This window comes from Hemicordylus capensis, chromosome 2 (genome assembly GCF_027244095.1).
Source record: "Hemicordylus capensis ecotype Gifberg chromosome 2, rHemCap1.1.pri, whole genome shotgun sequence".
NCBI lineage: Eukaryota > Metazoa > Chordata > Lepidosauria > Squamata > Cordylidae > Hemicordylus > Hemicordylus capensis.
The window spans coordinates 264,702,338-264,754,554 of record NC_069658.1 but is presented as its reverse complement, the minus strand read 5'-3'; the positions used below and the strand labels follow the sequence as shown (position 1 = coordinate 264,754,554).

At 46.3% G+C, this 52,217-nt stretch overlaps 2 protein-coding genes and 1 long non-coding RNA gene across 5 annotated transcripts in view; 1 reads left to right on the top strand and 2 right to left on the bottom strand.

The window, feature by feature from the left end:
• Positions 1 to 3,498: 3,498 nt before the first annotated feature.
• On the top strand, positions 3,499 to 26,607 carry LOC128347901 (zinc finger protein 84-like). Of its 3 annotated transcripts, XM_053303189.1 has the most exons (5): positions 3,499 to 3,711; positions 4,119 to 4,212; positions 11,428 to 11,554; positions 12,486 to 12,689; positions 20,401 to 26,607. In XM_053303189.1, the coding sequence occupies exons 2-5, from the start codon at positions 4,204 to 4,206 to the stop codon at positions 23,907 to 23,909; spliced, it is 3,849 nt and encodes a 1,282-aa protein (XP_053159164.1). In that variant the 5' UTR covers positions 3,499 to 3,711; positions 4,119 to 4,203; the 3' UTR covers positions 23,910 to 26,607. The 3 variants fall into 3 exon arrangements, with proteins under 3 accessions (XP_053159164.1, XP_053159165.1, XP_053159166.1); XM_053303190.1 differs by lacking the exon at positions 3,499 to 3,711 and having other exon boundaries at positions 4,084 to 4,212; XM_053303191.1 differs by lacking the exons at positions 3,499 to 3,711; positions 4,119 to 4,212 and adding an exon at positions 4,516 to 4,530.
• A 5,481-nt stretch (positions 26,608 to 32,088) lies between these two features.
• On the bottom strand, positions 32,089 to 34,614 carry LOC128347916 (uncharacterized). Its single transcript, XR_008317836.1, has 2 exons — positions 34,385 to 34,614; positions 32,089 to 32,477 (listed from the first exon to the last, which is right to left on the bottom strand). It is a non-coding gene; the product is annotated as an uncharacterized LOC128347916 (long non-coding RNA).
• Positions 34,615 to 47,665: 13,051 nt separating this feature from the next.
• The window catches only part of LOC128345725 (E3 ubiquitin-protein ligase TRIM39-like), a 21,296-nt gene continuing 16,744 nt past the window's right edge, over positions 47,666 to 52,217 (bottom strand). The window contains exons 5-6 of the mRNA XM_053298114.1: positions 50,379 to 50,485; positions 47,666 to 49,159 (exon numbers count right to left, since the gene is read on the bottom strand). Coding sequence (XP_053154089.1) covers positions 48,609 to 49,159; positions 50,379 to 50,485 — 658 coding nt within the window. The 3' untranslated portion in view covers positions 47,666 to 48,608. The remainder of the gene's footprint in view (positions 49,160 to 50,378; positions 50,486 to 52,217) is intronic.

Here is a 52,217-nt window from a genome sequence, read left to right as displayed (position 1 = left end):
AACACCTTGAATTGTGCCTTGAAACAAATTGGTAACTAGGGATGTGCACGGAACTGGTTCGGAGGCCCTTTATGGGCCTCTGAACCGGTCCAAAGAACTGGCAGTTCCACCAGTTCAATGGTGGTGGGAGTCTATCTTTAAGAGCGGGAGAAGGTTCACTTTCCCCTCCCACTGCTTTCCCCCCACCGGTGTCAGTGTTTTGCAAAGCCCATCAAGGCAGCAGCATACCTCCCTGCCGCCCCATTGTCCCCGGCCGGCCATATCCCCAATTAGCTGTTATAAAAACAGACACTGGTGGGGGGAAGCGGCAGGAGGGGTAAGTGCCCTCTCCCCTGTTCTTTGAGCCTCCCTGCCACGGTTCCATGCACATCCCTAAACTGGAACAGAGGAAGGGAGGGGGTTGGAGACTGTGATACCAGGCCAGTGCATGACAACCCAAAACTAATCCCCTGGATGACTTCCCCCAGTGGTTTCATGCATGTATCAAAGCGCATGGGCAACAAGATGGAACTCTCTGAGATAGCAAAGGCCAAGGTGTGGGATGGGAGTCACCACCTTCTGCAACCTACCTGCAGGAAGGAAGAGAACCACTGCAATGCAAGACAGTATCTCCAAGTCCTGCTCTGCAAGATGATCCAGAAGGATACTATGGTCGATGATATGGAAAGCTGCTGCTGAGAAGTCCAGCAGGGGAAGCATTCCTGCTGTCTAGCTCCCAGTGTAAGTCATTAATGAATGCAACTAAAGCCATTTCTTTAACCAGGCTGAAAGCCAGAATGAAAAGGGTCCATGAGATAATGAGGTCATTCACACAATCAAAAACTGCATTCTACCAGGTTTGGTAGCTGTGAGTGCTCCCAATTTTAGATTGTGTGGAAGCAAGGTAGAAGGAAAACCTGGGTAGCTTTTCCTCCTACTTTGCTTCCACACAGTCACTTTTACCCGGGTTTTACTTTTGTCTTGTTTCCACACACCCCAAAAATTGGGAACGCACACAGTTCCCAACCCCAGGTAGAACATAGTGAGCTGGGTCTCACGAACCCCTGCTAACTGGGCAAAGAGGCACCTTTTACGTGGTGATTCTCTTTATTTAGCAGGGGGAGAGTAACTGGCCCTATCCACCCCCAGCACAGTACTTCCAGTGACTGTTGCTGGTGTGTGTCTTATGTTTCTTTTTAGAATGTGAGCCCTTTGGGGACAGGGAGCCATCTTATTTGTTATTTCTCTTTGTAAACCGCCCTGAGCCATTTTTGGAAGGGCGGTATAGAAATCGAATTATTATTATTATTATTATTATTATTATTATTATTATTATTATCATCATTATCAGTGAGACCTGGTTTGGGGTGGTGAGCGGGGAGAGTGGGCTAAGTCTGCTCTCCCCGCACACGATTGCCGGCTCCGTGACGGAGCCGGTGGGGGCTGGGGGGAGCGGGGGGGAGCGGGGGCCGATCGGCCCTCGCAAGCTCCAGCATGCTCTGTGCGAGCATGCAGGGCATGCTGGCGAGGCCCCCGGAGCCGGGAGGCAGCTTTTTGCCTCCCCTCTAGGGGCCTACTCACGAGAAGCCACGGTGCAGAGCCACGCTGCGGCTACTCACGATCAGATAGCCCGGGTTTGTGGAGCGCTCACTCCGCAAACCTGGGCTAAGGGGAGGGGTACTTGAGTGGGTTACCCGCTCTAGAACCACCGGGCTCACAGCTGAGCCCGGTGGTTCTCATGACCAGCAAAAATCGCTAGCCCAATTTTTGCTGATCGTGAGAATAGCCCCAGTGTTTGATTGTGTGAATGACCTCAGTCAGTTTCATATGAGTATCTTAGGAGTTGTCCTTGCTACTTTCTCCCTCTTTTTTTTCGTTACAGATTGTTACTACTTAAATGTAGTTATCCCCCAGTGCTTTTACTTCAGCTGTGGATGTTGAGGCCTTTCTCAGCAAGAAGGGTCTAAGCCAGGACTGATCAATTTAGCCCCGCCTCCACCCTGCTGTTTTTGGACTACCATAATCCCCAGCCACAGTGGCCAATAGCCAGCGATTATGGGAGTTGTAGGCTAACATTGGCAGAAGGGCTAAAGTTGAGCAGCCCTGGTCTAAGCAAATGGAACACCGTCATGTAAAGACAGCAGAGATCCTGCTCATTCAGAAGCATGATTGAAACAACCTGTATTGTCCATGTACGAAAAGCAATAATCATCACCTAATGAAGAGTCATATAGGCATTTAGAAGGAACCACACCAGGAAAAATGTGTGTTTCTCCGTATTTTCACATCTGGCAAAACAGATTAGCGTGTGTGTATATATATGTGTGTACACACACACACACACACACACACACACTAACTATAATGTGTGTCAAAAGCATCAAGTTGCTTCCTCATTCCTGCCACTAGGCAAGCCACACGGAAGAGGGGGGGAAATTATAGCTGCACTTGCTGTGGAGAAAGTTTCAGCAGTTTTTTGAGCCCAGATAATCTAAGTAGGAGAGAAACTTTATAATTGTTCACCTTCTGACTGTGAGAAATGCTCCTCAGACTGAGAGGAAACATGATGCATGTGGTGCCTGTGGGCAAAGTTTCAGGTGTCCCCCATCTCACCTCACCAAAGAACTCACAGAGGACAGAAGCTTTGTGCATCCATCATTTGTGAGGAAGGTTCCAGTTTGAGTCTAAACCTACTAAGAAACCAGAGCATCCTTAAATAATGGAACTCCTATGAATGCAGGGACTGGGGGAAACTCTCTTCTTGATTTTGCACTTTGTTGCACATCAAGGATTGCAGGGAAAACTTACATATACCTTGACTATGGGGGAAATTTTCATTTGGATTTCAGCCTTTATCACCCACCAAAGAATGTTTAGCACTTAGCAGAGAGAAACCATATCCATGCTCTGACTGCTATCTCAACATCCTTTACCTTTGTGTGGGTTTAACTGTTGTGTCTTGGTTTACATAGAAACATAGGAAGCTGCCACATACTGAGTCAGACCATTGGTCTATCTAGCTCAGTATTGTCTTCACAGACTGGCAGCTGAGCCTTGTAGTTTGCAGGCAGCACTCTCTCTCAGCCCTATCTTGGAGAAGCCAGGGTGGGGAGGGAACTTTGAAACCTTCTGCTCTTCCCAGAGCGGCTCCATCCCCTGAGGGGAATATCTTTCAGTCCTCACACTTCTAGTCTCCCTTTCATATGCAACCAGGGTGGACCCTGCTTAGTTAAGGGGGCAAGTCATGCTTGCTACCACAAGACCAGCTCTCCTCTCCAAGCTGGGTATGTATGTAAGGAGTGAATGAATGAAAATATTTGCTATCTGGATGATGCTGGGAGAGAAATAGTACCTGTTGACTTTCTGCCTGCCACATACAGCAGCTGGGCACAGCAGTGCTGTCAGGAAAGAAAGATGGCAACCTTATGCAGCCACCAGAGGGCTCTGGCTGAGGGCGGAGAGGCTGCTCTTTTGCTACTGCCCTGGCCTATTGAAAGTTGGGCTGCCGTCGTCAGATGCAGTTGCTGTTGGCTTTGGAGCCTTGGAGGGCTTCTTTGCTGTCCTGGGAAATCGGCAGGAGATTTGCTTGCGTGAGCCGCGGCAGCTTCCTCAAACCAAACAAATGTGGGACTAAAAGGAGACCTTCTCTGCAAACGTTTTTACCTCCATCTAGCTTGGAAGTGGAACCAGCCCTGCTTCAGCCATCCCTTCTTAGCTTTGGAGGCTCTCCAGGTGAGCAAGGAAGGGAAGAAGCGGTAATCTTTATCGCCAGCTCGGAGAGGTTGAGAGGTAGGGGTGTGGGTGGAATGACTTCCCAAACCTGCCCAGATCCATTATCCCAACCCTGGGTGAGAGGGGTAGTGGTTAGAGCGGATGGGTTTGAGGAATTTGGCGTGCGGCGGGAGAGTTAATTTGGGTACTGTAGCCAAGTAGTGATGTGGTTCGGTTCTGAGCTCAAAAAGTGTCCAGCGCAGGCCGTTAACTTGTATCGGGATGACAGGAAAGCATTGCTTTATATTAAATGTTCTGAGTAGCGTGTGCGTCTAGGGATAGGATGGAATCTAATCTCAATAAAACTTGGCTGCTTGGGAAAGAGCAAAGAATCGCTCTTCCTAAAATCCGCCCTTCTCGCTCGACAGGCTGTAGAAGACCCGACTCCTGTTTGACTCGAGACTATCCAGATCCAGAACACCTGGAGGAGAGGAGAAGCTGGCTCTTGTGGAGATGGCTCAAGTAAGGCAGGCGTAAGGCGCTGCTTGCGGGAGGGCGGGGAGAAAGCCCTCCTCTGAGGAGGACAAAGTTGGGGGCAGCAGGGGGGACGAAAAAGGAAGGACTCCGACAGACGCCGGCTACTCACACTCTCTGTATACAAATAGTATCCAACCCCCTTTTGGGAATTCTTTTTATACAGTCAGTGTGACAAACCGGCGTCACTTCTGCGTCTGCTTTGTACCCTCCCGAACCCGCTTAAATGCGAAGTCCTTCTTTTTGTTCTAAATAACGCGCGTGAGGGCGTCTACATTCTAATGGGGGAAAGGTTCACCCGTCTGAGTATGTGATTATGAGAAATACTTTTTTTTTTTTAAGTACCCACTTATCTAGGCAATTATACTCCACCTTTCATAAACCATACTCCTAGTGGCTTACAAATTATGTTCTCACAACAGCCCTGAAGGGAGACCAGTTTTATGAACTCCATATTGAAGATGGGGGGGGAGTGCTGAGGGAACAGTGTCTTGTTTCAAGCTGCCTAATGAGTCGTCTCCTGCTTCCTCTTAAGAAGTTCAGGTTCTTCCTCAACACCCATTTGTTTTTCCTTACAAGAAGGAATAGTTAGGAACAATCCATCCAGCTGTCTTGAGTATCAAGCCCTCTACAGAGAGATGTGCTGTTAGATACTGATCCAATAACAGCTGCAGAAAAGAAGCTTTAAAGTCTGCAGGCTAAAAAAAAAAAAACACCACAGAAAGAGCCCATTATAGTCAAGACAACAGTTAGAATGGTGGATTAGGCCCCGGGAGACCTGAGTTGCTGAAGTGACTCTGGGCGAGTCACTTCTCTCTCAACCTAACCTACCTCACAGGGTAGTTGTGAGGAGAAACTACCATGTACACCACTTTGGGCTCTTTGGAAGGAGGGTGGAGTATAAATGTAAAAATAATAAGTCTATGAGGTAGCTAGCTGGCAAATGGCCCAGGGTCACCCAGTATAGCTTGGTGGCTGAGTGGAGATTTGAACCTTGGTTTTCTCTGTCTAAATCCAACATTTTAACCCCTGCAGCACATGGCTGAGATGAAATTTGATCTGGGAATTTTCAGGCTCCTGCTTTTAGGTCAAACAGGTGCATGCATTGCCTGACTACTATACTGTGTATGCTTGGTGACTGGCAGTTGATTATGTGTGAACTGACTGGTTGAAAAGCATTGTGCTGGCTGGAGGCAATGGGGAGATTGTTGCAGGCTTTATTAAGCAGGGTCTGCCCTGGTTTGCATTTGAATGGGAGACTATATGTGAGCACTGGAAGATATTGCCCTAAGGGGATGGGACTGCTCTGGGAAGAGCATTTGCATGCAAAAAGGTTCCAGGTTCCCTCCCTGGCAATATGAGGTTGAGAGAGACTCCTGCCTGTAATCTTGGAGAAGCCATTGCCAGTGTGTGTAGACAATACTGAGCTAGATGGACCAAGGGTCTGACTCAATATAAGGCAGCTTCCCATGTTCCTGTGATACACACAGCCCTGCTACCTTTGGCTGCTGCTCTGAACATGTGCTGGGGTAGCGGCTAGAGGGCTGTGCTAGGTATGGGGAGATCGAAGTTCAAATCTTCATTTACTCAAGCAGCTCTCTGGGTGACCTTGGGCTTGCTCACTCTCTTTCAGTCTAATCTCAGTTGCTGAGTGGGGCTGGCCACAAGAACATAAGAGCAGCCCTGCTGGATCAGGCCCAAGGCCCATCTGGTCCAGCATCCTGTTTCAGTTTCACACAGTGGAGCACCAGATGCAGGCAGGAGCTGAGGGCATGCCATCTCTCCTGGAGTTACTCCCTCACAACTGGTACTCAGAGGCATACTGGTGGTACTCAGAGGCATACTGCCTCTGAGCCTGGAGGTGGCCTATAGCCCTCTGATAGCCATTGACAGACCATGAAGCTACCCAAACTCTTCTTAAAGCCATCCAGGTTGTTGGCTGTCACCACATCTTGCGGCAGAGAATTCCACAAGTTGATTATGTGTTGTGTGGATCATATTATACCAATCCTGTATTAGCTGTACAGGCTTCTGATTTGTTTTCAGGCCCAGTTCAGAATGTTGATTATTTCCTTTAAAGCCATAAATGACTTGGGGCTCAAAATACTTGTAGTTACTCTTTCCATATGAGTCTGCCTGCACTTTGCAGTCATCTGGCCTGAACTTCTTTGTGTTCCGCCTTTGTTGGAGGAATGTTTGGCAGGCACCCATAAGCGCACCTTCATCTTAATGACACTCAAGCAATTGAATTCCCTGCCTCAAGTGGCTTGTCTTTCACCTGCTGTTCCCTAGTTCCACTGATGGATGAAAATCCATCTTTTTAAGGGTGGCTTTTAACTTGTTTGAATTTCCGTGCTATATTAATGGATGTTTCCTTATGTTATCTTTTTTGTTTTCAGATTTGGTTTTTAATCTTTGGTTTTATTGGCTTTTGTGTTATATTGTTATATGTTACTCTGTGCATATTTTAAAAGGTGGAATATAAATATTTTAATATTTTAATTGACCTCACAGGGTTGTTGTTGGGATTGAATTGGGAAGGGAAAGACCTTGTGTGCTGCCCAGAGCTCCTTAGAGGAAGGCTGTGATAGTAATGTGCAATAATAATAAAATTTGTCTTTGGAACCTTACATCAAAAGTGCAGAAAACAGAAGAGAGTAACTTGTGCAATTATTTATATGGCTTTTTTGTTCAAACTCACTCTGAAAGAGTTTGGATTCTTAACTGTCTCATTACCACAAAGGGATTGATTATATACTTCCTCCAAGGAGCTTTGAGTAGCATATATAGTTCTTTATAAACCTATCTACGTTTTAGCCTTATAGCAACTCTGTGAAGTAGGTTTTGCTAAGGCAGGATAACTGGTCCAACTGAGCTTCACAGCCAAATGGGCTTTGAAACCAGATCTCCTTAGTCATAGCCCCGCCCCGCCCTGCTGTGCCCCGCCCTATAGCCCTATAACTCTTTTTCTGAACTAGATAATTTCAAGCTTTCCTGTGGTATTTCCAGGCTTTCATCCTTATCGAGTTGTTACTTTTATCATAGCTTGACATTGGGAAACCTTTCACAAGAACAGCTTGGAGAGTTTTCATCCAGGCATGAGTGAGAACTTGAACCCACCTCATCTGGCCCAGTTGGCAATTCTACTAATGACCTTGTAAAGTCATTAGTATACTAATGACCTTGTAAAGTTATTAGTATACTAATGATACTTTGATACTTACAGTTTCTCATTAAATCCCCACATTTTGCAGAGCAAAAATACCCCCTGCCGCGAATTAGTGGAATACATGAAGCAAATTGATTAACTATGCAATCATATGCCTCTTTACTCAGAAGTAAGTCTCATTGAGTTCACTTGGACTTATCCCCCAGTCAGTGGGTTGCAGCTTGATTTTGCTAAGATTTTCATTGCTTTTGAATGCTGCTTTTCTTGGATGCAGAAAGTCCCAGTCTCTCTCTCCCATTCCCTTTATGTACAAAATATAGGAAAATGCCTTTGAATAGCATGAACTAACCTCCCCACACCTGTCCTTTTGCAGGAACATAGGAAGCTGCCATATACTGAATCAGACCATTGGTCTATCTAGCCCAGTATTGTCTTCACAGACTGGCAGCAGCTTTTCCAAGGTTGCAGGCAGGAATCTCTCTCAGCCTGATCTTGGAGAAGTCAGGGAGGGAACTTGAAACCTTCTGCTCTTCCCAGAAGGAGAAGAGGGGTATGGTGGGGCGGGGGAGAATTGGTTCACCCCCCAGGCAAAGCAAAGTTCAGGGGGAAGTTACTTTCTGTCACAAAAGAGAAAATAACTACCAATTATCACATGAATTCACCACAGACCAGCCATTGACCATGTTGGGTTTGGAGTCCTCATGATGGGCACAGATGAGTTGGGCAGCCTTCTTGTTGCTCCCTTTTTAGACTGCTATGTTGCTATGGTGGACTGCTAAAGAAGAGTTAGCTAGGGCTGCCAACTTTGTAACCAGTTCCTGCATCTTCAGCAGTTGCACAGCGTGCAGAAATTCAGCAGGTGACGGTTCTGCCTGCTTTGCAGCTAATATAGGCACAAGAGGTCAGGCACACAAGTAATCATGGTTGCTGCACCAAGGTGGGAAGGGTGCAGGTTGGTGGGGAGGGGCCTTGCTGCTCTATTAGCATAATTATTCACTTTGCATTGTGGGTGGTGGCTAGTGGCAGTTGCAGATTTATTTTTTTTAATGGTAGACAGAGGTGCACATAGGTAATTTTGGAGCCTGACCTAAAGGCCTTTAGAGGCTCCCGCCACCCACTGCAAGTTAAGCATCATTTTTTAACACATAGGTTCTTGAAGACACAAACCACACCACCCAGGACAGACTAAAGAGGATTGGGGGTGGGGTGCAGGGGTGGAGGTCCTGGATTTTGGCCTCCAAAGTCCAGGGGTGAGAGCACCTCTGGTGTGGAATCTGGGGTGGCAGGGGAAACAAGCAAACCAGGTATTAGTGTTATGTGTTTATATGGCCGTTCCCTTGTGCAAAGTGTTCTACAGTTCCTGCTCATGTCATGGTGTGCCTTCGAGTCGGTGTTGACTCCTGGCGACCACAGAGCCATCTGATTTTCTTTGGTAGAATACAGGAGGGGTTTACCCTTGCCATTTCCCCCTCAGTATGATGCCTTTCAGCACCTTTTATATTGCTGCTGCCCGATATAGGGGACAGAATAGAGGAGACAGCACCTGCTAGATCTATTTTAATTAGAATCCTGTGAAACAAGTCATCATTTAAACTGACAGAGAGAATTTCTCTTTCACCCCTCAGGTAGGGCTTGTTCCTCCCCCCCCCTTTTTTTGCGGAAGAGGTTCTTCCATACTCTTAATGGGCCTTTATTATGCAGCAATTAAAAGCAGGGAGTCTTCATCCATGAAAAGGAGACATCCCTCAGGGGATTGCTCTGCCTTGGCAAGTTACCCTTGTTTTTCTTAACCCCTAGGCATTTGGGGATAGCTGATGATCAAGGTGCCCATTCTCCCCCCTCCCCCCGCATACATCAATTTACTTTAAAGTTTGTACATCAGTTTTGAAGTCCAAACATGGGCTCTTCAACTAATACAGCTAAACTAATTTCATAAGAGAGAAAGAGAGAACAACCCTTTACAGTTATTGATGTTTTTCCCGTTGTGTCCTTCCAATTGTCAAGGAAAGATACACACACGTAGATAATTGTGAACATCTGTTGATTTTACTGCTGGGTATAGAATCAATGCTTAATTTGATTTTATGTGTTGCAAACCAAAAAGTCAGGCAGGTAAATGCACAAATTAGTCACTGCTCATTTTCCTTTTTAAAATGCTTAAAAAGCACCTAATTGTGGAAGTTGTTTATGCTACATTTTAGAACTAGGTTACTTAAAGCACTTATAAAATGTGAAATATTATATAGCACCAAAGAGAAACAGAAAGACATCCCTCACAAATGAAAACTCAAAATCACAGTGATGTTCAGCCTTGCCTGATCAGACCGAAGATCTGTCTAGCCCAGCATTCAAGAGTGGCCAGCTCACTGTTAAAGGGTTTTGATTTAGCATGAGATCTAGCAGTGTGAACCGGAAAAAAAGGGAAGAGTATCAATTCCCTCAGGCTTTTCAACAACCTTGTAAGATAGGTTGTTAGTATGATCCCTATATCGCAGATGAGAGGTGCTTAGTTTAATGGAATTGTCTAAGGCCATGTAGTGAGTTTGTGGCAGAGGTGAGCAGGGTGGATTGCCAGCGTGGTGTAGTGGTTAGAGTGCTGGACTAGGACCAGGGAGACCCGAGTTCAAATGTCTATTCAGCCATGATACTAGCTGGGTGACTCTGGGCCAGTCACTTCTCTCTCAGCCTAACCTACTTCACAGGGTTGTTGTGAAAGAGAAACTTAAGTATGTAGTACACCGCTCTGGGCTCCTTGGAGGAACAACGGGATATAAATTATTTATTATTATTATTATTAATAATAATTCGATTTCTATACCGCCCTTCCAAAAATGGCTCAGGGCGGTTTACAAAGAGAAACAACAAACAAATAAGATGGCTCCCTGACCCCAAAGGGCTCACATTCTAAAAAGAAACATAAGATAGACACTATCAACAGTCACTGGAGGTACTGTGCTGGGGGTGGATAGGGCCAGTTACTCTCCCCCTGCTAAATAAAGAGAATCACCACGGTAAAAGGTGCCTCTTTGCCCAGTTAGCAGGGGACATAACAACCACCACCACCACCACCACCACCTAAGCATAAAGGGGAAAAAGGCAATTTAAATCATTTTAAAATTCAATTTATTATTTAGAAACTTCTTCAGTAGAAGTATGTACAAATTTGTTACTGTGACCATAAAAACACATTTATTTTAATCTGAATAGGGTTTCCATAACATCTCAAAGAGTACACTATAATTGTATTTAACATTTAATAATATTTCTGTGTTGACTATAGATGCTTTAAGGAAAGGGAAGTGATTGTCTTTTAATGGAGGGAAACCACTGGCAACCCTACTGTTTGAGCTGATTGTAGAGATCAGGAAGTGACTAGGCATACAATTTGGGGTAAAAGGTCACCTAGGTTGATCAGTGGGTGACATCTTTAGTGACTTACCAGCCCCTGCCCCCACTCCAATCAAACTATAATATATGTACATGAACAAGTGTGCAGTATATTTTTTATTCAATGTTTATACCACCTATCCTAAGGCATCCCTAGGATTTTTTTTTAATGTAATATACATTTAAGCCTGAGATAAGACCAAATGAACATGCATGCATGGTGGGAGAGTTAAGAAGTAATGCTCACTGTTTGTAAGTAGCTTACTATGATATTACAAGGCGACCCAGTGACTGTGTGGGGATTTGAACCTCTGTTTTCCCCAGTCCTAGTCCAACACATTAACCACTACATGCACATGTGTGCTGGGCACTTCCGGTTTGATGCTGACCATGGCAGCAAGGAGGTATGCTGCCGCCCTGTGCCAGTGATTTTTGCAAGAGTGCTGGCGGGTGAAACACGGTGGGGGGTTAAAGACACCCTCTCTGCTCCTTAAAGGTAACCCCCCCACACACTACTGCCGAACCGCCTGAACGCCAGACTGTGCACATCCCTACTCTACACTATACTATATCTCTTGTGCCAGGGCTCTAGTTTTTGTCTGGCACTACAGATTCCAATCTGTTTGGTGGTGGTGCTCTTGTTCTAGGTGCCAGAAGCCTTTGTGGAGGTGACGGTGTATTCAGATGAAGGGCAGTGTTCACTTGCGGGTCGTCGCCAGAGAGCCTTGTACAAGAACGTCATGCCAGAGAATGATGGGACCGTGGCCTCGCTGGGTAAGGATTCTTTAACAATAAACCCAATCCTCACTAAAACTGAGCTACTTCAGGGCTTTGTGGCAATCACATAGTGCTGGCCATGGCGGCCCCCTGCCCCCCAACTGCTGGGAGAGTAATGGCTCTATCAGGCATCTCTACACCCAGCCACTGGAAACACACAAGACACAGGGAGAGACAAGCACTTATACAGGAATGCTCTTATATGGCCAAAGCATTTTCCAGCTAGGGATGTGCACGGAACCGTAGCGTGGTGGTTCGAAGACGGTGTGAGTGCCACTTTAAGGGTGGGGGAGGGTGCACTTACCCCTTCCGCCACTTTCCCCCTGCCGGCGCTTGTCGCCGGTAAAAGCCTTTGGGGCGGCAGCGTACTTCCCCCGCCGCCTCTTCCCCCTCCTCGTCCGGAAGTGGCCGGAAGTACCGGGTGCCACGCCTCGAATGTTGAACCCCTCCCCCCGCTGAAAATATGAACCACTGAAGAAGACTGGTTTCTGTCAGAATGCATTTGGTGTCTCTCTAGGATAAATGAAGAAACTTGATCTTGGAATCTATCATTATTTTGAGTATTTATAAGAAAGTCTACGTGGCCTTATTTACTTTGGATTGACAAATTGCTAACCACAACTTTTCATATTGTGGGCTGCATTCTGAACAACCAGGACCAATCGAGGCCAACCCATACTGGAGGTTATGTTCTATTCTTTAGACAGCTGGAGAGCTGGAGAGCTCATCTGTAGAGTCTGCATTACTACAGTGAGTGTCGATGAAGTCATAGTATAGAACAGTCAGTTTATTTATTATCAAAAAGTCATTGTAGCTACCTTTAGGGACAAGAATGCACACACAGTATGTTAAAATGCATTAAAATCTCATGTAGAATAGAATGAGTGGTTTATATAATCTTAATCTGTAACCTTTCTCTCAACTGCAGGAGGGTTTCCCATTCATACATCTGAGCTGCTTACCCGCCTGAACCGAGGGGAAGAGGCCTGGATTCCTGATCTCCAGAGCTCTGAAGAGAGTGCTGATGAAGGGCCAGTGAAGCCAACACTGAAACACTTGCCAAAGGGTGGGGCATGGTGGGATCGGTACAGAAGCCCTATGATGTACCCCAGTTCGGACTCCTCAAATTCAGGTCAGGATTGTCCCCGAAAGGCTTGAGTGGAAAAGCCTTAGTTGAACTTAGTAAGGTAAAGTGTGCCATTGAGTCAGTGTTGACTCCTGGCTACCACGGAGCCAAGTGGTTGTCTTTGATAGAATACAGGAGGGGTTTACCATTGCCATCTCCCGCGCAGTCTGAGATGATGCCTTTCAGCACCTTCCTATATCACTCCTGCCCAACATAGGCGTTTCCCATAGTCTGGGAAATATACCAGCGGGGATTCGAACCAACAACCTCTGGCTTGCTAGTCAAGTTGTTTCCCCGCTGCACCATTATGTGACTAGTTGAACTTAGTACTTAGCCTGAGATAAAATCCCATCAAGAAATTAAAAAAAAATCATGTATTTAATTTTACATTTATATCCTGCTCTTTCTCCAAGGAACTCAGAGTGGTGTACATGGTTATGGTTTTCATCACAACAACCCTGTGAGGTAGGTTAGGCTGAGAGTTAAGTGACTGGCCCAGAGTAATCCAATGAGCTTCATGGCTGAATAGGGATTTGAACTTGGTTCTCTCTGGTCCTTGTCCAACACTCTTAACTACTGCACTGTGTAGGGCATGGATGGATAACTCTTGGTCAACAAAACCTTTCTGTGCAATAGAATGTTATCTAGTCCAACCCATTATGTAGTGTCCCAGTTTCACTGCACATTGGAAGAGTGGATTCCTAAACAAGGGGGAGGGGCTATAGCTCAGTGACAGATAACCTGTTCCTCATTCCTCATACGGAAGATCCCAGGTTCAATCTCTGGCATCTCCAGATAGGATAGGGAATAAACCCCTTTCTGTCTGAAATCTTGGAAAGCCGCTAACAATCAGTGTATGTAGAGCATTGTTCTTCATTGCATGGCCGATGGGCCACTGGTGGCTCACACACAGAGCCCAATGGTGGCCACTGACTTTCCTCTCCCTCTCCCCCTTCTCCTGCCTCTAGTCCCTTCAGGGCTCTCCTCACCCCGCTCCTTCTCCTGTTGCCACGCTCTCACTCTCCCTCCCCACTTCTGCTGCTGTGGCCACCATGTTTGTTCTCTCTCTCTCTCCCCTCCTCTTGCCATACATGCGCTCTCTCTCTCTCTCACCCCACCGCCATGGCCATTGCACTCTCTCTTGCTCCCCTCCTCCTCTTCCCACCACGGACACATGTTCTCTCTCCCACTGCCACTGCCACGGTCACTGCACTTGCTTTCTTTCTTGCTCTCTTGCTTCCCTTTTCTTTCTCCCATCACGCATCATCTCTCTCTCTCTCAGCGCCCAACCGCTGCTGCTGTGACCACTGCATGCTCTCTTTCTCTCCCCCACCCCCCACGGAATGAGCCCTCACAGTGACTGCAACCCTCCCACATTAAAGAATAGTGAAGAACACTGGTGTAGAGAATACTGAGCTAGATTAACCAGTTATCTGACTTGGTATAAAGCAGCTTCATAAATGAGAAACTACGTCAGAAGCTTCTGTTTTGATGCACTGCACATGCGGTGAGATTTGAAACAATGAGCTTCCTCACCCTTGTTCCTTAATTGCTTCATTGCCATTTAATAAATCCTGGTGAAGAACTTTTACAAAGGTGTAACAGATGGGAGATCCAAAACGGAATTTGATACACTGGGCCTCACAGAAGCTTTATAGGTGTGCTCGTGGTTCATTTCGAATATGCAAATCTGTGGCGTGGGCACTTTTGGAATACTGGCTGACATCCTGACTAAATTTACTCAAGGAAGTCTCTCCATTTTTATTTTATTTTGATATTTAGCACATCTTTATACTGCCCGAAACTTATGTCTCTGGGCAGTTTACAGTAAAATTAAAATTAAAATGTTAGAACATTAAAATAATTTGAAATTTAACAAAATATTAAAAACTGTAAATCTAATTAAAAGCCTGGGTGAACAAAAGTGTCATAATTGCATTTTTTAAAGTTCAGAGATGGGCATGCGCTTATTTCAGCAGTGAGTGTATTCTAAAGCCTTATGGCAGTGACAGAGAAGGCCCATCCCTGAGTAGGCATCAGACAAGCCGGTGGCAACTGCAGACAAACCTCTCCAAATGATCTCAATGGGGCTCATGGCGAAGAAGATGTTCTCTTAAATACTCAGGTCTTAGGCTGTTTAGGGCTTTATAGGTCACTAGTATTTTTAAGCCCGTTAAAATAATGGGCGCTAGTCCCTTTTTGTTGTTGTTTCCTTTATTCCTTCTCCCTCTCTCTTTCGCCCTCCTTTCCTTTTTTTCTTTTGCTTTCTCTCTCTCTCTCTTTCACTCCTTCCTTTTCTCTCCCTCTTCCTCTGTTTCCTTTCCCTCCTTTCTTCTCTCTCCCTCTCTCTCCTTTCCTTCCTTTCTTCCACCTCTTCTCACTCCCATCTTTCTGTTTTATTTCTCTTTTCCTCTTTTCTTTAACAGGCTCGCTCTTTGGGGCTGGCTGCTCCTCCCTCCCCTCTGTCATTTTTTTTGTCCTTCTCCCTCATTATTTTCTCCTTTTTCTTTCTTCTTCCTTCTCTCCTTCCTTCTCTCTTTCCTACTTTCCCTCCCTCCTCCTTGTTTCTTTTGTCCTTTTCCTTCCCTTCTCTCTCTTTTCTCTCCTTTCTTTCTTTCCTTCTTTCCATCTTTCTATTGTCCTGTCTCCCTCCCTCCCCCTCCTCTCTCTCTCTCTCTGTCTTTGCCTTCCTCCCTCAGTCCCTTGAACGTAATGTTGAGGAGGTATCTTTCTCCGCTTCCCTCCAACTTACTTTTTGGCAGACCATGCAGACCTGCCCATTGTACCATGCACTTTTTGAACTTAAGTCTGCTCAATAACTGCTTTAGCTTCTTAGAAATGCAGGACAGAATTAAAAAGAAAAACAAAACCAACACAACATAGCAAAAATAAACATGGGAGGGGGGCAGCGCTACTTCTCTCCACAAAAGCCTCAATTGAGAGGTGAGGGGATTGAGTTCTTTTGGACACTCCCTCCTCCCGTCAGACTGAATTTCCTGCTGCTGGTTTGATCTGTCCTCAGTCTTATGGTATGGATTTGGGCTGGCGGGGGGTTGTTTTTTGTCAGCAAGGTTTGTCAGCCAGGTCTTGCTAAGTTGAGGACTGCTTGCATATGGATACAGAGGTGAGGAACCAAAAGGTTATGGAACAGAAAGGGCAGCAGCTGTAGGTTTGTGACACTTCCATGCAGCATTCAAATGTATACATTTGATAAGGGCAGTGGCCTTATTATCCGTAACATCTTGGGGGGCAGCTCTGCAGGTTGCTGCGAGAGAAACAGGAAAGAGCCTTCCAGCATCACCTTTCTTGGCAGAACCTGAGGACATGTGCAGCAGCCGCTTTGCTGCGCTGAAGCGAAGCAGGTCTCGGTCCCGACTCGGTGGGCAAAGGGTCACCTTTCAAAGTGGTTGTGAACAAACACGTTTGTTTAGCAAGGGGGGAGCAACTGTCCCTCTTTAGCCCACCACAGCATCCCTCTCAGAGGCTGTTGTGTTACTTCTTAAATTGTGCCTTTGGGACAGGAACCATTTTCGTTTTATTATGGCGTCTTGTTCTATTTTCCTGCGTAAGCCACTTTGATAACTTTATTTGAAAAGCAATATATACAGATCAACATATAAGGTCTGGTCAGTGCCAGGATGGGGCCCCATGTGTGCTGTCTTGAGTTCCGTCACACTCAAGTTGCTGTTTTGGCGGGCGGGGGGTGTAGTGCTTAATGCAAACTTTTTGTGTGTGTGTGTTCCTTGCAACCGGACGGAGTCACTGTCAATTATTACCCACCTGCCTCTGCCGTCAATGCCCTCCCGGGTCCACGCTTCTTATTAGTTTTAGCGGCAGGGCTGGTCCCACCGCTGGCGCCTCTGCCCTCGCCGGTTTCTGCTGGGGGAGGGGATGGATTTCGGGCGGCTGAGCTGGTGGGGAACGCTTTTGTTTGCGGCACTGTGTGTGTGTTTTACATGTTTTCATACAGCTTTGTTCGTTTGGGGTGTGTGTGTGTGCTTGTGTGTTACTTTGTTCCCCGCCTCTATTTTCCCCACATGGCCGGTCCTCTTAGTTGTCTCCGGGGCGGGCCAGCTGCTGCCGTCTTTGCTCTTCCAGTGCCCGCCTGTGTCAGTTTCGCGGCCAGTCAAGCAACTGCCTCCCGTGGGTGGCCTGGATCCGCCGCCGCCTCTGGCTCCCTGCGGCTGCTGCAGCCGCTTCTTCCCTCCCCGTGGCCGCCTATGTCCACTCCTGGTCCACTCTCCGTGGCCGCCTTTGTCCACTCCTGCCTGGTGCCTTTGGCCTCCCTGCAGCTCCTGCAGCTGCTTCTTCCCTCCCCGTGGCGGCAAAACAGCAAACATGGCTGCCTGGTGCCTTTGTCCGTGTTTGACTGGGCCGTTCTGCGCATGTGCTCTGCGCATGCTCAGAACGGCCGAGAGAGGCACGGACACACGCTTGGTTGTCCATGGACGGACACCAAGCCTTTTATTAGAGAGGATAACCAGCACCTTGTATTTTGCCCGAAAACCTATCAGCAGCCAGTGTAGCTCTTTCAATACAGGAGTAATATGGTTTCTTTGAGATGACCCAGAGACCAGCCTGGCTGCCGCATTCTGTACCAACTGCAGTTTTTGGACTGCGTACAAAGGCAGCCCCACATAGAGTGCATTGCAGTAGTAAAGTCTGGAGATTACCAGCAGTTCTGCAACTGTTATGAGGTCATTTATCTCAAGAAATGGACGCAGCTGGCATATCAGCTGAAGCTAATAGAAAGGACATCTGGCCAATGGCCACTACCTCAATCTGGGACACCAGGGAGAGACTTGGATCGAGAAGCACTCCCAGACTGCATACCTGTTCCTTCTGTGGAAGTATGACCCCAGAAACCCATCCAGAACCAGCAAATCAAAATAGTCTCCAGAGTTCTGATCCTGCACAATAAGTACATCCGTCTTATCTGGGTTCAGTCTTGATTTGTTATCCCTCATCCAGCCCATCACCATCTCCAGGCAGGCATCTAGGGAGGTTATGTCTTCTCCTGATGATGTAGACATGGAGAAATAAATTTGGGTGCCATCAGCATACTGATAGCACCCTGCACCAAATCTCCTGATGATCTCTCCCAGCGGTTTCATGAGGATGTTAAACAACATTGGAGACAATATGGAGCCCTGCGGGACACCATACAAAAATTCAGATTTTGAAGAGCAACAGTCTCCAAGGGACACGGTCTGGAACCTACCCGAGAGGTAGGAGTGGAACCATTGCAAAGCAGTGCCTCCCACCCCCAACCCCCTCAGATGCTCCAGAAAGATACTATGGTTGATAGTATTGAAAGTCACTGAGAGATCGAAAAGTACCATGCTCCCTCTGTCAATGCCCAATTGCAGATCATCCATCAGAGATTTTATTCACAAAGAACTCCTTAAAAATGTCACAGCGAGTAATTGATGTTTCCAAGTCCTAATTCAAGTTAGGAAGGGCACCTACTAGCCCTCTCACAACCCTGAACAACTCCACTGGGCATGAGCTTGTGGATGCAATACAGGCAGAACTGCTTCTTTGCAGCATGTATCACCTGAGCATAGATCTTCAAATGCGCTCTATGTTGTAATCTGTCGGATATGAGTCAAGTCTTTCTCCGCTTGCTCTCCAGTCATCTACCTTGCCACTTCAGCCCCTATAGTTCTCCCATATACAAAGAAGCCAGTTTTGAAACACGTCAGAGTGGACGATTCGGAGCAATCATGTCTACTGCCCTAGTGAGTTTACTGTTCCAATTCTCCATCAGGGAATCAACAGGATCACCGGCAGAGCCAGCACTCAATCCTTCTAAGGCTTCTTGGAATCCTATTGGATCCAATAACCTTCCTGGGTGGACCACCCAAAAAGGCCCCTCACCACTGCCAAGGTGGGACGTGATTCTGAGTCCAACTTTAACCAGATGGTGGTCCATCCATGACAATGGGGAAATCACAGGAGTCCCACAGAACACCACCCTTATCAGTGTGAAGATCAGTGTGTGACCAGCATTGTACATCGGTCCCGAGACAACTTGGGTTAGGCCCATGGCTGCTATGTACTCCTGAGCTGCCCCAGACAGCTCAGTCCACCACCACCACCACCACCACAAGCCTGAGGAACTTCAGCGCCTAGCCCGAGACCAAGTCCGTCCGTTCAGTTAGGGACTCCATTGAGCAGTGGGGTGATCAGACGTTCCAGTCTATTCCTGGTCCCCAAACATAAGAACACACATTCAGTATGGTCAGACATTTCAACAAGGATCCTAGCAAGGGAGATGATGTTCTTATACAGACACTAACTTGTCCTTTTAATTTCAATGGGACTTCCTTGAGTAAATTTAGTTGGGATGTCAGCCACTGTGTACAGTTCTGGTCACCTCAAAAAAAGTATATCCTAGGACTGGAAAAGGTACAGAACAGAGCAATCAATATGATTAGGTGTTGAAGCACCTTTTCTACAAGGAACAGGACATGATTAACTTAATTAGTGTCCAGGCCAGAGAAGCTCACATGATCAGCTCCTGAAGCGACCAGTTCTGGCCTGAGAGAACTGTGGAGGCAGCCGTCCCCCGACTTTCCCAGCGGCTGCTTAAGACCTGCATGCCTGAGGGAAGGAAGAAGAGAGGTCAGGACAGTGGAGCTCGTGTCATCAGCTCCTGAAGGTACCAGCTCTGGCCTGAGACATTACAACTTTGGTTTTATCCTTTGTAACACTTACTTGTTTTATTGTTTAATATGTAATTATGAACCATCTTGGTTCTTTAATATGTAATTATGAACCATCTTGAGTAGAGAAGTGCAAACAGGTTAAACATTGAACCGGTTCAGTTCGACTGTCCGAGGTTGAACCGAACCATCTCCTGTTCAGTCCAACCCCAGACCAAAGCCAGGGCATAGCCCAGGCCACGCAGAGGCCTATTGTGCAGGTGTGGCAGCCTCCAAAATGGCAGCTGCACTGAGGGGGAAAGGCCAGAAACCAACCAAAGAATGGCCGATTTCTGAAGGAAGGGAGGCTGGTGGGGGGAGGGGGGACCTCCGTGGACACCCCCCACCACCACCTTGGACAACTCCCATGGAGCGGGTAAGTTTTTTGTCTTTAAACCAAAAACCCGCGAACCACCCCCAGACTGAACCGAATTTGGGGGGAGGGGTGTTTGAGGGGGTGCCAAACCGAACTGGCACGGCCCAGTTTGGATACCATTTGGGCTCGAACCGGTCCAGCCGGTTCCTTGCAAACCCCTAATCTTGAGTGCCTTGACAGAAAGATGATATATACCGAAATCAAATAAATAAATAAACACAATGAAGTGGCTGTGACAGTGTGGTGATAGCCGTTGGCTTAGCTGGCTAAAGAAGGTTTGTCAGATTTTTTTGATAGGTCTATCCCTGGCTGTCAGTCTTGATGGCTATTAGAACCTCCAGGTTCAGAGGCAGTATGGCACTAATTGCCGTTTGCTGAGAAGCAACAACAGGAATGCACTATTTGCCTACATGTCCTGTTTTTGGACTTCTGAAGAGCATCTGGTTGGTCTTGGTCACTGTGATGAACAGGACACTTCACCTTTGGTCTGATCTGTGGGTGGGGGTGCTCCTTTTTTCTTTTTCTTTTTGGCCTGCTTTTTCTCTTCTTTTCCTCCTCTAGAAAGTGGTGTTCTTTCTTTCTCAGCTCTGACACTAACCCACTTTTTGTATTTTCTCCCTTTTGTTGCCTGTAGATGGTGAACAGGAAAGTGAAGCTGAAGAAGAGAAACCCCGTCGTGGAGGTCACAGGATAACGATACTTCACAGAAATGTATTAGGCAATTCTAGAGGGAACAGTTTCCAGAGTCTTAATCCAAGGGAAGCTTGGAAGAATGGGCCCCCTTTGAAGAAACACCCACGAAGTCAGACAGGAAGGATAAAGAGCAATTTTGCAGAAGTTGGTGACATCAATGAGAGCACAACCAAAGAAAAGACTGACAAAATGAAACATTGGAACACCTGCCCTGACTGTGGCCAGTTTTTCAAGTCGAAATTGTCCCTTTCCAATCATCAGAGAATTCATACTAGAGAGAGACCTTATCAATGCTCTGTCTGTGGAGAAAAGTTCATGGCAAAAAAAGGCCTTGAGAGCCATCAGAAAAGGCATGCAGAAGAAAAGGGTTATAAACATCCCAACAGCAACAAAAATGTGACTAACCATCCAATGTTCTCCCAAGTAGTCAGGCCCCATCAGTGTTCTGAGTGTGGGAAGTGCTATAAGCGAAAGGATAGCCTTAAGCTACATCAAAGGAGCCATACAGCAGAGCGGCCCCATAAGTGTCCTGAGTGTGGCAAAGACTTTATTCGAAAGGAACATCTTGTCAGACACCAAAAAATCCACATGAGGCAGAAAACAGATAAACCACCCAAGGGTGAAGTGAGTGTGGAAACTTCACCTGGAGCTCCTGAAAAGAAGCCCTCTACAGCCTCTGTCTGTGAGAAAACTGTCATAGTGGATGGCAGTGCTATCAGACCCCAGGGAATCCAGACAAATCTCTACAAATGCTGTTTTTGTGGGAAATGTTTGCAGACCAAAAGTTTGCTTGTCAGTCATGAGAGAACCCACACAGAAGAGAGGCTTCATAAATGTTCATGGTGCAAGAAAAGCTTCCATAATAAATCTCAGTTGCAGAATCATGAGAAGGCCCACACGAGACACATGGCCTGCAAACATACCAGGAGGATGAAAAGACTGAGCACAAGAAATTCCTCTTCTGATTCTAGAAGCTTTCGTGTAGCAGAAAATCCCTTTAAAGGCCCTGTTGTTAGGAAAATAATCACTCGCAGCTTTTGCCGTGCGAATAACCTCCATAAATGTCAGTACTGTGAGAAATGTCTAAGTACAAGGAGTGCTCTCGCTGTTCATGAAAGAATCCACAGAATGGAGAGACCCTATAAATGTCACGAGTGTGGGGAAAATTTCCGTCAAAATCACCACCTTGTCAGACACCAGGTAACGCATGCAAGGCAAAAATCCTTTAAGCATATCACACCTATGAGAAAACTGAGGTTGGAAAGTTCCCTTTCTGTGCCTGACAGAATCCACACAAGACAGAAGTCTTATAAAGGCCTCAACCATGGGGATGCTGTCTCCCACAATTCACGCCCCAACAGGCACCGAAACATTCCTATAGAAAACAACATCTTTACATGTCAGTATTGTGGTAAATGCATGAGAACAAAGTGCTCACTGGTAAGTCATGAGAGAACCCACAACAAAAACAAACCTTATCAATGTTTGGAGTGTGGGAAGAACTTCTCTCAAAAGAAGTATCTTGGGTGCCACAAGAGAAGCCACATGGGGAAAATACTACCTAAATGCTCTGACTCCAATCAAAAAATGACCATTAAAAATACTCCCCTTAAGCATAAGGGTCCTCGCAGAGAAAAACCACCATACTTATGCCTTAAATGTGGGAGAAGTTTTGACGAGAAATACCGCCTTACCAGACATGAAATCACACATTCAGGAATAAAACCCTTCCACTGCACCACATGTGGGAAAGGCTACACCCAGAAGTGGCATCTGAAGAGACATGAGAACATCCACCTGGGGGGGGAATGCCATCAACCATCCTTTGTGGCTGAGGTAAACCATCCCACAAATGGCATCTTCTCTGGGGAGAAGGAGCCAGAGGATCCACCTGTAAACATCAAAACACAGTTGACATCAAGAACAGTCATAAGGAATGCTTCACGGAACATCAATGAGGAAAGAACAAGGCTTCTAAAGGAAGGATCTGAGATGAAAGGTTCCAAGAGGGGAGAGATGCATGTTAAAGCACAAGCAGAATTTCAGAAAATATCCAGAAAATCCAAAGGGAAGGCTCAACAGAACCATTGGGATGCAGAAGTCTCTGTCAGCCAGCAAGTGAAATCTGGGCAAAAGCAGACAAGAAAAGACAACATCATTCTGCATTACAAGCAAGATCAACGCATCAAACAGCAGGTCCAGTCAAGAAAGAGTTCCAAAAAGAAACATGGCCCCCAGAGTTGCAAGAAGGAAACAGCCCGTGTTGGTCAGCAATTGAGGTCACGGGGAATAGCGAGAAGGAAATCTAAGCGAGAGACTCAACTGGCTCACAAGCAGGCCAGATCTTGCTTCTGTCAACAGGAGGCAGCAGAGATGACGACAGGGAGAAAGGCTAAAGATTCCCAGACCTGCAGAAAGGTGATAGCTTGTATTGGTCCCCCAAAGAAGCCACATGCAACTCTTTCCTCCAAATTGCTTAGAAGTGCCTCAAAGAGGTGTGAGGAAGGAAACTCCTGTTTCGATCAGCCAGCTTGGAGAATGTTTTCGGTAGAATCCAAAATAGAGGCTACAGGAAGTCCTGCCCAAGGGAGTTTGGCCTGTGCTAAGCAGCAAATGGAAGTGCTGGGAAAGGAGCAGAAAGGCCACTCTACCTCTTGGAGCTGCAAAACAGAAAAATGTGCGGCAGTTGATATTGCTGAGCAGGCAGAGCTCCAAGCATCACCACAGACATCTGAAAGGAACTCTCAGAAAAGCTGCAAAATGTTGCAAGCGGCAAATGAACTCAAAAGTGCTTCTCTTATGAACTTGGCACATGCTCCAGGGAGTTGCAAGAAGGTAAGAGCCTTCGTCAACCCACAAGAATTGCAGAGAACAATATCGAGAGATGTCCGAAACAGGGCTCCTAGGAGAAAGGTGGTCGTTGAGCAGAATGGATCCAAAGAACTTCAGGCTAAGCATGTATGCATTCAGTGTAAGAAATCCTTCAGGAGCCGAGGAAACCTTTTGGCACATGAGCAAAACCACAGATCAAGCAGACCCTTTCTATGTGCTGCCTGTGGGAAAGGCTTCTATGGTATTGCAAGTCTTACTGTTCACCTGCGAATTCATGCAGGGGAGAAGCCTTTCAAATGCTCGGAGTGTGATTTTCGCTGCAACGTGAAGTCTAACCTCAATAAGCACAAGAGAACCCATGCCCAAAAGGGAGCCTATCATTGCCTGCAGTGCAAGAAGAGCTTCTGGTTCAACCACAACCTTATCATCCATTCGAGAATCCACAACAAAAAGGAGCCTCACAAATGCTCCGACTGTGGGCGGGTTTTCACCCAGGAAAACTTCCTCAAGCTGCACAGGCACTACAAACACCATTCAGAAACTTCTGAATTACCCCCTTCAGGCGAGGAACACCACCTTGCTTCTCCTGCAGAGCTTAGCTCGTGCCAGGAGTCCTAGCATGGATGCTTGGTGCCTCAGAGCAGATCAGTGGGAGCAGCAGGACAGTTGGGTTATGTTTCAGTGCTCCCCACGACCCTGTCTTGAGACTGGATACAGCACGTTCCGGGTCTTCCCCTAGCTCAACAACTTTCCCTCCTCTTCCACACAAGTGGAGCCCCATGATTGGTCCTTGCAGACCAGCTGGAGCTCTCCCTGCCCCACAGATCACCCCCTCCTTTGCTCCCAAGGAGATTCTTGTTGTGTCCAGAGGCTGTGTGGGACCGGTGCTAGTTGCTTCTCCCCAAGAGGACCAGGAAAATGCCTGGGGCCATCATTAATCTCTCCCCCTCCCACCTTTTAATGGTAAAAGATCAACAGTGGTGAGCAAATGTGGGCCAAGCAATTTACCCAAGTGATTTCCTGGATCTCAAGATGAGGTGGGAGAGAAGGGGCTATTGTATCTTTGGTGTCCCCCACCACTGCTGTGTGGCCTTTCATTGCCTCTGACATATACAAGAATATTGGGCTGGTTTGGTAGGTCTCATAGAAGAGGTCAAAGGATCTAGGCTCTGCTGGTTATCATCTGCATGCTTTGGCTTGTTCTGAATGCCTGCATCCAAGGCATTCAGAACAGTTTTTGAGAGAGGCTATGTAACAGGGGTCTCCAAATGTTGTTGACTACAACTCCCATAATCCCCAGCCAAAGGTCATTGCAGCTGGGGATCACTGTTCCCTCTGTTGTTGACTACAACTTCCAGAATCCCCAGCTGCAGTGGCTTTTGCTTGGGGATTATGGGAGTTGTAGTCAACAACATCTGGAAATCTCTCTTAGAGGGAACACTGCTGGGGATGGTGGGACTTGGAAATTCCAAATGATGCTGACTACAAGTACCCAGCAGCAATGACCTTTGGCTAGGGATTATGGGAGTTGTAGTCAACAACATCTGGGAATCCCTGATACAGAGAATACATCATATGTACAGGCAAGTAGTTCTGCTGGGTCAGCTGGAGCACTGCATGAATGAATCTTTAACATGTATTGTTTGAGTGTATTCTCAGACACAGCAGCGGGGAGGGTCACTAATGTACATTTTAAAATGCAACCTGTGAAGCAGGCCTTGGGAGCTACGTGGCTCAAATCTGCTTGCCACATTGTGTGACTATGTTTGCAAGAGCAGGGTTAGTCAAGTAAGAGGTGCTGAGTTCTGCTGGAGAGAAGGTGCAGTAATCTGAGAAATCTGTCAGGGCAGCCAGTGGCCACTTGTTACCTGGAGAGTCTGTAAAGAGAATCTTCTGTGTAGGCTTCATTGCTGAGAGTGGTTGGACAAGCGTGGAGAGCCAACTGGCCCCTGTGGCTTGCATGAGTACTTCCCAGTGCAGGGTCTGATTGTGAAGGAATCTTGTAGAAGAATTTACAGCTCTCCAAGTTGTTTTCTTTTTTAGAAGGGGCCACTGAGGAACCAGGAGCTTTCCCAGTCAGACAGGGGCTTTACCTCAAATCTCTTCCAGGAGGGACAGAGTGAGTGACCCTCCACGGTCAGTTTGTCTTATACTCCCCCCCTCCAGAACCTGGGTTTTGGTTTGTCCTGGATTATCTCCAGGTTATTTACATGCTGTTTTGATATGCTCAGTGATGTGCTCTACAGTGCTTGGAGCCTGCCCTGGAGCAATGAATCCTGGTGGTTTTATAGGTCAGCTAGGAAAAGTCACACATGGACCTTGGTCCTCCATTGCTGACTACAACTGATGGATGTTCCATGAGTTCAGGAGGCTCCTGTATGGCAACTCCCCAATTCACATCCTGATTGACTTTAATGGGACTAAAACAGTTTCAGTCTAACTCCTCAGACTTTATTTTTAGCTACTCATTATTTTTGACTGTTTGTTTGTTATCAAGCTTTTTGTTTAAGGCTCAGTGCTGATTTACATATGCAGAGAAATCTCACAGTTTTAACCTTGTTGGGACTGTGCAGATTCCAGGGACAGCATTCCAACAAGAGATTCTCTCACCTGCAGTTTGATGTTCTTCTGTGGCAGGAAGGCTGCATCATATGACTCTTTTGTACATATAGAGCAACCCCTTTGTCTCCAGTTTAGATAGTGGGAATAACAGCGTCTGCTCTGTACAAATAGATTTTAATGTGGCTTTTTAATGTACCAATTGCCTTGATTAAAGTTCCTTAGTAGGCCTGTGGTGGTTATGTCTTAGGCAAATATCATGCTCTGTTCCCTTAGCTTGTTTAATTTCCCTTTTGAAAATGATAAACATGTTCCATTGTATGTTTGACCTATCAGCCATGAATGTGTGTTCTTGTAGATACCAAGTGTGTAGAAGGTAATGTTTTTTAATTTCACCATTCTCATTTTAAATTTTTCTGTAAGATCTCATGCCCCCCCCCAAGGGGCTGAGCAACAGCTAGGACACAAATAGAACTCTTTAATTAACTTGTTATTAAACTATTGGCTTTTATATACATTTTGTTCCAACCCCACTTAGCTACAGGCTTGAAGTAGAGCCCCTTTTATTGACTCTTATTGCATTTCCTTCCCTTCCACTTATATGAATTTCTACTGGGGGGAAATGTGTGTTTTCCCCTGTTCTAGGGGGGACTTTCTCCCCTCTATTAAACAGCTTATGGTGGGGTTTTCTTTCCCCATAAATGTCATATCTGTATGTTCTGTAATGCCTTTTTATGTAATAAAAAATCAACAACCATACCACTGTCTTTAATTCAAATTTCTCTCTTCCTTTGGCTACTCCAAAGTATGTTGCACAGACAAGCCACTAGGCTAAAAGGAAAATACTCTTCATAGAGCACATTTGAGATTTATTCACTTTAAATTAACATTCCAACATTTTCCCCATGTGAATTACAGAGGTTGGTTATGTTAAAGTTTGAGAATCCCTACTCTGTATTGAATTCCAATTCCAATCACAAAATTTGGATTTTGAGTTGCAGTCCTAGGGTAGTATACTCCCCCCACCCCTGCCGCTGCAAACTCAAGTATACATAATGTTGCACTCTCCCTACAACACTGTAGGTGCACAAGGAGGGAGAACTATGTATGTATCGGCAGAGTTCATTAAAGTTTCTACTACAACCACTTGCTTTGGGGAGGGGCTGTAGGTCAGTGACAGGGCTCGGGTTTGGCATGTAGAAGAAGATCCCAGATTCAGTCCCTGGCATCTCCAAAAAGGGCTTGGAAAGACCCACTTCTGAAACTCTGAACAGTTACTGCCAGTCAGTGTAGATAATGCCAGTCTAGAATGAACCAAGAGACTGACTCAGAAGAAGGCAGCTTCAAATTTTCATATAGTAGAAGAGTCAAGCTGCTTATTGGCTTCCCTCTTCAGCAATGCCAGTGACTGCACACCTCTTGACTGTGCATGTGTGGTTCTCCTCCATGTGAATACATAGCCTGGTACCACTGAAGTCTTCTCTTTCCCCCCATAGTTAGACCCCCCCCCCACCATTCAGATACTAGTGTGGCTGATGTTAATCCAACTGATTTTTTTTTTTAACTAAATTGGAAGGTAAAAACCCTGTGGTTTTGTGTTTGTTGTACACACCATATGTTTTACACAACTTTTCTCTTCCCCCTAACATCTGATCTGATTCTTGATCAAAGCAGCTGTCGCCCCATTTAACACAGTGGGACTTACTTCTGAGTGGGTATGCATAAGATTGCCCAGTCCCAAACACACTTCCTCCGAAGTAAGCTCACCTGAGAACAAGGGGACTTGCTTTCTGGTAAGTATGCAAAGTTCTGATTAGTTTGAATGTAGAGTGGAAATAGGTAACTGAGAACTATGCTGTAGCTGCTTTAAAAACCATCTCTTGTCAGGTGAGGCAGTCATCTGTAGACTCCAGCTTCACAATACTACTGTTGTTGTTGTTTGTCTTCATCATCTCCCTGCCCCAGAAGCAGAAGGGTGGTAAAGCTGCTCTTGAACATGTCTGGGACTTCATACCTCAGACATAAGACAGTTCATGTACTTAGCAGCATCTACACAGTAAGCTCTGAGTGAAGATGGATGTAACATTTTTAGAATAGCAGGGCCACTTTGGAAGCATCTTGATTGTGCTTAATGCGAACATACTACTATGGATATTTATATACCGCTTTTCAACAAATGTTTCCTAAGCAGTTTAGAGAAATAAAAATGGATCCCTGTCCCCAAAGGCTCACAATCTAAAACAACAACAACCAAACACACCATAAGATAGACACCAGCAACAGCTACTGGAGGGATGCTGTGCTGGGGTTGGATAGATAGGGCCTCCCCCCGCTGCTCAATAAAGAAAATCATTTTTAAAAGGTGCCTCTTAGCTCAGTTAGGGACTAGGAAGAAAGCAGTGATACTATATGCACCAACTGACCCTGTTTACCAGGATAATCCCAATTTTCTTTGGCCCCTAATACTTGAATATAGAAAGTGCCTTGTATTTAGTCAGACACTTGGTCCATATAGCTTAGTATTGTCTATACTGACTGGCATCAGTTCTCCAGGGATTTAGGATTCAGGTGGGCGTCCTTCTCCAGAATCCCAGTCCTACCTAGAGATACGAGGAATTGAACCTGGGGCTATCTCCATGCAAAGCAGGAGCTCTGCTAGCGGCCCCCTCCCCCCACTTATTTTGACATCAGAATAATTTCAGTGCCTTCAATCTCAGTTACAAAAGAGCAAATTTCCTAGTATATCGATTGTTCTTTCTGATGGGCCTGCATTCTATTATAATGGGAGCTGAGCCGAAAGAAGAAACATTATTGTGCTCCTTTTGTCCTTGCTGGTTGTGATTGTGGCACTGGGATGCTTTTTGGCCTCTTTCTTTTGTAATTTAAGTGAGTCTAGGTTGTCAGTTCATAAAAGATTGCCCTTGGGTCTCCAATGGGCTGAGTTCCTAATCCTCCTCCTCATTAAGAGTAGTACTTAACACAGGTGACACAGAGTTTGGAACTGAAGTTGTTTTCCACAGAGCAGCAGTTAATGGGAGATAAGAAACATAGCCCTCCAACTCAAACCCCTGCAGGGAGACAGGAGCTTCTGTATTAATACACATATCCAACAGATTAGCTCTCACCATGAGGTGAGAGAGCAAGAGTGAATGATGGAAGGTCAAGCAGCCAGAATTTACCTCTTCTCCCTTGCCCCTATAAATGTTACAACCATAAACTGTTTCAAATCTAATTCAAAGTGCATGAAAGAGCACAAACTCTGGCAACACCATTGTAGTTGACAAGAAAGAAAGCACAGAATGAATGTGGAGTCTGCTTTGCTAAAAAACAAACAAAAACAAACTTGCAAATAGAAAATGAATGCAGCAGAGAGAGAAGTTTTTGCTCAGCCCTTTGCCTGCTGTGCTGACTTTCTATTTGCAAGTGTTTTTAATATGGGGAGAATTCAAAAATGGTATCTCTCACCTCCAGTCTGAAGTGGTACAGTTCGTTTTCTAAATGTGCTCTGCCTTTGAGGGAGTATGTAGACAGGTTCACTTTTAAGATGAATGGACGTACAGTCACTGACACATGTACAAACGCCTGTATACATGAACAGTGTAATGTCTGCATAGGGCTATGTAGTTAATAACATAACAAATATTTATATACTGCTTTGCAACAAAAGGTTCCAAAGCGGTTTACACAGAGAAATAATAAATAAATAAGATGGATCCCTGTCCCCAAGGGGCTCACAATCTAAAAAGAAACATAAGAGAGACACCAGCAACAGTCACTGGAGGTACTGTGCCGGGGGTTGGATAGGGTCAGTTACTTCCCCCCGCCCCCTGCTAACTAAAGAGAATCACCATGTTACAAAGGTGCTTCTTTGCCCAGTTAGCAGGGATCCTATTCTTATAAGTCCTATAAGCCCTATCTAACTCAATTGGACTTAGATATTATTCATTGTAGCTATAATGGAGTAGTCTTTAAATACACAGTAATCCTTACCTTAGTCACATTGCAATCAGAGTACTGTAACCAGGCACGGAGCCAGCCGAGCAGCGGCCTGCGTCCAGCACCGGTTGGCGGCCCCCCCTCCAATACACCCGTGTGCGTGATGTCATGTGCACGGAGGCATGGCTCGGGCAGAGCGAACTCACCCCTCTCACGCCCGGGCCGCTGAGAGCCCAGGCAAACTCTTCGCCAATTATTTCAGGCAGCTCCAACTGCCCTATAGAACGTTTCCCCCTTCCTCTCCCTCTCTGGAGAGAGAGAAAGGGGAAAATGTCCTATCAGGCAGCCAACACTGCTTGAAATTACAAGCTGAGTGCTTCTTCGGGCTCTCAGCAGCCCAGGCCATGTGCAAAGGGGGTGTGGCCACGGGGCTCGGCGGCCTTTTCCCATGGGTGGCCTGGGTTCTTTGAACCCGTTCGCCCAATGGTGGCTCCGCCCCTGTCTGTAACACACTCTTCATGGGGATACTACTATGAATAGGGGCTGCCCTTGAAGACTGTTCAGGAACTTTATTTGGTTTAAAATGTGGTGGTCAGCACACATTACTCTGGTTGTTTTTGATCTCCCAGTATGTTTCTGTGCTCAATTCAAGCTGCTGCTTTTCCTCTCTATATTTAATTCTCTTAAACATACTCATTGCCAATCCCATGTGTGGCAGCTCTCACGAGAGCAGCTGCCTGGGGAATAGCAATGGAGACAGGAGACAATGGCAGAGGTGGGCTGGCCTGGCTGGAGGAGGTGGGCTGCCCTGGCCCTGGCCCTGGCCCAGCGACCAGTCGGTGGGAGGAGGCGGGCTGACCTGGTCCTGGCCTGGCCGCCAGTTAGCCGGAGGAGGTGGCGGCAGGCCTGCCTGGCCGTGGCCCAATTGGCCAGAGGTGGCAGTGGGCCGGCCTAGTCCAGCTGCCCACCAGGAGGCGGCAGGAGGAGGTGGTGGGCCAGCCTGGTCTGGCCACCCGCCCAGAGAAGGGGATGGGAGGAGGTGGTGGGCCAGCTTTCCATTCAGCCCCGCAAATCAGAAAGCGCAGGATGGGGGGCAGAGGAAGCGGGCTGGCCAGCTGGGGGGAGGGGCGAGAAGTGGGTGGTGGTGGTGGGGAGCAGCAGGCCAGGTGGCTGGCCAGAAAGCCAGGCATGCTGGGGTGGTGGTGGGGGTGGGAGACAGGAGCGTAGCTATCATTGTGCAAATGGGTTCAAAGCACCTGGGCCACCAATGAAAAAGGCCGCCAAAGCCCCATGGCTCAGGCTCCAGAGGAGCCCAGAGCGAACTCCCCCCTCCCACGCCCAGGCTGCCGAGAGCATGGGCGAATTCTCCGCCAGTTATTTCAGGCAGCGCCGACTGCCCGATAGGATGTTTCCCCCTTTTTCTCCCTCTCTAGGGAAAACGCCCTATCAGGCAGCCAAAGCTTCCTGAAACGATGACCTGAGAGCTCGTTCGGGCTCTTGGCAGCTGAACCCACGCCCCCTTTGTGCGCAACGTCACACGCCAAGGGGCATGGTCCGGACTGCTGAGAGCCCAAGCGAGCTCTCAGGTTGTCATTTCAGGAAGCGTTTTCCCCAGAGAGGGAGAGAAAGGGAAAAACATCCTATCAGGCAGTCGGCGCTGCCTGAAATAACTGGCGGAGAGTTTGCCTGGGCTCTCGATGGCCCAGGCGTGGAAGGGGGGAGTTTGCTGGGAGGGCGTGAGAGGGGGGAATTCTCCTCATTTGTTCGGGCTTTCGGTAGCCTGGGGGGGAGTTTGCTCTGGAGCCCGAGCCACCCCCCCGTGCGCGTGACGTCATGCACACGGGCGTATATAGAGGGGGCTGCCGTTTGGGGCTGGACCCAGGTCGCCATTTGGCTGACTCCGCACGTGGTGGGGGAACAGCGGCGGTGGGTGGGCCAGCCGGAGGCGCAGATGCTCTGCGCCCGGCCCAGCTAGTTTCCTTTAAAGTCCTCCATGACTTGTTACCCTGAATAACTGAAGTGCTGCTTTCTCTTGAACTACATGAACTTCTCTAGAACCTACATAAACTACCTACGCACTCCCCATTACCTGCAGCTGTGTGGCTGGTGGTATCAGCCCCTTCTCAGTATCAGCACCTAGATGGTAGAACGCCCTGCCACAAGAGGTGCCTGGCCCAGTCATGGCAGTTTCTAAACAGACATTTAAAATATGTATATTTTTGCTTGATTTGTTTTACTGCTTTCTCTTTTGCTTTTCTGCCTTCCTGCTTTTTAAAAGAATGCTCTGAAGTGTGTTTATTGCTTGGTCATGTATTATATTTTTATTTTTCTAGAAATGATGGTTTTACTTATGAATTGTTTTACTCTGTTGGCTGCCTTTGATAGGACAGAAAGGTGGGATACAAAAGACAGAAAACACACCAGAAGCAGGATAGCAGTCCCAAAAGATGTAGGAGAGTTAGATGGGTGTGAAAAGCATTACTGAAGAAGGAGATTCTAGAGAAGCTGATGTGTTCTTTGAATCAGTATTCACTGTTGAACCCCCTTTCCCCCAGAAGAGTAGCTAGGGTTGCCAGTCCTCCAGGATTAGCCTGACTGAAGTCACCAGAAATCAACAGAAGCTCAGATATTTTGCTCTACATCAGGGATGGCCAGCTTGCAGTCCACGGGCTGGAATGGGGACCTCCGTTTCTGCAGTCAGATACATGCAAATACCAATCACTTCTAAGAAACCACGTATCATTTTTCTGAATGTGCTGTCCTAAACACAGTATTCGGAAAAGCACCACTAATTTTAGGACTGCCAGTTTATTTCCTTGTCTGAGTGCCTGCCTTTAACTGCATGACAATCAGAAATCCAGCAGATGAAGCTTACCATAACCTGCAAATGTGGTGCTGGGAAATTTTTTTGCCTGCTGAACATCTGCCTATCATGCAACTCTTAAAGGCTCAAGATCTCTTGCCTGCTGCACCAAAAGTGCATAGCCCAGACTTATTTCAATGGTGGGACTTCCTTGTAACATAAATCTAGTACTGTATTTGGGCTATTTATTTATTTATTTAGATTTATATACTGCCCTTCCAAAATGGCTCAGGGAGGTTTACAACAGAAAACCGGGTTCTCTGTAACACTAGCCTTTTGTGATTTCTAACAAGGTTTGAATTCACCAATCTTCTAGTTGTAATAGGAAGTACTAATAGCCTCCAACAATAGATGGCAGTGTGGGCTTTTCTTAGAATCAAATTGTTGTTAATTCACAGGGCCAGTAAAATAGTGCTTTTATTATGACCAATCAGAGTTCATACAACATTATGCTAGTGTTCCACTTACACAGAATTCTTCCTCAGGCTGGAAGTTAAATGTTTTAAAGAGGTTACATTTCTGGGTGAGGACTTGAGGTTAAGTATGTTTTGTCTATAGTTCGTTTCAGACAGCTGAGATGTCTTGCTTTGCATCAGAGATGGCCACCTGGCAGGCCAAGACTGAGGCTTTTGCCAAACGGGATACTGCCCAGCTCCCATCGGCTGTTCCCCAGGTGTCATTTTAAAAGCTGCTCTGCAACCTTTTTGATTTTAAGCACCAGCAGTCTGGTTCCATCTTGGTTCAAGTGCAGCCCGTCCCTTTTGTACAGGCCTTGCTTGCCCCAAAATGTGTCCCAGTGCCTAACAAATCTAAACCCCTCCTCCTGGCACCAACGTCTCATCCACGCATTGAAACCCCTCAGCTCTGCCTGTCTCACTGTACTTGCGCATGGAACAGGTAGCATTTCTGAGAATGCTACCTTGGGGGTCCTGGATTTCAAAATGCTACCTATCAGCCTAAATTTGGCTTCCAGGACCTCCCGACTGCATTTCCCCACATCGTTGGTGCCGACATGCACCACGACAGCTGTCTCCTCCCCAGCACTGCCTAGGAGCCTGTCTAGACGCTGCGTAATGTCCACAACCTTTGCACCAGGCAGGCAAGTCACCGTGCGGTCAACACGCGGGTCACAAACCCATCTCTCTATCCCCCTAATGATCGAATCACCAACTACAAGGAGACCCCCACCCCCCAGAGGAGTATCCCCTGTGCGAGAGGATATGGGCTCATCATCCATGGAAGGGGTCCCTTCTAAAGGAGCATTTCCCTCTTCCTCAGACCGATGTCCTCCTCGCCCAAGACCTTCATTCTCCCTGACAGCAGAGGAGCTACCAGCCCTGGAGTGGGATGCCGCTATCACATCCCTGAAGGTCTTGTCCACATGCCTCTCTGTCTCCCTGAGCTTCTCCAGATCCGCCACCTTGGTCTCGAGGGAACGGATTTTTTCCTGAGAGCCAGGAGCTCCTTGCACCGAGCACACACCCATGACTTCCGCCCATGGGGCAAATAGTCATACATGTGGCACTCTGTGCAATACACTGGGAAGTGCCCCTTCCCCTGCTGACCTTCTATCTTCATGCTGTTTTAGTTGGCTCTTTACAGTATTTAGGGAGCTTATTGTCCATTTATTAGATAGTTTATTAGGATAGGTCTCAGCTGTAATGGTCAGCTATTTAACTGTCCAAACAGCCTTTCCCAAGAATATGAGGGATACGAGGGAGGGATATGTACTTACGTTCTCTTCTCCACCAGGCTCCTTGTGATCCTTGTGATCGCGGGCGCTTGTTCCAGGCTCCCCCACACACTTCCCGCTAAACTCCTGCAAAACTCCTGTGTCCTGTTTGCTATCCCTGTCCGCTATGCTCTGCTCGCTATGCTCTCGGGCCTACACCTCTTATGTAGAGTAGGCTTCCAACTGTCACACAGGATGTGAGTCAAAGGAAGGAATGTGGGGCCCCTCCCAGCCCTAGCTGACTCCACCCCCACCACTGAGTAAACACTGCCTTTAGGTAACCCTAAGAACTCCTAGCCCTGTGATATGTTCACCCTAACAAGTAACCCTAACAAGTAACACACACAGAGATAGAGAGACTAAGACCTACCGCTTAGAGAGAAACAGCCCCTGCTAAACTCCCCTCTTGGTTTGTTTGAAGTGGAAAAGGCTAGATGTTTAGAAGGGCTTGCTCAGCTTCTCAGCTGTGTCTGCTCTTCCCAGAGTTGCCTTCCAACTGTCACACCTTGTGATTGTGATGATTTCAACTTGTCACCTTGTGATGATTTCTTAGTCTGGCAGGGGCTGGTTTTGGCCCTGGCAGAACTTGGCTGTCTGCTCCTGTTGCAAATGCCTCTGTCTAGTGTGGCAAACTAATGTATCCTCCTCCCTCTTGGTGTCAAAGTAAGCACTGGTGTGGTGAATGCACATATACCCCATCATGAGCCAACAGTCATCATAAGACAAAGGCTGGCAGGAATCATTCACTGGTTTATAGACACCCACCACCACCTTCTTCTTCCCTTATTTTGCTAGTGGCTATTTGGGCAGGTGATCCTCTAGGACAAAGTCATGCTTTTTAAAAAAGAATGAGATGAGACAGAGAAAATGACACTTGGAATCCTCGCATAACTCCTGACTGTTCTAATTCTTTTACAGAGATGGCTCGTGTTTTCAGGTTTTGATCAACAACCATGTCTAGATGGTACAGTGTTCCTTTTAACTAGGATTTCCAGATATTGTTGACTACAAGTCCCATCATTCCTGTTTGGACAGGGGCGCAATTTCAGTGCTTGCCCTAGGCGCTATTTTCCCTAGTTACGCCTCTGGTTGGATCCGAATAAAAATGCTCAAAGAGAGCAGAACTGGAAAGGGATGTTCTGCTGCCTCTTTATGGGTCAAGTCACCTTAAGTGGCGCAGCAGGGAAATGCTTGACTAACAAGCAGAAAGTTGAATCCCCACTGGTATATTGGGCAGCAGCGATATAGGAAGATGCTGAAAGGCATAATCTCATACTGCACGGGAGGAGGCAATGGTAAACCCCTCCTGTATTCTACCAAAGCCAACCACAGGGCTCTGTGGGTGCCAGGAGTCAAAATCGACTTGACGGCACACTTTCCCTTTACTTAATGGGTCAGAGCATTGGTCCATGTAGCCCAATATTGTATCTTCAGACTGGCAGTGGCTCTCCAGGGTCTTGATTGGGGAGCATTATTTCCCAGTGCTGCTACCTGAGATACTGGGACTGAACCTTTCGTTTGAAAAACATGTGCTCTACCACTGAGACATGGCCCCTTCCCTAAAGGCCACCTGCTCCAACTAGAGTTGCTTAGTTTTGAAGTAGTCCCTTGAACTGTCCTTTTGGTCATGGCTTGCTCTGTAGTAATTCAGTGGTGATAGGGTGGTCTCCATGCCATGAAAAGCTTCCCTTGCTGCAAAAAGATAGAAGGATAGGCCAGGTTCTCTTTTGGGGGCCAGGTGGCCACCCGAGGCCCAACTCTCTTCTGCAAGGCAGGACTAGCCACCTACCAGTCCCTTGGAGTAATAAATTGTGGCTGGGCATGGTGGGAGTTGTAGTTGAACCACAGCTGGAGGTTGCCTGCCCCTGTCCTATAGCATCCAACCCAACTGACTGACTGACTGACCAAACAAACAAAAAATCCAGAGTTTTCCCATTATTTCAGATAATGGATGGTGCCCTAGGCTTTACTCTTTTGAAGTAAGCAAGTTAGCATGCTCATTAGAAGTATAGGAACATAGGAAGCTGCCATATACTGAGTCAGAGCATTGGTCTATCTAGCTCAGTATTGTCTTCACAGACTGGCAGCAGCTTCTCCAAGGTTGCAGGCAGGAGTCTCTCTCAGCCCTATCTTGGAGATGCCAGGGAGGGAACTTGGAACCTTCTGCTCTTCCCAGAGTGGCTCCATCCCCTGAGGGGAATACCTTACAGTGCTTACACTTCTAGTCTCCCATTCATATGCAACCAGGGCAGACCCTGCTTAGCTAAGGGGACAAGTCATGCTTGCTACCACAAGACCAGCTCTCCTCAAAGCAAAGCAGGAGACTTCCATGTTGAGTATCTGGAATGTTTGGAAGAATGCTGAGATGGTTCTCAGTAGCTGACACACCACACAAGAGTACATCAGCCCAGCAATATTGTGTGTACTCTAGCTGCACAAATGAGTAAGCCCATTTTTCCCAAAGAGCTTACTCTTGTGTTCTGTCCTTTGTGCAATTTTTGCATTTGCATCAGCTGCGCAACTTACACACACGCAACGTTACTGTGCTGAAGCACCCTTGCGTGGTATGTTAGCCAGTGTCATTGGTGGGAAGTTGGTGAGGGGAGATTGTCCCACTGAATAGCAAGGGACTGTCTGTTCCCATTGTGTTTTGATACACAATCTTTTTTAAGGGGATGGATTCTTATATTTCTGACAAGGAAAGTGCTCCGAATGCCTTCATAGCTGCAGATAACTCAAGCAGACTCTGAGTGAGGCTGTGAAGGAATTTTGAGCACTTTATTATCATGTTTTAGGAATAAATAAAGTCTGTGCTGTTGTTTTCTCTTAATCTCAGGGCTGTCACTGTCTCTTCGCCTGACCTGGCTTGCAGCGATGTTTTGGTTCATTTTAAAATGGGTTGTTTTACTCCATATACACTGCTTGTAAGAAGGATGGGATATGCATGTGATAAATGAGACAATGCAAAGGGAGTTGCCTTTAAAAACTGAAGGCAGCTTGAAAGGCTTTTATTCACGTTTGAGAGCCTGTTTATTATTTTAAAATGTCTACAGCTGAAAGGTCTGCTGTAACGGTCTCCTTGCTCAGTAAACTGTCCTGAGCCATTTTGGAAGGGAGGTATATAAATCCAATCCAATCAATCAATCATAAAGAGCCCCTGGTGGCGCAGAGGTAAAACTGCCGCCCTGTAACCAGAAGGTTACAAGTTTGATCCTGACCAGGGGCTCAAGGTTGACTCAGCCTTCCATCCTTCCGAGGTCGGTAAAATGAGTACCCAGAATGTTGGGGGGGCAATATGCTAAATCATTGTAAACTGCTTAGAGAGCTCTGGCTATAGAGTGGTATATAAATGTAAGTGCTATAAACACTGAAGATGGCTTTGCAGCAGGGCAGCCATCTTGAGGCACATGATCCCAACCACCTCCTCTTTTTCTTTCCCTAGGGTGTTGGAAGCACCAGGGGTGGGTAAGTCTGGGGCTTACTCTCTCTACCTCCTACTATTCTACTGGGTTTGAAACAAGAGGAGAAAATGGATGATGGCCTTTGGGATGACCCTTCTCTTTTCCTCTCTCTTCCTCTCCCCCGCCCACCCCCAGCACAGAGGCTGGAGTGATGAAGACAGAGCTCACTATAGCAGAGTTAAAGCACAGGCTCAGCAGCTTCCCCCAGAAACGCGCTGTCCTACAAGAGGCGCTGCTGCAATTCAAAGGCAAGCGAATGTTTTGCTGTGGCACTATTCCATGAGTCTGCTGTCCTTGTGTGAATACCTCAGGCACAGGGGCCATGCCATCAACACCCCATCAGGAGGGTGGGTGCTGATTGGGCTGTGCTCACCAGTGCAATTGGGCCTGCCCATTTGGCTGCGATAGACCCATGGAGAAGTAGCTCCCACATGATGATGGGCGTGGGAAGATGCATTCTGCAGAAGTGGGGTGGCTCTGGAAGTGTTGCTTTTGAAACCGGTTAAGATTTGTGTTAAGCAATCTTCAGTTTATAACCATTTTGTATAGTTATAAGCAGGGAGTCAAACCAAACCTGAAGCCCAAAAGCGGATCAAAGAGGATTTTTTTCCAGTGAAGTTGAACAGAATCTAAAAAATCTCCAGGTTGCTTTGAACCTCAGCCAGAATCAAACCTCTAAACACAAAAAGAAACCTTCAGATTGTGGAATGCCTTCCTGGTAGAAGGTATATTCCTTTGGCTTCCTCTCTTTGGGCCTTTTAAAGACTGCTGAAAAGTGTCCTGTTCACCCTGGGCTTTGGGGTAGGATTGAGGGTTGGCTGGTAGTTAGCTTTCCTTTCTCTATCCTTGCTGGGTTCTTTGGCTGTTGAGTTTATTGTGCCATTTCCAAGAAACCTGTCATTTTTAATGTAGGGAGTGTTTTATTGTCGTTTTTATTGTGGTTTTTATGATGCCTGGAAGCTGTCTTGGAGTCTTCAGATTGATGTGGATGGGGCTCGTTCCTGGGTCCGCTTAATCAATCAGTCAGACACAAGGATTAGGAATTATTAATTGAGGTTTATTGCTCTGCAGTCACCAATAGGTAATCAATAGGCTCACGCTCTCAAACTGATTACAGTTTGGTTACAGGTGCATCTTATATTTATACAGACAATCTAAATGATGCTGACACCCTAGACACAGTATACGTGGCAATAAAATGGTGGTCATAGGAACATAGGAAACTGCCATATACTGAGTCAGAGCATTGGTCTATCTAGCTCAGTATTGTCTTCACAGACTGGCAGCGGCTTCTCCAAGGTTGCAGGCAGGAATCTCTCTCAACTCTATCTTGGAGATGCCAGGGAGGGAACTTGGAACCTTCTGCTCTTCCCAGAGCGGCTTCATCCCCTGAGGGGAATATCTTGCAGTGGTCACACATCAAGTCTCCCATTCATATGCAACCAGGGCAGACCATGCTTAGCTATGGGGACAAGTCATGCTTGCTACCACAAGACCAGCTCTCCTCTCCCCTCTCCTCTGGTCTAAGTATCTAGTACGCATGCGAATGATGCATTGTTCATCTGGTGATTACTCCTTATTTGGTTAAATCCTGTTTTTTTTACAGTGGAAAGCTTAGCTGTCTTAGCAAGTTTCATAGACACAATTTAGCTGGAGAGAGATAATGAAGTTAATCATGAGAGGCAGTGATGTCCCTGGTATGTTTTGTTCTGATGTCTTTGTTTTCAAGGGAGCTTTCATATTGTATTGTGTTTGCCTCTCCCTTTGAAAAGTGGGGCAAGGGTTGAGCAGGGTTTTGAAATTGAAATGTAGGATGGTGTCCTGAGAATGTGTACCCAACTGCATTTGGAGGTCTCTGTCTCAGTGTTCAATGGAGATACATATCTTTCATTGTTGACTTCTTTGCTCACCAGGCTACAGAGTAGCATCTTCTTTTGGGTCCAGCCCAGCCCTCCCTCCTGAGGAAGACGGAACAAAAACATCTGCAGTTGAGATGGTTCAGGTATACCATTTTTAGGGAGCAATAAACATTGCAGTGACCCTCCAATTGCAGCTTTTGAACATAAGAACAGCCCTGCTGGATCAGGCCCAAAGGCTATCTAGCCCAGCATCCTGTTTCATACACTAGCCCACCAGATGCCCCTGGGCAACCCACAGGCAAGAGATAAAGGCATGCCCTCTCTCTTGCTTTTGCTCCCCTGCAACTGGTGTCTTGCCTATGAGACTGGAGGTAGTCTATAGCCACCAGACTAGTAGCCACTGATAGACCTGTCCTCCGTGAATTTGTCTAAGCCTCTTTTAAAGCCATCCAAGCTAGTGGCCATCACCACATCCCCTGTGGCAGAGAAATCCACAGATTAACTACACGCTGTGTGAAAAAGTACTTCCTTTTTTTGGTCCGAAAATTCCAATTTTTTTGAGGGGGCTTTTCCCACTTCACTCTCTTGTCTATTCTCTCCAGCTTTGCTTCATTTGAACATGCTAACAACTTGCACATGTTCTCTTCAATGAAGTAAAGCCCAGGGCTATGGCCACTCTCTGGCTTAGTGGCAACCTCCAAGCTTTTGTGGGCTCTGGGGCTAATTTGGTCAATGTTTTCATTAAAACTCTGAATGCGCACTGAACGAAGCTTTGTAAGCTGGAGCAGGAGATGCTGATCTGAAGCTCATGGAGTTCCAGGAAGGGACAAGCTTCAAGGAAGCCTCTGTGCACACGATGTTCCCAGACATTACTGCAGATGTCCCCAGGATTATCAAGGAAGAGGAGAAGGAAGTTGGCATTTCTGCAGGTAGGAGCTTCTTACCCCATGTGTATTACTGCAGTGGGGATTTCATTCTCAGCCACAAAGGCCATTGTGGCTGGGGATGATGGGAGTTGTAGTCCAACAACATCTGGGGACTCAGGGTTGGGAAACCCTGCTGTCGAGGACCAAGGCCAGGGGATGTAGGTATTTTTGAAGTCAGAGCTGGACACTGAAATGGCTTAATAGGAAATCTTAAAGAAAACGGAGAATAACAAATATGGAGGTTTTGATGTTGTTTAAACCAATACAAGTTTCTAGCCTCTGACTGGGGAAAGAAATTGCACACACTGTCTGACATACTGCACAGCAAGCCATCCATCCAAGAGGGATGCACACTCATTCCTTTTGAGCCAGCCAAGAGCCTGTCCACCCAGCTATCAAAGTTAGAAACTGCTCTGTGCCTCTGAAGCTGTGTGTCATCACAGCTGTGACCTGTCCTCATTGGGAATAATAGAGTAAGTCATAGATACGATGATGCACAGCTTCGGAGGCACAGAGCAGCCCCCACCTTCGGCAATTGTATAGACAGTCTCTTGGCTGCTTCAGAAGCAGTGAGCGCACCTCCCTCATGGATAGATGGCTCGCTTCGCAGTATGTCAGCCACCTATGCCCTAATCTAATGGAGTGTGGATTGAACAGCCAAAGGTAAAGCATACAGAGTCCTCTTTCTCAAAAGCAAAAGTCTTGATGACCAGCTGTTTGGTGGGAGCAGGGAATGGAATCCTCCTGGACAGCTGATTGCCCCTGTGAGTGTCAGTGAAAGATACAATAGCATATCTTTAGTGTATATCTCACAGAAAGGTGGGATATACAGGTTGGAAATAAATATATTTCCAGCCCAGGTAAGACTCAGAACTCTAGTAATGGGTCCTAGGAGATTATTTGTTTTTAAAGCATTGTTATCTACCTGAAAGCCTCCAGAAAAGGGGACAGGATAGATGTCTGGATTAATAACCTATCACCTCTCAGTTGATACCTACCAATGACCTTTGACAGCCTTATGGCATATGTTCAGAGTTGAAGCAGTTAACAAATGCTGATCAAGGAGCTACTAAGTACTCATCTACCTAGCCCATGAAGAAAAAGAGGGATTTTTAAGAGACCTATCTCTTTTTGCTTGCATTAGTTGTAGTGCTATGTATATTATTCCAGCAGGCATCACACTATTAGATGAAACTATGGAAGAGGATCATTGGCATGTTGGCCATGAGACTGTGGAACTACCTGCAACAAGACTGGGAAGGTCAAAAGGCAACCCTTACCAAAGTCCTGAGCAGAGAGATGCGAGCAAAATTTTGTTTACTCCAGAGAGGCAACAAGAAAATAATCTGGTCAAGAACAGTGGTCAGGCTACTTGGCCTAAGGGAAGAGCAGCTGTACAAAAGAGAAAAGAGAAATGTTACCTGTGCCCTAAATGTGGCAAAACCTTCTGTCAGTTTGGGGTCCTGATCACTCACCATCGCCTCCACACAGGTGAGAAGCCCTTTAACTGCGCTTATTGTACCAAAGACTTCAGCGATTAGTCCAATCTGATTGCACACCAGAGAACCCACACTGGGGAGAAACCCTACAGGTGTGCTGACTGTGGAAAAAGTTTCACCCGTAGCACAACCCTCACCATCCACCAGAGAAGCCACACACGGGAGAAACCCTATCCATGTCCCCAATGTGGGAAATGCTTCAGTCGGTCCTCGAACCTCACTATCCACCAGAGAACTCATGCAGGAGAGGAAAAACAAAAGCACTGTCCTGAACGAGGCGGGGGGTGGGTGGGTGGGGGAGCTAATGCATAGTTCAAACTGTATAAACCGTGTTGCGCAATCCATGCAAGGGAAGAAGCCGGCAGAAGACCCTTGCTAATGACCAGCACAGCCAAGGAATGATATATGGGCAAGTTCTTATTTTAAAGGTACAATCCACTTGGAATTTCCCAGCTATGTTAGAAGGCTTACAGAGAGCAATTTAGGAATACAGTAGATTAGGAATACAGTATCTTTAATACTTGGACTGTTCTAGAAGAGGGAATTTTGACAAACGTAACTTCTCACATCACAGTCTGCAGATATAGGGAAAATCGAACACCCTTTACTTCGTTTTTTGCCCAGTTGTCTTTTGGTGGTCAGGGATTAGCATAAAAAGTGGCTTGATTATTGTAGCTGATATATTGTCACCCACCTTGTGCTCTTGGGATAGAATAGGCAATTAAATGAAAGAAGACAGATAAATTTCACTTTAGTTTGTTGCTTCTTTCACCCACCTTGGTGGGTACTGCTTGCCCCAGTCACTGCCAAATATGTCCCCACTTGCTACCCAAAGGCCTCCAGGAAATTCCCAAGCAATCTATGAAGGCAATAGCCCTCCCCTGCTGTTATTCCCTAGGAACTGGTATTTAAAGGTATACTGCCTCTGAACATGGAAGTTCCACATAGTCATCATGACTAGTAGCCACTGATAGCCCTATCCTCAATTAATCCCCTTTTATTCATTCATTCATTCAATTTATATACCACCCTTCCTAAAGTGGCTCAGAGCAGTTTACATCAAAATCAAACACAACAGCCAGGATAAAAAGATAGATCTTTAAGGCTTTCCTGAAAGCCTCCAAGGAAGATAATCCTCTTATATCCACAGAGAGTGCGGATGGCTTTTTAAAAAGCTGTTTGAGTTAATTGTCACCATTACTTCTTGAGGCAGTGAGTTCCATAAATTAATTATGCACTATCTGCAAAAGTGCTATCTTTTGTCTCTCCTGAATCTGCTGCCCATCAATTTAACTGGATGATCCTGAACTCTAGTATTAAGAGATAGAGAGAGAAAAACCTACCTCAGTTCACTTTCTCCACACCATGCATAATTTTATAATCCACCCTGTCATTGTCTGTAACTAAAAGTACAGCCATCCCTTGCCAACTTCTAGGGTTCCGTTATGGCAAAACCTCGCCGTTGGCAAATTCACAGTTAGCGAGGCATTAAAGTCTATGGGGAATGGGGTTAGGGAAACCACGACCGCAAAAAGACCTAAAAATAAAGGAATTTTTTTTAAAGTTACAAGAACAACAAAAAATCCTGTAATATTGCCAAGATTCACCAAGAAGAATGAGCAGATCGAACCTCTGGAAACTTTCTGAATCCTCCAAAATCACTCAAAGGCATTTTAAACTGGCAAGGGATAGCAAGGTCAGCAAGAGGAATGAGCAAATTGAACCTCTGAACCCCCCGCCCACACATCACTAAAAAACCTCACCAACCGCGGATACACGGGTCGTGGATGGCAAGACCTGTCACTCAAAACCGCATTTGGTAAAACCGTGGTTGGCAAGGATGACTGTATAGCACAGACTGAAGAGCCGCACCTGTCTGGAACTCTAGGATTGAAAATGCTGACTCATATCTAAGCTTGGGGTTGAAGTTCCAGCTGGATGCACTTTCAGCTCCCCTGTCACACTCTGGCTCACCTCTGTAAGGGTGAGACTCATGCTGTGTGGGAAAAGTCTTTTCCATATCAACCCTTTTCAACGTGAGGCCATGGATAAATGGCTGGAATGAAAGAAGCCAGTTAGCTGAAGTCAGGCTCTGTGTGTGACTGTCCACATTCATTCATTCATTGTATTTGTACACTGCCCCAAATTTACAGATCTCTGGGTGGTTTACAATAATATTGTTTGTTAATAAAACAAACTAAAACAAACATTAAAACAATTTAACAATTTAAAACCACAGTTCAAGTTAAAAAGCTTGGGTGAATAATTCTTTCTTTTTCTTTCATTCTTTCTTTTTCTTTCTTTTTCTTTCTTTCTTTCTTTCTAATATTTCTATACTGCCCAAAATTTGTCTCTGGGCAGTTTACAATTAAAATAATTTAAAACATCAAAACCAATTAATTAAAATCATATAAAACATTAAAAACCCAATATTTAAAATATTTAAACTATAAATCTAATTACAGTGGGTATTGGAAAGAATCACCCCCTTTGATAGACCTTAAATTCTGGTTCCCTTACATCCTGAAATGAAAACACAAAGAAAATTCCCTTCACCAGCTGTACTTATCCAATGCAACCTATAACATCCAACTGAAAAACATCACAATTACAGTCCAGAAAAAGTGTCAGAAACAAAAAACAAGAATTATACTGAGATTGAAAAAGGATCACCCCCCACAATGTCAATATTCTGTTGAACCACCTTTTGCTTTAATAACAGCCTTGAGTCTGTTGGGATACTTCTCTATCAACCTTGCACATCTAGACGGAGCAATATTTGCCCACTCCTCCATACAGAACTGTTCAAGTTCGGTCACATTGGATGGTAGGTGTTGGTGGACTGCTATCTTCAAATCTCCCCACAGATTTTCTATGGGATTTAGGTCTGGGCTCTGACTGGGCCACATGAGGACGTTCACTTTTTTCTCCTTCAGCCACTGTGTGGTCAATTTTGCTGTGTGCTTCGGATCGTTGTCATGTTGAAAGGTGAATCTTCTGCCCATCCTCAACTGTCTGGCAGAGGGTAGCAGGTTTTCTTCCAGAATCTGACAGTATTTGGCCCCATCCATTTTTCCTTCTACCCTAACGAGAGCCCCAGTCCCTGAGGCAGAGAAACACCCCCACAACAGGATGCTGCCACCTCCATGCTTCACTGTAGGAATGGTGTGTTGTGGATGGTGAGCTGCGTTGGATTTACGCCAGGTGTACTGTTTGGTGTTGAGGCCAAATAGTTCAATCTTGGTCTCATCTGACCATAAGACCTTTTTCCATTTGGCATCAGAATCTTCAAGGTGCCTTCTGGCAAAGCTCAAACGAGCTTTAATGTGGCCTTTCTTGAGAAGTGGCTTTCTCCTTGCGACCCTCCCGAACAAGCCACATCTGTGGAGCGCTCGTGAAATTGTTGTCACATGCACAGAACAACCACTCTTTGCCATGAAGTCCTTTAACTCCTTCAGAGTGGCCATTGGCCTCTTGGTAACCTCTCTTACCAGTTTCCTCCTTGCTCTTCCATCCAGTTTGGAGGGCCGACCGGATCCAGGGAGGATAGCAGTCCACCACCACCTACCATCCAATGTGACCAAACTTGAACAGTTCTGTATGGAGGAGTGGGCAAATATCGCTCCGTCTAGATGTGCAAGGTTGATAGAGAAGTATCCCAACAGACTCAAGGCAAAAGGTGGTTCAACAAAATATTGACATTGTGGGGGGTGATCCTTTTTCAATCTCAGTATAATTCTTGTTTTTTGTTTCTGACACTTTTTCTGGACTGTAATTGTGATGTTTTTCAGTTGGATGTTATAGGTTGCATTGGATAAGTACAGCTGGTGAAGGGAATTTTCTTTGTGTTTTCATTTCAGGATGTAAGGGAACCAGAATTTAAGGTCTATCAAAGGGGGTGATTCTTTCCAATACCCACTGTAAAAGCCTGGGTGAATAAATGTGTTCAGTGCCTTTTAAAAGTTGCCAGAGATGGGGAGGCTCTTATTTCAACAGGGAGTGCATTCCAAAGTCTAGGGGCAACAATGGAGAAGGCCCGTTCCCAAGTAGCCGCCAAATGAGTTGGTGGCAACCGTAGACAAATCTCTCCAGATGATCTTAACAGGCAGTGGTGCTCATGGCGAAGAAGACGTTCTCTTAAATACCCAGGGCCTAAGCTGTTTAGGGCTTTATAGGTGATAACCAGCACCTTGTATTTTGCCCAGAAACGTATCAACAGGCAGTGTAGCTCTTTGAACACAGGAGTAATATGGTCTCTCCTAGATGACCCAGAGACCAACCTGGCTGCCGCATTCTGGACCAACTGCAGTTTCCGGACTACGTACAAAGGCAGCCCCACTTAAAGCACATTGCAGTAATCCAGCCTAGAGATTACCAGCATATGTACAACCATTTTGACATCATTCATCTCAAGAAACGGATGCAGCTGGTGTATCAGCCGAAGCTGATTAAAAGTACCTCTGGCCACCACCTCAACCTGGGACACCAGGGAGAGGTTCGAATCCAGGAGCACCCCAGGCTGCATACCTGTTCTTTCCGGGGGAGTATGACCCCATCCATAACCTTTAGAGACTTTTTAAAAAGCTGTCCGAGATGGGGAGGTACTTATTTCAGCAGGGAGCGCATTCCAGAGTCTCAGAGCAGCAACAGAGAAAATCCGTCCATGAGTAGCCACCAGACAAGCTGGTGGCAACTGCAAATGGACCTCTCCAGATGATCTCAATGGGTGGTGGGGCTCATAGTGAAGAAGATGATGTTATCTTAAATACCTTGGGTGGGCCTGATGCCCTAATAGGCCACGTGATGGAATTTCAGTAGATTATGGTTACTTTGTTGGCCCCAGAGCACAGAGAATCTGATGAAGGGGAAGTATAGCTTTTATTGGCCATATATCTATCTATATCTATCTATATCTATCTATATAGATAGATATATCTCCAGGTTTGGGCCCTGGATATCTGAAGGACCGCCTGCTCCCAAGGGTTTCTGCCTGCTTGACAAGATCATTGGAGGGGGTTGTGCTCCATAGGCCAATGGTAAGAGAGGTTTGGCTGCAGTGTATGTGGGACAGGGACAGGCCTATAGGGAGGCCAGTGGCTGCCCGTTTTTGCCTGCCCCGCCCCCTGCATCTGATGTCAAATGCAGGGGGCGGGGCTTTGTTCAGAAACTGGGGTGTGTGTGTTTGTGAGCGCCCATTTGCTACAATCTGTAAATGTGTGAATAAACAGATATTTTACAAACGTTCCAGAAGCCTTTACTGTTTCCTTCTCCAAAGTTAATATGCCCTGAAAATATTGAACTGAACCTCTTGCTTTGTGTGTGTGTGTGTGTGTGTGTGTGTGAGAGAGAGAGAGAGGGGGGGGGTCGGGGTGGGGGGAAGGGGAGGGAGAGGGACAGAACTGCCTCTCTTCCTTGAATTGGGATTGGTAGAGCTAGTGGAGTATTTCCCGATACAGCTCCACCACTATTGCCCACAATTACTAATGTTCACTTGGTTGTCCTTTATTTAGTATGTTAGAATGAAGCAACATTACAAAGGTGATGCTTGTGGGTTTTTAATTGCACACAGAACACTTTAACAATGACAGGGCATATGGAAGATCAGGAGACTGAGAGAAATGATAGCACTGAAGAACTGTTTATCACACTGAGATATTGTCTCATCCCAAGAAGAAACTGATTACATCTCGAAATTGCTAGGTATGAAAAATTGAATTTCTTACTTCTAGACATTTGCTAAGATTTTTTTTTTTTACTGTGATTGCAAGTTGGCTGGAAAAGACGTATCTGCTCTATGGTAAGCAGGTGTTGCCATAAAGAGGCCTGATATGCATCCTAAAGTATCTTTCTGAAATGGAGTGCAGGATTTTATTTATTTCATTTATATACCACCCTGAATGGCTCCGGGTGGTTTACACTAAAAATTCAAACCATTTAAAATTTAACATAAAACATAAAATAAAAGTAGTTAAAATATTAACATAAAACTCATTTTTAAAAAGCACTTTAAACCAATTAAATATTATTAAAAGCCAGGCTGAAAAGAAGGGTCTTTGTGGCTCTCTTGAAAGCCTCCAAAGAAGATAAGCCTCTTATACCCACAGGGAGAGCATGTTCCACAACCTAGGGATGACTATTTATTTATTTATTGTTAAATTGGTATGCCGCCTTTCATTAAAACAATCCCAAGGTGCTTTACACAAAAATTAAAAACAAGACTATAAAAAATGACATAATTAAAATATTAAGCTAAAATATAAAACAAATCTGACTAAAAAGATTTAAAATACAAGCATAAAAACGTATGCAATAAAGCAATGGTGTAGGATATCTGGCAAATTTTAAGTGAAGTGAAGGCAGGAAGCTTAGTTGAGGAGCATAGTGCCTCCCTCTAGTGTTTGGACCCAAATTCATGCTGCATGAAAAGCCATGTTCTGGTGCCTGGGCAAGGTCCAGAGTTTTGTGTCTTGGGTAGACCTTTGCTACTTGCTTCCAGTAGTATCCTCCTTTGGGCCAGGGCAGACAGACAAAGGGTCCCCCGTACGGCCTGGGCTAAAGAAAGGCAGCAAGGGGCCATAGAAGGCCCCAATGTATGTGTAAATGTGGGTTCTCTCTGTCACGTTGTAAAATGAAACCTCACCTTCAGAATAGTCCAGGAAAATCCCCACCCGGGTTGGCTTCACGTTCACGGGAAGTGGCGTAGGGCAGGAAATCAGGGCCTTGTACTGGTCTCCGTGCCGAAGCCACAGTCTCCAGAAGCCACTCAGGGGGGACAGCATGACTGCCTGGCCCTTCCTGCGCACAGATTCCCTACAGACTCCCAGGTCCCACTCTGTGCTGTCCCCCACCTCCACCTCCCAGTAGTTTCTCCCTGAGGTGAACTGTTTAGAGCCCAGGACCATTCGATAAGTATCAAATCTCTCTGCATTGTTGTCAGGTGGCTTCTGTATTGTTCCTCCATATTTCACACACTTCTTATCCTTGGAGAGGAGAAGGCTGGGATGAGCTGTAGCTGGATCCAGAGACATATCCACTAGTGAGGAAAAAAAAGTGACAATCAGTTCTGAGGACAAGGACAGATCTCTCACAGAACTCTAGAGCTGGAGGGGATATTTTCCTTGGGAAATTGTTGTTTTTTGCCTAAGTACTTAAGTGCCATCTGAACACTTCCAATTGCAAGTATATCATGTGGGAGCAATTGCCATCTAGCCTTCAGCAGACTTCAGAGTTCCCATTCTGAGTCAACCACTAACCAGGGCTGTCTGCTTCAACTGAAAATGGCTAGGATTGAACCTTCTGTACACAAACTGCATGTACTACTGCTGAACTACAATGCCGGCTACCATAGGAGCAGGAAAGGATGTAGGACCTCTCATTTTACAAGGGTCGGGGTTTCCTCCCGTCCTCCCTGAGACAGGGAGGTGTGCCCAGCCAGCCAGTAGAGTGCCGATGCCAGGACAGCCCCGGCAATTACCTCTCAGAAGCCAGAGAGGATTCCGAGAGCCATGCAACAGCTGCTGGGGGATGGGCAGGTGTCGCCCAAGAGGCAGCAGATTGGTGGAGAGGGAATAGCCAGGATAGCAGCTCCATAGCTGCAAGCAGCTGGAGGAATGATAAGGTGGGGGGTGGAGTTGGGGAATAAGCCCCCTTTGGAGGCCAGGGATTGGGTGTTCAGGACATGTGCCTGGCCAGGGAAGACAGAGCCGGCCGGTGCCTGGCCAGGGAAGACAGAGCCGGCCGAAAGTGGGGAGGAGTGTCCGAGCTGCAGGGATTTATTTAAGGCAGAGACTGCCGAGGAGGAGCAAATCAGTTGGGAGTCGGGATGGGGTTTGTGGGCCTGACAGTCTCCTGGAGAGGAGCTCAGGCTTTTGGCTCCCACTGATAGGTGAAGGAGGGGAGTGAATAAACTTCCTTCTTTCCTCAACTCTGAGGCAACGCCTGCACCTATAATTCACTGCGAGAGAGCAGAAAGGGCACTTTGGAGAATTCCTGCTCCCAAAAGCCGGACAACAAGAAGGTCCCAGTTTGCTTGGTGCAGCACAAGAGAGACTTCCTTTGGCTCTGATCTTCCTAGGCTTGCAGAAGGAAGTGACAATAGCACAGTCACTCTGGTGGTCTCTTTAAGTCTATGGGCTCCAACATTTACCCACTATGATGGACTTCTGGCAGTGGCCATTGGGATCCAGTAGGTATTCCACCACTTTAAGCCCTATATAAGTGAGCAGAGATTTATGCTGAGTCAGTGTGCTTACCCTTGAATTTTGTTAAGATTTCAATCATGTCAATGCAAGGAATGTTATAGAAGTTCTTCAGTTCAGTAGGAACTGCTTCGATTTCCAGCAGGGTCACATTTTCACTCCTGAAAGAACCACAGCATGGAATGTTGCTTATTTATAATTTTACAGTCATGGAGGGGAAGGGATTTAAAGAGATGTCCAAAGTCAAATTGATTTGTTGGTTGATTTCATTTGTATACTGTCCAATCTTAACAGCTCAAGACAGTTTACAATCAAAATTAAAAACAATCAAAAGTTTCCTTTTCTAATTTTTTTTTGGGCATAAAACAAATGCCACCACTTCATGAACTATAAAATGCAGAGAGGGGGGAAAAAAACCAGTTTTATACAATCTGTGTACCTAGAACTCTTTGGATAAGTTGCACTGTTTTGAAGAATTTCATGTTATAGAGGATGGAAGGTAGAACGCAGGGAGTACTGGGGAGGGAAAGTCTATCTATCTATCTATTTATTTATTTATATACCGCCTGATACAGGCAAACCTCGTTGCTTGCAGGCGTTCCATTCCTCGCTGAAACTGCGAGTAACGGGGCATTATGCTTATGGGGAAAGGGGGCTTAGGTTCCAGAATGGACCAAAAAGGTGAAACACCCACACATACACCAATGGAAAACTGCAGAAAAAGGTGAAAATAATAGAAACTGTTTACTGTATTGTGCTCCCATGTGCTCAGGAATGCCCCCTCCCCCAGCCAATCAGTGAAATTCCCCCAAACTGTGAAGCATTGCGGGGGAAATGTTTTCTTTTTTTAAAAAGGAATAAGTCACAAAATGGCTCCTCCTGAAAAAATGGCAGCTGAAGGTGACCTCCACAGTGGACCTTGGAGGAACGGACCGGTCCCCAAGGTCCGGGGGTTAGTGCGCCTCTGCATGGAGTAACCCACTGGGAGAAGCTGGGACCAAACTGGGCCACCAGTCTGTCCTGGCCAGGTCTCTGTAATGCATTCAGGTCAACTCCTTCATCCATAATCAAGTCATGGATGATCTCAGACTTCTTTTGGACTGATCTGGCGTTACAGAGTAATAAGGTGAGATTCTGTGGGTGGGTGGCATTGCTCTCCAAGGTCAAAGAGGTGGTAGGCCTGCTGGAAGGGGAAACAGCAAATAAATTTCTTCCGCTGTAATAGCCTAATGACCCCACCACCACTGGAATAGCTGCCCTAGAGTCACCCCCCACCTCCCCATCTGTGGACAACCCAAGACACATACCTGCACCAGGCACAGCCAATTACTAGGCAACAATAATATAGTAGTCAGCAGGAGGCTTCCTTTTAGGAGTACAAAAAAACCCCAAACACCACACACATTTGGCCCCAGCCCTCAGTCCCACCCCCAAAGGCCGTCACCAAAGGCTGTCCCCTTTGGAGGTCTGCCCACTGGCAAGCCACGCCGGCAGCTGCACCCCCAGCATTGCTCCCCCTTATAAGGTGCAAGATTTTACAGCAATTAAAACTGAGCAAAACAACAGATAGCAGCCCAAGGGTCAAAAAAACCACAGCCAGATTCCCTCTCCCAATCTAGAAGAGAGTGGGGTGGTGGTGGTAGTGGTTGGGGGAACCAAATGAAATAAACTCCTACCCCACAGTGTCTCTTCCAGTCACTTTCCACCTACGTGCAACATGACAAAAACTCATCAATAACTCAAGGAAGGGGAGAGGAAAAGGAGTTGGGTACGGTGAAATCTGCAAATCCCTCCAAAACACAAATATCTGAAACTCTAATTGTAATTGGTTGTACATCAATTCCTCTGCCAAATAAGTTAAAAGCAGTAATCTGCACCAAGAAACCAGATTTT

Bases quoted from the DNA above. Each gene is read 5' to 3' on its own strand.
- LOC128347901 (XM_053303189.1), top strand. The intron at 11,555-12,485 runs GTAAGGATTCTT...TCTCAACTGCAG, and splicing joins TGGGACCGTGGCCTCGCTGG to GAGGGTTTCCCATTCATACA. The intron at 12,690-20,400 runs GTCAGGATTGTC...TGTTGCCTGTAG, and splicing joins TTCGGACTCCTCAAATTCAG to ATGGTGAACAGGAAAGTGAA.